A 68962-nucleotide genomic window follows, 5' to 3' on the forward strand; every position below is an offset into this window, starting at 1 on the left:
CTGCTAGGTGGACCCAATCCACATTGACAGATTCAGTAATCCCAGGTAGAACATCCATATAAAGAGAATCTTCCCCAACATCAGTGTCCATTTTACATATGTAACAATATTGCAATGGGGCCGAGTGAATTGTGGTGTCACATCTATGATCAATTATAAATCTGTTTCCTAGAGGATGTGCAAGATCTACTCGAATAACAGAGTCCTGGAACCGCAAGTAGACATGGTTTTTAGACCATTCATGCACCATTTTTGCTTCCCTCATGAAAGGACGTCCTAAGATCATCTCAGATGCCATAATGTGCTTGGAGAACTCCATAACAATGAAGGTATTTCTTATTTTATGTCCAAAGACCTTGATCTTGAGATCTTCTATCATCCAATAGGTTTAACAATAGACCCATTAGCCATCTTTACTACTATGGTTGTGGTCCCAAGGTGAGGTCTTCCCATAGTTTCCCAACAATTTTTAGTCACAATGCTAACCCCAACGCCACCATCAAGGATTCCCTTCACAGTTAATCCCTTGGTAGTGATTGGTATGGTCGCATTGGCCCTCAAAGTATTGTCCCAACTTGTTGTTAACAGGTATTTCTACAACAGAGTTATCATCTAGGTTGGGTTGTGGATCTAAGTGTTCCTCCTCTATTGGCATCTCCCTAGCTCCATCCATCTATGCAAATTGTGGTAGCCCACTTTCAGTTCTCCATTGAGGAAATCTCAAAGAGCTAAGAATAGCTCGGGGTCTCCATATAGTTTGGACATGATGGTGGTTCTAACTTCGGAAGCCATGAAATCCATCAATTTGGCAATATTTAACGGCACCTTTTGGGCTTCAGTCCCTTGACGTGGGGAAGATGGGATCTCCATTTCTTCGATAGGGTCAGGTAGTCCCTCTGTAAACATTCTTTCCAACAAGAAGTGAGTACGCCCACTTTCCCATGACTTTAAGTCACTTTCTTCTTGGATGACACTAGGTTTGGCTAGGGGTCTATGAAATTTGTGAGGTTGTTTTTGCATAGGGAACACTGTGTCTATAATCTGGATCTACCTAGGTGTTGGCTCTAGATCCCTTTGGGTATCTTCTACCAAACTCCTTAATTGCTTGACTCGCTCGATCTCCTCTGTTGGCTTTGGGTAAGTTCATATCTTCTTCTTGGGTCCTCGCCATTGTGGCTCATGACGATCTTCCTTGTTGGTTTGTTTCCTAGTGGTCATTTTGGTCTCCATGGTTTCACCTGAATCCTTTTCAGTGTCATTCATATATATGGGGTCGTCACCAGTCCCTATGTTGGTCTTTGAACTAGGGTCTAACGTCGCTCCTTTTTGCGATCTCTTCCTTCATGTTTTCTTCTTCTTCTGAGATTGGGAAATTGATGCCATGTCTCTTTCCTCAAGAATATAATTTTGTTTTTGGAGCATGGCTCGTGTGAGTACAATTACTGGTACCACAAGTGTACTTTGTGATGGCTCCTCGGTAACCTCAATCAAGTTTAATGGTGTGATCTTCGGTGCATTTGGATTATTCGAACATTGGGCAATCAAATGGTCTATGCCACATCGATTACACATGAGTATCGGCATTGTAGACGTGCTTACTTGATTGGTTTGCATTAGTGTAGCATTCTTTTGTAGCCTAATAGGAAACTCGGCTACATGATGTGGACCCTCACACTCATAGATTTGCAGAGTTGGTCTCTTGGCAGTGTAATTGATATTTTGGCCTCTTGCAGCAAGAGCCACTACTTCATAGACAGGTTTGACTTGTCCCCAATAGTCCTCCATGTAGTATTGTGGACTTTCTTCAAGTGCATCAATCTTATAGGCAATATTAGGGTCTATATCTTCCTCACAACCTTCCAAGACAACAATAGATGACTCACAGTCCACTTGATTCACAGAAGTGATTTTCGGATGTGGTGGTTGCGGTCCTAGCACTAGAGGTGGTAAGGGTGTTGTTTGAACAACATTTTGGGCCCTAGGGACTATGTGTTGTGATGTTTGTTCAAGAGGTGGGGCTGGCATCAATGCAAGCACTTGAGGTGTGTCCGTCCATGCTAAGGTTGGTCTATTGGCCATCGCGCGCTTAAATACTATGCAATCCTTAGCTTGATGACCATACCTCTCACAGGCATTGCAATTCCCATTTAATTTTACTCTAAAAAGGGCATTCACTGGTACTATGCGGGCCATAGCAAATTGAGCACCATTGTTGCTCCCTTCTTGGATACATATGATTGTTTTGTGGAGCATGATTGTCTCTATGACTCTCTTGAATGGCCTTGGTGAGGTCTGCTAAAGTCATCTCAGATATCTTTGGCTCCTTAGCAATAGGCTTTAGGGTCATTGGATGATGCCCCGATGCTTGCAAGCTAGTAGATTTAGGCTCAACAGACACTCTTTCTCCTTGAATCATTAAATTATCCTCCAATTGGATCGCATTGGTGGTGACTGCTTCCCAAGTGGTGATACCTCTAATGACTAGGCCATTGTAGATATCCTCATGTCGTAATCCCCTGACGAATCTATCAAGCAATTGATTATTATTGAAGCACTCATTTGGATTACAACGAGAATTTAAATGCTTCAAGCGACTAATAAAGTCTCTCACGGACTCTCCTTCCTCTCGTTGGGCTTTCTGGAGCTGAGATGCTACACCCCAAAGCACTCCCTCTCGTATGTATTCTTTCAAGAACAGACTCCTAAGAGTAGGGTAAATCGTTTTTTCTTCCACCCTTAGGCTTCTATACCAATCCCCAGCCTTCCCACTTAAGGTTAGGCTTAAAGAATTACTCTTATGCAAGTCATTGTGTTCTCCTAGAGAATCACATATTTGTTCAAACACTTTGATATGCTTCCTCACATCCCCGTCTCCACTAATTTTTTTTGGTAATCTTGGCTATTTGTACTGTCTTACTTCTAGGCTCCCTATCAAGTGTGTTACGCATATTCTCAGCAATAGATCGATCAATAGCTTGAGCAAACGTTGCCAACAAGTCAGCTAAGTGAGTAGGCACCGTGGGTGAAGGCGCTCCAGAGACTACATGTGGAGTAGGTATTGGCATTGTGCTTGGCGCATAGGAAGCCCTTGGGTTCCAAGTTCGGTACGGTGTTGTGCCATTTGGTGGCACAACACCGTACCAAAGTTCATATGTGTGGCCCTAGGCATAGCAGACGTCAGATGTGACATGCTAATGCTAGCCGGTATGGTCTCATTGAAATCCCCATGTTCGGAGCGAGTGGCTCTACTAAAGGTTCCTTCAAGTGGCTAAGCATGCTCGGCTTAGACCGTGGACCCATGGCATGCATGTTTTGGCTTGAGCTATCAGGATTAGGCATTGGGTAACCCTTCATGACGTCGTAGTCAGAGGAAGAGTCACTAGACGCAATATGTGGGTCCTGAGTGGTATTACCTTGGCTTCTCGTCGAGGACCTAGAGCCTAAGGTAGAGGAATAATGAGTGCCCACGTAATTGGAGACACTCGTGATGTGCTCGTCCTCTAGCACACGACCAGAGTGCAGGTGCATGTGACCTCAACACTTTAGAGGTGTTCGTGAGTGCCCATGAAGGCCGCTCACCTAGTTTTTTAAGTGTTTACAACCCAAATTTTTTGTATTTTTGGTCCCTTTTTTTAACCGAGCCACAGAATATGGCGTGTGATAGTTCAAAACGAGTGCTTTGGCTAGGGGGACTGCCGTGCTTTATAGCCCCCGATTCGGTTATGTACAGCCCTCAGAATCCTAAAACTAGTCTTTTCCTAGTGGGGAGAGGGCTAAAATTAGTAAGTCCAAAGGGTGAGTGTGAAGGGGATGGTGGAGGACTTGAGGAACTTGTCCCACATGTCCTCCCTTCACTTGAGGTCCTAGTTCTTATATATAAAGTGATGTGTATAGTATATCATAGGACTGAGGACTGAGGCATAGGCCTGGGCTTGGGAAAAGATCCCGATCCCTTCCTTTTAAGATAAGATTTTCTTTTAATTTTTGTTTTGAGTTTTCTTTTTAGTCCCAAATATCCCAAGCGTTTTTTTATTATTATTTTTAATTTTACTTTTTTTTTTATATTTTATTTTGCAATAAAAACTTTTCTGAGGATAATGTGGCCGCGTGGACGCCGAGCTCCCACGCGCACACAGCAGCTCCTAGGAGCTCTATCTAATCTCCTTGCAGCTAATTAACTCTCTAACATAGAATTGCACACTCACACAGACAATCAACTCTACTGCTCACTGTCTACTCTACTTCTCACTGTCTACACCTGCACATTAAGGATCTAGCAAAACTAACAAAAACCATTACAATGTCGTACTAACAGAGCTACAGCCACTAACAATATCTGACAAAAACCTGCTAAAACTGCACATTACAGTCACTTAACAGAAACCTGCTAATTTGCCCATTGTAGCCACTTAACAGTTCTCACAGAACTCAGCAAAAAACAGAAAACAGATGGAAGAAAAGCTTCCAGAGGTAGCACTGAGTGCTCCTCAAGCTTTATGCAAGGCATTCCCCGGAAGCGGCGCCAAAAACGTATGGCAAAGCGTACATTTTTGCGGTGCCAAAAACGTACGCTTTGTTGTACGTGTCGAAGCTGGGAACTTGCCTGTGCACTGTGTGTGAACCTCGAAAAGATGCAAACACACAACTAGAAGAGCCTAGCAAGCTCAAAGGGGTAGCATTGTGTCACTCACCGTTCAATGCTTCCGTCGTGAAGGATCATGTGCTACGAAGAAGAAGGAGCCGCCGTTGATGCCGCCCTCAACCGCCTCACTGCCGCCGATGCTGCAATTCTCGAACACACACGATGTCGTTGCAATGCTCGACCACTCTCTCTCTCTCTCTCTCTCTCTCTCTCTCTCTCTCTCTCTCTCTCTCTCTCTCTCTCCTCTCTCTCTCTCTCTCTCAAGCATACACACACACACACACACACACACACACACCTGTGAGCTCACAAAGGAAAAGGAGACAGAAATGGAGCAAGAGCACTTCTTAGCTTACACCTCCCAGAATGAGGATTTTTAGGTCAAATGGACCTATTATAAGAGTTTGGCCCATTCACACATGGGCGCCCACCGTGGCCGGTCATTGCAAAACTACTGTCAAAATAAGATAAGTGGTGCGCCTCTCATTGGCGATCACCTACACACCTATTGGACTGACAAGCCCGGTCCATGACTCAATCAAATAAATAATATGTTTTTGTTAAAGGTGATAGGGTGTCCGTGAGGGTTAACAGAGGTTGTTGGGGTAAAGGCGTGTGCCTTTGGGACATCCAATGTCCGACCGTCCACTGACGACACTAATCTTATTCTTCATATACCAAAGAGTAAGGAGCACCCCACTTCTTGGAGGTTTGCTCCACCCACACAACATCGCAATGACTCCTTTTCCCTCTCTTGCATCGCACCACGCACACACACACACACACACACACACACACACATTCTGTGCACCACTTACACTTTCATGAAGGTTCTCCCTATGATGATGTATATTGGAGATTTTATATACCCATCAAAGTTTTTGATCTTTGGGTACCAACCACTATCATGAGATAAATATATTTGCTTCTATGAGAAAAAGGCCTAAAAAAATTATCTGATAAGCTTGTATAAACACAATTGAAAATATCTAGCCATGTGAGGGTTAGAATGAAAATGAGTTATTTGTGTGAAATGGCTCCAAAACCTCATAGGTTTCCCTTTTCTTCATAGGAGTTGATTAAGGAGAGATATTGTCAATCCCCAAACAATTTCCCATTACATCATGGATGATCTGACACATTGTTCTTAGAGGGGGTACATACAACACATTCAGGTGAGAGCTTATCCCCAACACAAAAATTTGCAAAAAATCAGTATCATCTTCTTTCTATTGTTTTGAATTCATGTTTTTGATAAGTTGAAATCCTTATTAAGCTTCATCCAAACAAATTATAAGCTCTACATCTTCTTTATCTTAAGAACCCTTCTCATCATATAGAGAAACCTCAAGAATATGCATTGTAAACTCTTCTTCAATACTCTCACCTTCTTTCAAATACTCTTCGCCTTTGCTTCATAATACCCTAGTACATGCTCTTCAAAAATAGCATTTATTTCCCTTTTCATATCATCATCATACCCCTTGAACTTGTTGGTAGGAAAAGACTGCAAATCGTCTTGTACCCGTGTGAATCAACCCTTTCCCCATCACACAACTCTGTCATTGGCATAGAGTTGGGATCCTTTTTTTGTTTCAATTCATCACATTCTATAACCTTCCAATCTAGATAAATGCTTCTTATTTTCATCTTCACATAGAGTGGAAATAGTGGCCATGTCACATACCAACCGTGAATATATTTTTTTCCCTTCTATTCCATCCTCTAATGCCACTTCAGTCTATATAGAAGCACCCATAAATATTTCTTTATCTACACTTTGATAATCTTAAAGTGTCATCCTTGCAAACATGGTTTCCATTATGTCCTCATCACTAGATAAAAATAGCTTGTTATCTTGCAAAAGACATGCATATAAAACAACTTGAAACTTTTCTTCATCCAGTTTTTGAAAACTTGGCATCTTTAACAGTGAAGGACCTTGTGGGAGTGGTGCAAGCTTAGTGTGTGCTAGAAGTGCAAAGTGCAAGAGCTCCATCTCCTTCTCCAAGCTAGTAGAGAAGTTGAGAGCCTACACCAACACTCTGGGCTATGGAATGCAAATCCAACCAAGAGCCATGCTTCAATGCATAAACTTGTCATCTTCTCCATCTTCATTACTATGCTATTATGTAAGCTAGCAAGAAGAGTGATGATAAGTGAGGAACTATTTCTTTCTCCTATGAATGTTTCTTCTTCCTCTTCCCTACCCTCATTCCCCGCTAGCTCTCTCCACCTTCAAAGGTGTTTGAGGCCTTTGGACTGAGGCTTGGTATAGTTAATGCTTTTTGCAAATTTTATGCTATGCTCGTGATGCATGAAGCTTTCCATCTTCATTGCATCACCTAGGTCACAAGGAACAGAAAGATTGTAATGTACCAAGTCTCTCTTGATGGGAGAATCTATAATACAAATGCCTATTCGAGGGAGAACCGACTCCACATAAATCCTGTCCTCAACTGTTGTTATGTTCTCTAAACTCTCTCTCTTGCAAAAGTATTGTTCATACCAAGTTAAATAAGTATTATGATTATGTTACTACCGTCAATTAAGTTCACCCTCTATGATCTCAAAGTAGTCTCACAAAAATGTTATCTCTAATCTCTTAATTCCGCTATTCTCAAAGTTCATAGGCCATTTCCATTACATTGATATCAGAGCATTTGGTTTCTCTTTTCTTGCTTAAGAAGAGAGGTCCTTAAGTAGCCTATTAATGGTTGGTTTTGTTAATTATATTAAGGTAAGTGGGATTGGGATCTATTATCGGTTTTGTTGAGCCCACTATGTGGAATATGGTGCACACCTCGGGAGCTTTGGTTTTAATAATGGGGTCTTTTTAGACTTGCATACGGCTTTACCATTCTTGAGCCATAAGAAGTCTGAGAGGAGCTATCCCTTGGCAATTCTTCAATATTAGACCCACCTTACTACTCTCTATAATTAACCAATTCGAGCCGTGGGTGTAGATACTTAAGTGTTGATTTTCAAAGGCTAAGAGGAGTAGCAACAACTAAGGTTTTGAATTTTCAAAGAATACACTAAGTAAACACACAAATTTTGCTAACATGGTTGACAATAACCAAGAGAGTATAATGAACATTGATAACTTTGATTTTGCACATAAAGGTGCTAATGATGATGCCTCCATGTTTGTCAATTATCTTGTTACTAGGTTGTAGCAAGCTATAGGCAACCTGCTTTGCAAGCCGAAGTTACTCAACAACTTCGTGCTTACGGGATTTCCCTTCCTCTCCAAGAGGAGAGAGATTAGGAGGCATCTTGATGAGACCCCCAAAAGAAGACTCTCTCCCATACGGGAGGAGGAATCCAAAGAGCAAGAATGTAATGAATCTTTAAGTTCCTCTGAAGATGTGGCTCCAGGAAGACGACGGTTTAGATGGTCGCCAACTCCTCGGTCAAACCCACAGTCCTTCTCCTCGTCACTCCGAAACGGAAGAGAGGAAACAAAGGAAGAAAAGGGCAAGAAAGAGGTCACCCTCTTCTCCTTCTTCTTCACCTTCCTCCTCTTCTAACAAAAGCTATGGCTATTCTCCTAGAGAATACAAGAGGGGAGGACATTGTAAATCTTACCCTGCATGGCCACAAAAGCTCAAGAAGTTCAAAGAGGGAGGAAAGAGTATCTCTTTTCTCACCTATGATGGCACCTTTGGTGTCACCGACAAAGTATTAGCCTTCATCCAGAAATTTGATGCAGTCTTTGGAGACAAGGACTTCATGAAGTCCTCCAAGCTACATCATGTAGCTATGCACTTCCAAAAATTGGCTCGTCAATGGTGGGCTAGCCTTCGTGGCAACGACAAAGCCCCAAAGACATGGAAACTCTACGAGTTTCCATCATGAAGCAATTTCTTGCAAGCGATGCAAAGGACAAAGTGCTTACCGAATGGTGCAGTTTGAAGATTCTCTCCCATGAGTCTATCCACAAATATGTAGACAAGTTTTGGGATTTACATCTCAAGGCTACTGCCTTTCAAAAGATAGACTTTTCCAAGCAAAAGCAACAATTCTGTGCCGGATTACCTGAAGAGATGGCTGAGTACGTCAACTCTCAACGTCTTGGTTCTTTCATCGAAGTAATCCACCACACCATGGTTGATTCGCACATCAATTTCCAACAAGGGGCTAGACAGAATGTCAAGCCCATGGAAAACAAAGACAAGAGTTATGCAAAGGGAAAAACCAATGCCCAAAATGATTCCCAAGGCAATTCCAACAACAACAACAACAACAACAATCGGTCCAAGGAGAAGGGAGTCTATAAAGGTAAAAACAAACTCTCTCCTGAAGAGCTTGAATCTTTTCGCAAGGACCATAAATGTTTTAAGTGTGGGGAGCAAGGACATGGCTATCGTTCTTGCCCCAATAGAAATGCCAGTAATGAGACTCCTAGAGCTTCCACCATCGAAGCTCCAAAAGAGGATGCTCATTGCAAAGGATCACCTCTCTCCTATGCTTGGGGATAGGTAAGGAAGCATGATGCCTTCATCTTGTTTGACCCTGGATTTACTCACAACTTCATATCAACGGAGTTGGCCACCAAGTTGGGCATTCAAGCTTTTGAGATGGGATATACTGTAACGGCCAACACCGCTTTCAAGGGACAACAAGCCTCTGTTACTCCCTTGATTGGGAAGTTGAGGCTTCATGTCCAAAGCTATGTCGACAAAGAAGACTTTTTCATCTCTCCTCTCCAACATGAGGATGCTATCCTAGGGGGACCATGGTTCATCTGCATGGCTGCCAACATGAAGTTCCCTAAAAGGAGAATCTACTTCACCTACATGGAAAAGAGCATGTATATAGATGCTAGTGGACTGGTCGTACTATACCACTTGTAAATCCTCCTACTTTTGATAAATCAATGAAGAGCTCAATTTTTGCGTACATGATTTTTGTCAAAGAGCCCCTAAAAGATCCTAATATTTTATCAAATGTAAATGGTAGGAATCAAGAAGAGTTAGACTTGTCTAATTTTCTAAAAGGATTCCAAGATGTGTTCATCGATGATATCCCTATGGACTTACCTCCAAAACGAGGGGATGATGACCATCGAATTGAGATCCTACCAGGAAGCTCAGCGCCTAACAAGCCTCTTTATCGAGTTTCCCAAGCTCAACAACAGGAGATCATGAGGCAAGTACAAGAATTAGTAGACAAAGGGATGGTGAGGCCCAACTCCTCTCCCTTTTGTTCTCCAGTCCTTTTAGTACAAAAGAAAGATGGTACATATCGTATGTGTGTGGACTATCGAGGACTAAACCATATCACTATCAAAAACAGATTTCATGTGCCTCGAATAGAAGATCTGTTTGATAAGCTACATGCTCTATTTACTTCAGTAGGATTGACCTTAAAAGTGTCTATCATCAAGTAAGTATAGTGGATGAAGATATCCCAAAGACCGCGTTTTGTACAATGTTTAGTATTTATGAATATCTAGTCATGCCTTTTGGCTTGACCAATGCACCAGCCACATTCAATCGTCTAATGGAGAAAATATTTAGAGCCTATCACAAATTCAATGGGTGTTCTTTGATGATATCATCATCTACTCTAAGTCCTTGGAGGAACACAAGCAACATCTCCAAATGATTTTTCGAGCATTGAGGGAGAACAAGCTTTTTTTGAATCAAAAGAAAAGCAAATTTTTCCTTCAAGAGATTCAATACTTAGGTCATATTATCTCTCAAGATGGTATCCGGATCCAAAGAATCTACATGAGCTAAGAAGATTTATTGGTATGTGTGCATACTATAGACGCTTCATAGAAAAATTTTCTCATTACATGACTTAACAAAGTAGAACGTTAAGTATTCATGGGCTCCTAAGGAGCAAAATGCTTTTGACAATCTAAAAAAGAAGCTTACCTCCCAATTAATCCTCATGCTTCTGAATCTCTCAAAGCCATTTGAGGTCCAATGTGAAGCTTGTGGTGATTGCCTTGGAGCAGTCTTGCTTCAAGAAGGGCATGCCATAGCATATGAGAGCCTAAGGCTCAATACGGATGAACGGGTCGTCTTGGGCATTTATGAGAAAGAGCTTTTTCTTGTTCTACATGCCCTAGACACATGGAAGCACTATTTATTGGGGACTCCATTCATTTTTTTACGAACAGACCACCAAAGTCTCAAGTACTTCATGATGCAAACCAAGCTTTTTGACAAACAAATTTTCTTTTGCAATTTTATTTTCATATTGCTCGCATTGCTGGTAAGCACAATCAAGTGCCGATGCACTTTCACGATGACCAAAAGTTAATGCGGTGTCTATAGCAACTCACAATGATCTATCTTCTATGATAGATGAGTATGCTATTGACCTTGATTTTAAAGACATAATGTCAGCCCTTGCTTAGGGGAAGAAAGAGAAGCCATTCACTTGAAGGATGGTTATTATCTTCATGGCAATAGGCTATGTGTTACCCACTTCCTTCATGGGAAACTCATGTATGAATCCCATGCTCCTCCCTATGTGGGGCATAGAGGTATTCAACCTACTCTCCAAGGAGTAGAGACGTATTTCTATTGGCCTACCATGAAAGTGGACATACAAGAGTATGTTTCAAAATGTGTGGTATGCCAAAAGACTAAGTATGATAGAGGGAAGAAACTTGGATTACTCCAGCCATTGCTAATCCCTAATTCACAATGGGAGAGTATATCCATGGATTTTATCTTTGGATTGCCCAAGTCTATCCATGGGAATACGAGAATATGGACAACAGCCACAGGTTTAGCAAGCAAGCACAATTTATTCCTGTCAAAAAGACTATTAAGGCACACCAAATGACAACTCTCTTCATATCCCAGATTTTCAAACACCATGGATTGCCAACATCCATCGTGTCAAATAGAGATCCTATAATGACCAGTAATTTTTGGAAAGGTCTCTTTGAAAATCTAGGTACACGATTGAATTTCTCATCGGCCTATCATCCACCACAGACCAATGGCCAAAGTGGAATAGCCAATATTACGATTCTCGATCTACTAAAGACTTATGTTATAGAAGTAGATCAATGCTCACAATGGGAAAAGTACTTACCTCTTGTAGAGTATGCGTACAATAATACTGTACATACTTCTACGAGGGAAGCACCTTTTGAAATCATTGAGGGAAGACCTAAAAGTCCCTTGCTACTTAAACTACATGGGAAGATCTTTGCTACCGATGAGTATAGCCTTGACCTACAAGAATCTTTTCAAAAGATTAAGGAGGCTATATCCATCTCTCAACAAAGAAAAAAAGCTACTGCTCACAAGCATAGAAGGTTCAAAGAAAATAATTGGGTCTTACTAAAGTTTCCCAAGGCTCGATTGAGGCAAACAACGGGCAAAAATCCTATGGGCCATCAAAAGTATTATGCTGAACTAACAAAAAGATACTATGGTCCTTTTCAAATTTTGAATCCAATCAATGAGACGGCTTATCAACTCAAGTTCCCCAATCATTGGCTCATACACAATGCTTTTCATGTGAGCCTACTTAAGTCCTACAAAGGAGAGCCACCAAGTGAACCAATTATTGAAGACCCTCCCGAAATCAAAGACCAAGAAGAGGCGTTACAAACCGAAGCTATCCTTCAACATGAAGACAAGGTACTACGACATGGTAAGATTATCCGACGGTATCTTATTAAGTTCAAAAACTATCCGCTTGAAGATGCTAGATGGATGCAAGGAGTACAGCTAAGGATAGTATGAACCTTGTCAATGCTTACAATGTTACATTAGAGTAAGCAAATGTACAAATTTCTTTTAAATGACCAATATTTTGTCTTCTAAGACTAGTTCTCTTTTTATTGTGCACAAAGTTAACTAGTATGCATGCTTAGAATCATGTTTGTGATGACGACGTCTCTCAAACACCCAAGTAGAATTTGTCACTGTACTTGAGAGAATGAAATGGACTAAAGAGCATACATGCTTGCGGCAACTATGTCTCCCAAGCACCAAATGGATTAGTCATCCGTTTTGGAATGATGTTGTAGGGTAAAAAGAAGTCCTCTATCCACTAAGAAACATTGACTAATGACTACGTCTTTATCTCTTCTACCTCATAGTCGAGGACGACTATGATTTCAAGAGAGAGGTAATGCCATAAAATCTATTATCTAACCAACCCAAATGATTTTCTTATATTAAACTGATCATTTAATGTGGGAGAATAGATGGGAACAAGGGTTAGAATATAAAAATGTGCTCTCAGGTCTATCTCGACAAGGTTAGCTAATGGAGCTTAAAGACCTTAGGGTTAGCTTCATTAACGACCTCCAATGGCTAGTGTTAAAAGTCTTTTGACCTTAGGTAAGCTTGGGTTGTGCTTGAGGTGGGAACCTGGCCCAAGCTTGAGGTGAGGAGCTAGAGGTGCTTGCTGACTAAGGTGCTTGAGGTGCTTAATGACTAAGGTGCTAAGGTGCTCCATGATTAAAGTGTTTGAGGATAAGGTGTTAAAAAAGTCAAAACTAATCCCTACTCATGAAGGGGCAAGCCCTAATTGTAGGGGCTAGAGAGAGCGTGCACACACACACACTCACACAAGGCAAGCTTAGTACCAAGAAGGCAAATAGGACACTTGTCAAGGTTCTCCTCATGTTTCCCTCATGGTGTGCCTAAAGCCTATTGGTTGCCTCCCAAGGGGTCCAATGATAAATTAGTTAATTTAATTATTTGTTTTTGCATTTATCAAGTCCTCTCTCTCAAAGGGGAAAGGGGGACACTTGTCCCAAGCCTACCCTTGTTGCTTGATATACCTCTTGCATGTGATTCGCTTAGGCCTAGAGGGGTCCAATGAGCTTCAAGAATGTGCTCCAAGGGAGGGGGGGGGGGGGGGGGGGGGGGTCAATCAAAGCAAGAAGGGGGGTTTCTTGGGGGGTATACTCTCCCACACACACTCTCATTGTGTGAAGTGCAAAGTGCAAGATCTCCATCTCCTTCTCCAAGCTAGTAGAGAAGTTGAGAGCCTACACCAACACTCTGGGCTATGGAATGCAAATCCAACCAAGAGCCATGCTTCAATGCTTAAGCTTGCCATCTTCTTCATCTTCATTACTATGTTGTTATGTATGCTAGCAAGAAGAATGATGATAAGTGAGGAACTATTTCTTTTTCTTATGAATGTTTCTTCTTCCTCTTCCCTACCCTCATTCCTCCCACTGGCTCTCTCCACCTTCGAAGGTGTTTGAGGCCTTGGGACTGAGGCTTGGGATAGTTAATGCTTTTTGCAAATTTTATGTTATGTTCGTGATGCATGAAGCTTTCCATCTTCATTGCATCACCTAGGTCACAAGGAACAGAAAGATTGTATTGTACCAAGTCTCTCTTGATGGGAGAATCTATAATACAAATGCCTATTGGAGGGGGGACCAGCTCCACATAGATCTTGTCCTCAACTGTTGTCATGTTCTCTAAACTCTCTCTCTTGCAAAAGTATTGTTCATGCCACGTTAACTAAGTACTATGATTATGTTGCTACAGTCAATTAAATTCACCCTCTATGCTCTCAAAGTAGTCTCACAAAAATGTTCTCTCTAATTCTCTTAATTCCGCTATTCTCAAAGTTCATAGGCCATTTCCATTACAACAAGTTTAGGGATATTTCATTATTAAAGTGCTATTTATGAGCTATGGTCCCTTTATGTTCGAGTGGACAATTTGTAATCATTTTGAGCATTTAAGAAGTCTATAAGTAAATACGTGCAAGAGGAAAATGCTCACTCTTGCATGAGGAGAGTTTGCACATAGTGCCTTGTGCTCCTCTTCTCTTCTCTCACCTCTCCTCTCTCCATGCTTGTGTAGCACTTCCATCTAGGAGGTGCACTTGCATGCATTCTCATGACTCTCTCCTCTCTCTCTCTCTCTCTCTCTCTCTCTCTCTCTCTCTCTCTCTCTCTCTCTCTTCCCCCCCCCCCTTTTTCATGCTCTGCTCTCTTCCTCACGATTCTCAAGGCATGTGCATTTCAATTTGATGTTTGTATATTTTTTGATAGATTTTGCAGGGACGCCTCACCTTCCGACTTTTGCAAAAATCCATCTTGATATGCACGCGCATGAAAACAATGCTGCGCTCTCAGACTCACGCTCTTCACTTGCTACACTCTGTGCACAATACAAAGAATATATACTTTATTCCAATTATATATGTGTGCTTCACCTAAGATCGCAATCCTTAGCTCTGATTGGAGAGGGAGGTCACCCGAGAAAGAAGAGCACAACCATAGCCAACAACCATAGCCAAGCTCTAATACTAGTTGAAGGACCTTGCAGGAGCGGTACGAGCATAAAGTGTGTTGTGTGTGAGAGAGAAGGGATGTGGGTCAGTCGATCTCCTCGTCAATATCTATATCTGATAGCGAGAGAGCTCCTTAAATTGCTTTGTATATAAGTAATAAGGGAAAATGGAGTGGGCGGTTAGAACGTTCAACCTTAGGTGCAAGGCACACCACATTTACCCCAACAAACAGTTCTTGATTTTTTCCACTTGTATGGTATCTCCATCTCTAGCAGCATATTGCTTTATCTTGATTCCCTTACCCTTTGATTCTCCCTCCTTCAATTGGCACGAAGCTCCCCCTCATATGGCTTCTTAACTTAGTGCTTTTGACCATCATAAGGCCTCCCTCAAAAGCTTGTCAACTTTCACTTTCAAACAAAATCCTATGTGGAAAATGGTTAGATGGCCTTGAGATTTTGCACCCTTGAATGCACCAAATCTTGTGCGTTTAACATTGAAAAGCTAGATCCAAGGATTCTGATCATCTTCCGTCTCTTCACCATCACCATCCAGTCGCCACATTAACCGGTGCAAGCACAAAAGCATCTCTCGTCGCCCTCCCCTCCCTACCAACACACTGCTCATGAGATTTTTAAACTCCTCTTTCACATTACTTTCATACAATGGGCATCATTTAGTGGCCAAAGCCCAACTCCCTTCCTTTCACACTTTAAGCCCAAAGTGAGGCACCCATTTAGCGGTCTTGAAGGGGTGTCAATATCCAAAAATCCTTGCAATATTTTCTTGCAAAATCCAAGCGGATTTTTCTTGTCTCCTCTCAATGAGCTACTTTGAATTTATAATTGGATCAAGACTAAGCTGAGACGCACCTTTTGCAAACACTTTATTCCCCCTCTTTTCCTCTTGTGGATGTGAAGTGAGTCGTGACATGATGTCACCCCCTTGTTGATCCATAGCTTATAAGATTTGCATTAAAGCCTTTGAGCAAACCCTCACCCTAGCCTATTTTGCATCGGGTTCACCAGAAAGTATGTTCAGATGTTTGAGGTATGACTGGAAAAGCTGGTTGGAAATGTGTCGAGCATATGAAAGTGAGAGCCCCTGACTTAATCAATAACAATCACGACTTATTCAAGAGAGAGAAGTAAAGAAGAACATCTTTAATTCAACCATTGACACTCCACTCATACACAAGGCCAAAAACAACTTAAAACTAATACCCACATTAGCTTCAATTTTCATCCAACTATACTTTGATAGAATATCCAATGCATACTGCCTTCGATACAACCATATGTCCTCTTCCATGTGCATAATTTCAATGCCCAAAAAGTAGCGCAATTCTTACTAATCCTTCATGTCAAATTATTGCTTTAAGTTTACAACAATCAAGTCATCCACTAAAATACTTATCATTATAATACGTGCCATTCTCCCACACATACCAATAGTCATCTCCATTAACCATGCAAAAACCAATGATAACCAAGTAAGCTACAATCCTTTCATGCCAAGCTCTAGGTGTTTTGCTTCGACACATTAAATTCTTTTCTTATTTTGCATACATACTTGGAATGTATCACATCCTTGTGGCTACTCCATATATGTCTCTTCTTGAAAATCACCAATGCAAGAATGTATTATTCACATACATTTGATGCAAGATCTAGCCTTTTGTTGTAGCCATGGCAATAATGGTATGGGCATTTGCCATTTTAGCAAATTGAATGTTTCCTCATAATCAATGCCTTAAGTCTCTACATAGCCCTTTGCTACCAATCTAGATTTGTATAGGAGCACTAAGCTAATTGCATTCTTGAGATCCTATTTTCACTTTGCATCTCTCACAACATCCTCAAAACAAGCAGGCTCTACATCCTGCACAAACTTTGCTATATATGCACAACGGCAAGACAAATAAAGTCAATCTTTGCACTTAATTTCTACCTCTCTCAGATTTATGTGGTCTAGGATTACTACAAGGTTGCCCTATTTTTTTATTGCATTCATGGGGGTGCACTATTGACAACCCCCTCTATAACGTGCGCTCCAGGGGTATTTAAAAAACCCCTTTTTAATGTGTTTGAATGAATAAAATGACCCCTTATTTTAGGAAATTTTTCCAAAATGGGATATAAAAACCCTTTTTGTTAATGTATCTTTTTTAATTTGATAAAAAAATTTACGTTTAAAAATCCCTCCCACTGAATTCACATGATACATTAACATGATTACATAGTGCACTCTTGCACCTGTAGTCTCCACAGAGTGTATACTAAATTTCCCATGAAGACTTTGCTATGAACCACTAAAATAACCATCATCATAAACTGCACTCAAATTTGGGATCTTTGGGGTATCATCAACATCTTTTTAACGTATTTGATGAAATTGTAGGAGTTACTCTCTCACACAATTTGCTATTCCATGGATTCTCAGCATGACTTGAACTAGGTGACCCTTGCATTCCATCAAAACCTATGACTACACACCTACATCTTTTGTAGCCACGTTCAAAAGTTTCCACAAAGCTTTGGGCTAACTCGCCTTTGAGCATTGATCCAATTCGGGCATGGAACTTCCTTATACAAGAGTCATAGCCCATATCACCGCGTCACTCCTAGGGGGGATTTGTTACTGTGATATGGTATTGACGTGTGTGAACACACTTAAAACCACCGAGATCTTTTTTTCCTTATTAGGAGGTTTGTATATACACCCATCATTGTAGGGCATGCTTCATCTTTGTATTAGCACACTCTGCAATACTTCTTTTTGTGTTGTGTGTCCTTGAGCTTCCCCTTCCTCTTCTGCATCCTTAACCTTGTCCTTCAAGAGTAGTCCTACCTACCTTAAAGCTTCAGAGTCCACTTCGAGAGATATGCATAATGAGGAGCAGCCGAGCACGTGCACGTGAGTCTCATTCAAGGGATGGCCCTCCACATGCTTTTGTTGCTTTGCGCTGGTATTCAAGCTGCCCAATGGGAATGCGGGTCTGGGCGGTCTTCGCGCCCTTGCGCTCGCTCGCCCCTCTCCTCTCCAGCTTGCAAGTTGCAACTTCTGCGTCGACATGAGCTGGGCATGTGGAACCAGTATCCGCCTCGTCCTTCGTCAACCAGGTTCTCTCTCTCCCCCCCCCCCCACTATTATCATGTAATAAGTTCTCTCTCTCTCTCTCTCTCTCTCTCTCTCTCTCTCTCTCTCTACACACACAGACAGAGCATTTCTTTGGTACACCCACACGCGCGCGCGCGCTAACAAATGCACATCTCTCTCTCTCTCTCTCTCTCTCTCTCTCTCTCTCTCTCACACACACACACACACACACACACACACACACACACACACAAAACACACACACACACACACACACACACACACACACACACACTTTGTGGTAAATCTGTTTTGGTTAATTTACCTGTGGGAAATCTCAAGACGAGGAAACCCACCAAAAAGATCACAGACACACACACACACACACACACACACACACACACACACACACACACACACAGGGGCAGTGCTTACTGTCTCTCTCTCCCTCTGACTTCTCCTCTCCCCTCCTTGTGTATCTAAATGCCTCCTTCTCCACAAGCCCACACTTTGGAGTAATGCGAATAATGCCAATACGTAGGGAGTTGCTGTCTCCAACTTTGCAATTTTCAACTGTCGACGACCAGTGCAGGTATAGAGCATGCCCTGGGCGCTTCGGTGTGTGGGTGTAGAGCAATTCTTTGCAGGTTCTTTAATGGCAACTTCTAATTCTCATACTAATGACAGGCTTAATACCAGTAGCATGTCAAACTTGCCTGCTGAATTCTCAATTGCAGCAATTGGGTTGCATTCCTTGGTAAGATAAATTGAAGGAAAGTGGAACAGGGGGCGGATTTGATGATGGAATCACCTCTTGAAGAAATGGGTGTTAAGGTATCTCCAGCCGGAAACAAGGAGAGTGAAACAGGAGTTGAGCAGAGCCATGCAGAAGAACAGTATGATGAAGGAAGGAGTCTTTCTGTAGGAGCAAACCAAGAGAGCGATACGAACAGTGATGAGCTCGATAAGGGCTACAGTGGTGAACATGACAGCAACATAAAGTTGAACAATGAGCAAAGTGTTTCAGATACTGACACGTTAAGTAGTAGCGATGCAGCGCCTGACGATGATAACACGGGAAATAACGGTGACTTTTCTGGGGTTTCTCTACTGGAACATGTTGATCAAGGAACTCTTGGCAAAGAGGAAGAAGGTGAAGAGCTTGGAAAGCCTCCGCCACCTATAGGTGATATGACATCTGAAAGTGTTGAATTGGCGGGACAGCTTTCTGGTGAAAATGCAGAGACTCCTAGCTCATTAACTCAAGAGGAGTGTCAAAGCAATGAAAATCCCTCATTGAAGAGTCTTACGGTTTGCTCATCTAAAGAGAGCAAACCATCGATGTCCCAAGTGAAGAATGCAGGACCCGAATTACTGGAATTCGATGAGCATGGAAATGAAGAGATGGTGAAGTCTGAGGAAGAGTATGTCAAAAAGGGTTTCATGTGTGGTGGTGATGCTGATGAGGAAGATGAAGAACTTCGAGAGTATTGGACCCGGGCAATTCAAACGAGTACATCAACTGGAGAGATAGTAGAGGAGATTGTGAAAGTGCTGAAGCATAAGCAGAAGACACATGATTTATTGTGCCCCGTGTGCGGTTCTTGTGTGACTAGGAGAGTGATATTACGCAAAAGGAAGAGGTCTAGCCTCATTTCTGTTGAAAGATGGTATCGCGATCCTTTGGATGAGGGTGAAGTACAGGAGGAGGGTGCTTTACCTGACGTTGCAGAAGTGGAGCGTGAGGAGCAGCCGGACACTGAGGACATTGAGGCTTTTGGCTGCTTGTCTTGTTTTTCTCTTTTCATCAACAAAGGTGAGCATTGCTGTTCATAACTAGGAAGATGTTCCAAATGTAGTACACATTTCATTTGTACCTATAGCATTCTGCTTATCTGTGCCCATCTATTGCAGGCCGCCAACTATTGAATCAATTGCAAGAAATTGGTCCAGATACCTTCAACTGTTTACCTTTTTTCTTTCCACCATATCCATGGGGAATGACTCAGATGAATCCCAGAAGTGCAGGTATAACCAAACTTACTGATTCTTGCATTGCCACAGGACAAGGGAGTTTTTTTGTTCGCGTATTTTCTCTCCCGACAAGGGATCAATCTGCTTCTCATAGACAAGCGTTACTACGTAGAACCCCGGAGCTGTAGTTTGTACGGCTGATATAGGTTTTAGGGATGTGGCAGAAACTCATGTTGGTTTGGGATCCCACATAATCATCTATCCTGATGGCCTGTGACTCTCTCTTCAGAGGTGGCACGCTTGATGCTTTGGTAGTCTTTGCTGTGGGTGGCTGGACTTATCAGATTCCTTTATCACTCTTTGTGGCCCCTATCTTTATCACTCTTTGTGGTCCCTATATCCCTCAGCTTGTGATGATCTGAGAGGAGGTGTGGAGCTCATCTCCTGGGTTTCTTGCTAGGATCTAAGAGGCAGTTTGCGCGAGCTGGGGTTAACCCCCGTTTGATAACCTCAACAAACTTTGCCAGCAACCTATAACTCTGCCGATTTTGGCAGAGTTACAAATCCCTTTGTAATACCCTGCCACGCAGCCCACATGAACATAGCATGCAGCAGCACGATGACAAACTGATCTCGTCAGCTCAACTATGCCTTGTGACATGCGAAACTCCTCTAAGGAGAGGGGGCTTCTTTGCCTCTGTGCCTGGCCTTGTGAGTGTCATTCCTTGTGTAGGACCCTAGGCAGTGCCCATTTTTGTCCGTTTTGGTCAGGTTTTATGCTACTTGTAGAGGGCGCCCCCTGTTTTTTTAAAGGGTTGTGACCCTTGTATTCCATTTTATGGGTTCGTGGGGTATTTTGTGAGGGTCAGGCAGCCTGGTTTCACCCTATATATGGTTGGGTTTTTGAGGGGGGGGGGGGGGGGGGGGGGGGTGCCATCATCAGGTAGATGAGCAGCGCCTTTGATTCCACTCTTGTTGCAGTGTGAGCCCTCACATGGCCTGTACCATCTCTCTCTTTATCCTCTCTATTCTCCTCTAGTCTATCTTCCCTGTGCTTCCGTGCCACCACATCTGCTGCATTTTGACTAAGTTCTCACCCATTGTGCTGTGCTGGTAAATATCATCACTTTGGTATTGCCTGTGTTCAAAGACAAATTCTTTAAGCTGCATAGCTCCAGAGTGTATCCAGCTATCTCTATAGCCCTCTGGTAAGTCAGCAATAAGACAATATGATACCTGAACAATATATGTTGAAAAGTGTATAAGAGAGCGGACATCCTGGTGGAATGAACTATCCTCTAAATTATGCACTCGGCTTGTCATAGACTCGCAAAGTGCTAAGATTCTCATGTAATTTCACTTGGGACACCCAAATCGTACCATCTATGATCTATCTTGCTCTAGGTACCGTATCAAAAGCCTTGTGGAAATCCACAAAGGAAGAATCCTGTCCTGAATCCAGCTTGCCTCCGTGCTCAGACAGTCTCTCTCGTTGTCCAGTGACAACTTATGCTCGAGCAAAATAGTGTAAAGCTTGGCTAGTGTGTGGCCTAACATGATGGTACTATATTTAGTAGGGAGCATATGATCTCTAGCCGTCAATATTAGCACAATATGTCAGTGCTCCAGCTCTCAGGACAGCCTTTGCATATGGCTCTATTAAGCATGCATGCCAACATAAGTGCCAATGTTTCTTGGGCATGCCTAAATGCTAACAAGACCCTCGTGGTTATATGATTTTCCTGGGTGTAGTATATCAATGGCGTCACGCACCCTAGTGATAGTGAGAAGGTCAAGGCTTGAGGTCACGACACCGGTGGCAATGGCAAGGGAGATTGAGCTGGCTCTGTATCGAGACTAGTCACATACAATTCCAATCCGTTTTCATGTAATAATGGGAGTAGGTGCTCGTTCCTCGTGGAAGAGTCTCCATGCCTTTGTAGAATCCTGGCTAAAGAATAGCTGGTACAGCTTCTTGCTCAAGCCAGGCTAAGAAATCTCTCTTTTTTGGCCTTCCAAGATGCTGGAAGATAACGTGTGCTTGTCGATGTGTGGTGTCCCCTTTTGCTCTAGTCTCTTGACAAACATCATCATACTTGCTATTTTGAGGCGTAGTGCCACTACCATGTATCCCTATATCGCAAAGCCTGTGAAAAGGTTGTAGGTGCAGCTGCACGAATAGTTATTGTATGTTGGTGTGTAAACTCGGTCAAAGGTGCATGGGGGATCCTCCTCTACTAGCAAAGAATGGTGGAGAGAGAAATGAAATTATATATTAACGTCTTCAAAAAGGCCAAAGTGACCTATGAGACAAACGAGTTTACAAATGGTGAATCTGATATAATGTCTTTGTAGAAGACTGAAAATTGAAACTGAATTGAGCTAAAGTGAAATGAAGTGGAATGAAATGAAAGGCTGAAATGCTGGAATCAAGATCCTATCCTATGATATCCAGCTGGCGAAGCTCATCAATGTCCTCCTCAGTGAGTACTCTGACTGGGCGTCTCTCATGACGTGCTAGAACAGTCCGGACCTTGATGCAGCTTCCATCGATGTCTCGATGACCCTCGCAATCGTGGGCGTCTGGATCTCCCAAGCTCAGTGGCCCTGTTAGTTAGTGTACCCCTGGTACAGGTGGACTCTGAAGTCTGTTGTGATGCTTGCTCATTTGAATGTCACATTTGTAGTATGAAGAAATCAGTGATCTCCCTCTGTGAGTGTCTCCTATTGTCTGGTCTCCTCAAGAGGCTCTCCCCATGTCTGCGCAGCTCTAGCCCAAGGCATTTCTGATCCTGATATCTCATAACTTTGGCGAGTGGTTCAAAACCTTCTCTGAATAGGCAGTGGAAACAGCCTCGTATCTCATAGTAGACTGGGCAGTGACATATGTGATGTAACTCTGTCTTTGGCTCAATATGGCATAACTGACAAATCGTGGCCTTTGCTGGTACTCCTCTAAATCTGCCAGCCTCAATCTCTAACTGATGTGACGATGTGCGCATCTGTCCAATAACACATCGTAATCCATGGGATAGATGAGTGTCCATGTAGGCGGGTCTGGTCACAAAACCATCCTCTGTAAGCTCAAGGAGATGCTCTCTGTAGAAAGCCATCTTTGTGCCAAGCACACGCATAGGCTATATCCATGTCCTCCTAGTGTCTAACTGATCAAGTCCTTTCTGATGAGCTGAGTGATCTCGGTCCATGTGGAGACAAGGAGGGTGAGTCCAACGAATATCCTTGTCAAAACCATGCATCTTGAACCAAGCTGTCATTTGTGCATACCAACAAGAGGTGTCTCCCTGCGAGGCAAGCTATCGAGAAGACTCCAAAGCTAGATGGGCATATCTGTTTCTGGGGAGATCCCAGATACTGTGTATGAAAGAGAGAGAGAGAGAGAGAGAGAGAGAGAGAGAGAGAGAGAGAGAGAGAGAGAGAGAGAGAGAGACTAGAGTAGTAATAGTGGTAAACTAGAATGAAAGAGAGCTGCACATGTATTGCAGCAACTCCAATAGGTCTCCATGAGATAGACAACTCCCGCATACGTGGTGTGAGAACTAGTGGGGGAATTACATAATCCATTGTCCTAACACTAAGCCGGTGTGCGTAACATGTAAACCCTTTTGATAATGGTTATCTAGCTATGCCATTGAATATAGCTAATGCATGTGTGGCACCCATCTCTAGGACATATTTACCATAATTTGTGCATCTACATGAATCTTCGTAAACTCTTGATGCCAAGATGTGCATGGTCCTACGTGTGAAAATCTTCCGCTGATGTATAAAAAAAGGCAACCTGAGAAGGGGCTCTTCTTGCATTAAAGATCACAACTAGCATGATAATTTCCCTCTCATGAGTGCTCCATAATATCATCATTTATGATCACATAATGCGATTGCCTATTTAGACTAGCATTTTCAGAGGTAGAAGGTACGAAGTAGAATAACAGCAATATGAAGAGGACGGAAATCCACTGCTTGAACTTTGATCCACCACTAGCAAGCATGCCCATCCCTCCGTATTACCTATATAATAGGATGCCTGTAAATCATGGCAATTGCCCTTGATCCCCTACTATATTTCCCATGAGCTTTTTTTAGCCATTGATTCCTATCTATGCCTTGAGACTGTAGGAAGCTCCTCATCTTACATTGATGAGTTTCTAAAAATAGAACAATCTCTCTTCCTTTAACGTCTCCTCAAAAGCACCTACATCTAATCGAAGTGAATACATTACAATTTGATAAAGCGAACTTTAGCATGGTCCCATAGGTTGTGCACTTTGTTTCTCCACGATGATTACTTTGTCATCTCGATAATCAACCCATTTTCCAGCCTTTCTAGCGTCAAGAATACGTGACATGCATTCTTTCCGATTACTATTAGTGATTTCTCCCTCCACTATTGACGTGGCACTTGTACGGACTTCCGCGATTTGCGCTGCAGCTTTTGGCACATTGGGACCAGATGCTTTTGAGACTGAAGATTTGCATCTTAATGCTTTTGGGGCTCTACTTTTGAGCATCCCTTGTAAGAATAAAAGAGCCCTTGGGGTCTCACAGAGCATCTGGATGCAGAGTTTGAGAGAAGAGGTCCCTTGGGAGTTGTACTTTGAAATGATTAATGATAAAGAAATATCAAGAGGTGTGCCTGACTTTGGGGCCAATACCTTTGGGCATGGAACTACTCCGAGCCGTGTCGACTCTCTCTCTCTCTCTCTCTCTCTCTCTCTCTCTCTCTCTCTCTCTCTCTCTCTCTCGTAGCTTTGTGGACTTCCGCAAAGCTTTCAACACGGTACCCAAAGCTAGACTGATGCGCAGATTACAGGAAATGGGAGTACCCACAGAACTCATTTGGGGAATCATGGCATTGTACAGATCAGTAGTAGGGCATGTACGCACCCCGGAGGGACTTTCTACACCGGTTCACTCCACTATTGGGGTGAAGCAGGGCTGCCCGCTCTCTCCTACCCTTTTCGGTATGTATGTGGATGAGGTTTCTGACTACATTGACAGCGATGGGGATAAAGGTGCTCAGTTGGCAGGGACATGGATTCCACTTTTGTTATATGCTGATGACATAGTGTTGATCTCCGAATCCCCAGAGGGAATGCAACGTCAATTGGATGCTTTGCACACGTTTACACACGAAAGTGGTTTGTCTGTCAACCTGGGTAAAACCAAGGTTATGGTGTTTAACACCACCCCACAGTGGATCAGGAGGTCAACACCTACATTCACATACGGCCAGGAGACTGTGGAGTACACAGACGCTTACACTTACCTTGGAGTGGTTTTTAGTGGACCTACCTCTCACTCAGAAGAGCAGCAGAGACTAGACTTACTAGAGCCCACGCAGCATTGGGTAGATTGGAGAGGATGTGTTCGCAGGTTCAGTTTCAGGAGCCCCGGACGAAGCTCTGGCTCTTTGACACCTTGGTGGCTTCAACACTGCTCTATGGAACCGAGATATGGGGACCTTCACTGTCATGCCTCGTAGCTGGATGCTCTGAATCTCCTAGGGAAGGCTTGAAAACTGTAGTGAGTCACCGAGAGTACGGGGGCTTGACTCTCTGCCATGGGACCCCAAGAAACATGAGTCTTGCTACCAACCAAGCGGCCTCTCTATGTGCTAACCATGGGGTTCCAAACAAGAGGCTTCGTCAAGTGCTCCTCCATGCAAGTGGGCTGGTGTTGCTCCAGGCCACTCTACAGCTGCTCCCAGGACCTAAGCAGGCTCGCAGCAAAGAGTGTGGGATCGGTCGGGTGATGAGGCTGAGGATCCAACAGGGGAAAGGGATGGAGCGAGAGTTGGGGGGATGGCGGCGGTGAAGCTGAGGCTTATATCTACTTGAGCTACACTGACATAGAGATAGTCTGCTGAGGAGACATGGAGTACGACAGTCACAGAGACAGATCACAGACTTCTTTGGATCGAGGGAGCCAGGAGACCAACCACCAGCACAGGGTTGTACCCACATTCATACCAGAGGCACCCTCATTGACAGGGCGACTGAGCTCGGGAGATCGAGACGACCACGACCGAGACACAGGAGCACACTCCATCGACGGAGACTCCAGCAGAGGATCAGAGGCATTCTAGCACGACACCCAGATTGTCATTGAGGGCCTATTCTACATTTTCACATTTCACATTTCACACTTCATTTTCAGTTTTCATTTTTTACATTCAGTACTTTTTGTACTTGTACTTCAGACATTGTATTAGATTCACCACTTTGTACCTGATGGTCTCATAGGTCATTTTGGCCTTTTGAAGACGTTAATATATCATTTCATCTCTCTCTCTCTCCTACTTTTTCCCCCTCTTTCTCTCTCTACGCAACTTTCCCCCCTCTTTCTCTCTCTACGCAGTTTCCCCCCCTCTTTCTACGCGCTAGAGAGAAAGAAAGAAAGAAAGAAAGAAAGATTTTTAACGTCTATGTCAAGCCGAAATCGGCCTATGAGACAAATCAAATGTACATGGCGTGTATGTCATCCGTCTATCGGAAAGACAAATGAAACAAAACTGATACAAAACTGAACTGAATGTAGGTAATGGAGTATCTGAGGAGGGATGGGGCTCTATCTTTAGGGGTATATGCATGTCTATATGCTCAAGGTAGTACAATCATGAGAATGCATCAAGCTCTCTAGCTCCATCCTGTACAAATGGGGGGATGTAAGATGTGGTACATGGGCGGGGCTGGTGCCAAGGCTACCCGGATGAAAGCTGTCGGGTCGGCCCTCATCTGAGCTACTCGCTCCTCAGTGGCACGGCGCTCCCGGGCTCGGATCTCCTCGATCTGTCGATGGTGGGAGCTCACGCCCCTGTAGCCTGTGACTCGTGGTCGTCGTCTAGCTCGGTTCACCTCCGCCTGTGGGAGTGTCACTCCTCTCTGAGTATTTGGTGAGGTAGGGGTGGCAATCCTCTGAAAGAAGTCTGTGAGCTGCGATTGTCTCCCCTCTGTCTGTGTAGCTGTGCGTGGCTGTAGTAGTGTGTCCCGATGGCTCTGTATCTCTAGTAAGAAACGTCCGAGCTGTCTCTGATCTCGAGAGTCCATGATCTCTCGGAGAGTGGGCTGTCCTCTGAATAAGGCCTCATACCTGCCTCTGATCTCAGTGTACGCTCTGCATCTACATACAAAGTGCTCCTCACTCTCCACCTCCTCTGTGCAGGCTCTGCAGACTCGCTCCTCCCTGGGAACACCAGTATGTCTCCCGATCTCAATCTCTAACCTGTGTGAAGCCACTCTCAGCTGACCAATCGCCACCCGTGAGCTATGTGGCATATATGTGTCCATATAGCGTGGTCTCTGTATGAACCCCCCAGACAATATGGTGAGAAACTGGTCTCTGTAATCTAACATCCTCGTCCCCAAACCAGGTGACTCCCAGACTCTCCTAGTGTATAGCTGCCACAGATCCTGTCTCAATACCAAGTTTCTCTCACTACGAGAGAGGTGAACAGATGGTGAGTGGGGGTCGTACTGGAATGGTGGTAGGCTCTCCATGTCAAGACCGTGTCCCTCAAACCATGCTCTGACCTGTGAGTACCAAGCTCTCGCATGCCCACTCTCTGATAGCTGTATAGCTGCCTCAAATGCTCTACGAGTAAGTCTGTCAGGAGGTAGCGCTCTCATCCTCTGGATGAAGCAGACTGTCTGGAATAATGCCTCTACAACCATAGGTGGTGTGGCGAGCTCGGCTCTAATAATGTCATGTGGCACTGTCTTCTTGCTGCGGAGCAAGCGTGAGATCATACATACCTGTGGTCTCTCAAGCTGTGTCCACTGGTCATCTGTCAATCCTGGTGCCCATACTGCCGCCGAGTACATCAGGGCCGGGGTGACTAAGGTGTCAAAAAGCCAGCCCTTCGTGCGGGGCTCCTGAAAGTGTGCCTGGTGGCATCTCCGCTCTAGCATGGTCAGAGCTGCATATCCTCGGGTGAGCCTGTCAGCAGCAGCCTGCCTCATAGTGAAGGGTCCTGGTAGGCTGGTGAATGTGATGCCAAGATAGACATAGGAGGTGACTACATCAACCTGTCCTCCTGCTGCTGTGAAGGTGGCAGCGCTCCTCACTGCACTGGATGTGTGAAAGATCATGACCTTGGTTTTGCCAAGGTTCACAGTCAACCCCTTGTGTGTGCTGAATTCGTCCAAGGCCTCAAGATGGCGTTGCAAGCCCTCGGGTGACTCTGAAATCAACACAATATCATCAGCATATAACATGATGTGGACCGGAGTACCTGCCAAGTCGCTCCCCTCTCCCCCTGCTCGTAGTATGTAGTCGGAGATCTCGTCGATGTAGAGCCCAAAGAGTGTCGGGGAGAGTGGGCATCCTTGCTTAACACCAATGGTGCTAGCAATGGTCTCTGAAAAGCCGCCTGGGCAACGAACTCGACCCGTCACCCTCTCGTAGAGAGTATATATGGCCCAAATCATCTCTGTCGGTACCCCAATGCTGTGAAGGCGCTGGAAGAGTCTCTCGCGTGGGACTGTGTCAAAGGCCTTGCGGAAATCCACAAAGCAGCAGTAAAGCCTCTTCTTCCGCGCCTTTGCCCCATCAATGAGGCAGCGCAGAACGAAGATGTGGTCAGTGGTGGAGAAAGCTCGTCTGAAACCTGCCTGGCCTGGAGCTCGTAAACCCTCGGTCTCTGCGTAGCAGCTAAGCTGTGCCTCAAGTACTGCTCCATATAGCTTGGCCATCGTGTGGCCAATCATGATAGTCCTGTAGTTCCCTGGGTCCAGGGTGTCGCCAGATTTGTGGATAGGCACTATGGTGTGCTGTGTCCACTCCTCTGGGAAGCCCTCCCCTATAGCCCGGTTGAAGACATGTGCAATCAACGGGGCTATAGTGGAGGCCGCATAAATGATGTGCTCACTCTGTAATCCAGTGTGGTCAGCTGATCGTCTGTGCTGCATGCGGCGTATGGCCCTCTCTACCATCTCTGCTGTAAAGAAGGAGGAGCACGTGGGGCGTGGCTCATGTGGCTGTGGGATAGGAGGCTGCCCTGGCACCTCATAGAGGCGCTCTGCATAATCATGCCATATCTGTGGATCCTCAATAGCTGTGGTCGGACGTGACTCGCGCAGGGTGCGCCATGCCGTCGCGCTATCTATGCTCATGAATAGGCGGTATAGCTCAAGCTCCTGTGCCTCTTCGAATGCTCACCGCTTTTGGCGTGTCAGCGTCTTCATATCTCGTCTGGCCTCTCTCTCTGTGATCTCTCCTAAGGCTCGCCGTGCACGGAGGCGTCGGTATAGCTCTCTGCACTCATCATCATACCAGCGGTTCTGAGGCATAGTCCCGGGGGGGGGAGTGCGTCCTGTGTGAGTGGTGTGTGGAAAAGAGCTAATAGCTGAAGTGTGGAGAACGGAAGAGATATGTGATGTGAGAACTGAGAGTGGTGTGGATGGGTGGAGGAGGCATAGGCCATGCTCGACCTCGGCTGAGTAAAGAGAGGCTAGCTCATGTGTGAAATGGATGGTGGTGTGTGGAGTGTGTGCTGTGGAGCTATGTGGGATGGTATCTCCGGTGATGGAGAAAGAGAGGTATGTGTGGTCGGCTCCGATGGGTATGGGTGGAATGGTGAAGGATGTGATAAGGTGTGTAGCCTCCCTGGGTCCCAGAATATAGTCGACTGTACTCCCCCCTCCCTCTGTAACTCCATGTGGCATACAAGTCAGGCCCCCTGAGGTGGGCCACTGGGCCATCCCGTTATAAATAACGAGACGGTGCTGGGAGCCAAGTCGAAGTAGGTGTCGTCCGTAGGCTGTGACTGGAGCTCTGTCTGCTGTATCTCTCATAGTAGCCTCCTCATCTAGAGTGTGTAGTGCCTCTGGGTCCTCGTGGTCATATGTCTCACACTGCTCACTGCGCGTACGAGCATTGAAGTCTCCCATAAGGAAGACTTCACCCAATGTGGAGTACTCCATAATCTCCTCCGTGAGGCATGCGTACGGTGACTCCTGCTCGATAGGGGCGAATCTGGAGCCTGTGGGAGCAAAGTAGCAAAGGGCAATGTAGACGATCCTGTCTCGTGAGAGCTCGAGGCGAATCCACATGTATCGGGCCTGTGGGTCCCGGGCAACAATCTGTAGTCTGCTGTGAAGCCCCTGTCTAAAAAGTATAGCCACTCCTCCTGAACCGCGAGTGGTGTGCTGGCGCATACATCCCCGATGTAGAGACTCCCATTGGAAACCATGTATCCGTGGTAACCCTCTCTCTGGGCTCTCGTGTGTCTCTGTAAGTAGAATGATGTCTCGACCTCTCATCACCTCCTCAAGTCTCTCTGGGTGTGTCCATAGGTCTCCATTGCAATTCCAAACCGTGACATGAATCTCCTCGTGTGTCCCACAGGCCGCGAGTCCCTATGCGATGGTCTTGCCATCAATGATAACCCTACCATCTCGATATACTGCCTTCTTCCCTTCTTTGCGGGCCTGGTGGACTCTAGGCATGCACGTGCGGCGGTGATCTTGTTGCATCTTTGTGAGGTCATCATCAAGATAAATCGGGGGGCCTTCTAGCCCTCTCAAGATGACCCTCTTTCGGAGGAAAGAAGTTCGAGACTCCTCGGAGGCGAATTGGAGGATGAGAGCTCTCTTCTTTGGATCTTTACCGGCTCTCCAAACTTTGGAGAAAGGGATCTCTTCTTCCTTGTATCCCACTTTCTTGCATAAGGCTTTCCCATCGCTCTCGGGTGTGGACCCTTCTTCTTCTTTGATGCCGGTCACTCGCACATTGAGACGGCGAGCTTGTCGCATTTTCTCCTCCTCGATGGTTGTGTGTACGATGAGTACCTCATCTTTTTGGGCTTCCTCTCTTGCTACCTTCTTGATATTCTTTTTGACCACTTCGACCCATCCTTCTTTGGTGGCTTCTAATTTGTCCTCAATGCTTGCGGTGAGGGCTTTGGTGATCTCCTCCTTGAGGGCTTCCTTAGCCTCCTCTTTAATCTCTCCTTCCTCGGGGGTGAGGGATGTGATGGAAGCATGAAGGAGGTCGATTTGTGCCTTCATCTCTTCTTTCTCTTTCCTCCATCTCTCCCTCTCCTTCTCGTTCTCCCGTGCCCTTCTCTCCTTCTCCTCTTTGAGGTTTTGGATTTCCGCTCTCATGTCCTCTTTTTCTTTGTTCCATAGCTTGATGAAGGTGGCTTTCTCCTCCCTCCATATCTCTCTCTCCATCCACCATTCTTTCATGTCCTTCTCCAATTGTGCAAGCCTCTTGTTCGTGAGCATGAAGGTTGTCTTCATTGTCGATTTCGGCGTCTTGATGATGGGGGAAGACATAGTTGTATTCGGAGCTACCCTCTCTTCATATTGTGAAGAAGAGGGGAGAAGGGGAGTACGTGTATGTATGCGTGTATGTGTGTAGTGTGTGTGTGGGTATGTATCCGTGTGTGTGTGTGTGTGTGTGTGTGTGTGTGTGTGTGTGTGTGAGAGAGAGAGAGAGAGAGAGAGAGAGAGAGAGAGAGATGGCTGTGTGATCGGGAGAGAGGAGGGGCTGCGTGAGGGGGAGGCTGGGGGGGGGCAGTTCAGCAGCAGGCGGGGGCAATGGCGGGAGCGACGCAACAGGGGGAGTCGGCAGCGAATGGCAGCGGCGGCAGAGAGAGAGAGAGAGAGAGAGAGAGAGAGAGAGAGAGAGAGAGAGAGAGAGAGATTGATTGATTGCTTGCAGGATATCAGACAGTAGTGTTGAGTTCAGAAGTGGCTGACGAGATACCAACACTAGATGAACAAGATGCTTCATCAATGGTTGTAGCACCTGATTTTACATGTGGGATCGGTTCAGCACTTCTGCCAGATTATCCTTGGGGAACAACACACTTCATATCAAAAGGTAGTACACCATGTTTTCTAAAAGTACAGTGCATGTGATGAGGTATACCATGTCTGCAAGTTGTAGCTAGTATAGGCAAAAAACACAAGTCTGTCCAAAAGAAACCGTACAAACTAGCACGCTATGCTGAACAGGTCTGTCCAAATTATGATCTAGTATGCTATGCTTAACTGTGAATCCATGTTCTTAAAATTTTCTTCAAAGGTTGAAGTGTGCTTCAGAAATATTAAGAATTAGAGATAGGCAGAAAGTACCAGCTTGATGTCGTGATATTTTGTTATAGCTTATCATATGGACAGCTTAGTTGACAGTGGATGGATTCAGTAACCTGTTTGTGCTGCTGAAATGAGGTCAACTCCCTTGATCATGTCATTTTCTGAATACAAGGGAAAGATTGAAAGAGTTTTACAGAATATTGAAGCTCTTAAGATGGGATGGTTTTCAATTTGACCCCGCCTCTACATCTCAATTCACTTGGACCTATTTGCTGCTTAAGTTGCAAAAATCAAAACATTTTGTAGCAGTACCATGATTGATGTATTGAGGGGTAGATTGCTGGCTAGGTTTGTAAGAGAGTTGCCAGGTGTGGCTAATAAAGTGGTGGCCAGTTTGTCAACTGCCACCATTCATGCGAAGGTAGAGTGGGGATGCTCCACATTGGTGCGTTTGAACAATGCTATATGCCCATTAATGAGCTCTAGGGCCATGCTATCACATGTAAACTCAATCTGTGTGCCATGTAAACTTTCTGTAGAGCCCAACTGTTGAAGTAAGTCTTAAGAAAACAAAAGGGTTCATGGTTTGAAATCTTGTTTGTAGAACGTGTACATTTGCACAGATCCATTCGTCTAGAGTCAGATTGTGCATAACCTTTTTCTTTGCAACTGCCTCTAGGAGGTGTAACTGGGTGTTAATACACTATAATGGGCAGCTAATGGCATCGGCAGATATCCTAGGACACATAGTCCTCATGTATCTGGTCTTGTGTCTATTGGATCAGGAAAGCATGAGAAGTGCACCAATGTGTTATTTAAAATCATTACTTTCAGCAGGTAAAAAATTGGGCTCTTGAAGGGAAACAAAACTAAAGTCATTAAGAAGTATAAAAAAAGAGGTCACCCTGCTTATGGAGTGCTATGGGATTGGAGAGCATTTGGCATGTTTTCATTGGAAGGTCGCCCCAAGCAGTTGGCTCCCTAATATTCTGTTGGCAGGCTGGCAGCTCATATTTGGAGCCTCAGAGAACGTTCTTGATACTTATGCTTTTCCTGCCCCTTTATGGCCTTAAGCTGGCTCAAAGTTATGGTGTCCCTGCAAACAAGTAGAATTATTCAGAAATATTTAATGGATTGGCTAATTCCTCTTTGGAAAAATTGGGGGGTTGGGCTGTCCTCACCTCCCATCTGCAACATGGTGCCAATCCTGGGACTTCATCACAGGGCGTTTCTAAGCTGCCTGCCTTCTAAGCTGTGTCTTCACATCTCACTTCCGGCAGTGCCGTTCGTCCTTGGGACGCCTTCTTTAATATTGTACAGTGTGTTGTATCGTGTAGCAATATACGATCATATAGTACAGTGTATTTGCATGATATGGGCATTCGTACATCATACAGAAACTGTTGTAGGAAGAAAGTTTCTATCTTTTGGTATCATGCATGAGGAGCGCACTTTAGGCTGTAAAAAGTGCTGAGAGATCTAGGGGCTATGAAACTCGGAGGTTGTTTCTCTTACACCTTCTCTAGGTCTCCATTCAAGAAGGTAGATTTGACATTTATTTGATACATGGCCATCCATGATGAGCTCCTAGAGCTATTACTATCCCAAATAGTGGCCATACATGCAGTCAGTGCAAAGGTCTCGTCGGTTGAGTCAATCCGGGATTGCTGAGAAAAGCCCTCAATTACAAGTCAAGCTTTGTGCTTATCCTAGGAGCCATTTGATTTTGTATTGTTCAAGGTTGCATTCCAAAAGCATATTTATCATTCTTCCCATACCGTGCAATAAATTACGTATTAGTATCCAATACTTTACGTATTGGTTGTTATTTATACACACACAAATACACATGCATGTATGCTTGCATGTATCTAGGGTTGTGTACATATGATGTATACATGCATGTGTGTATGTATACATGCATTTACATGTATGCAAGCATGCATAAGTAAATATGCACGTCTATTTGTATTCAATACCTAACGAATTTTTCAAACTGGTAGTGATTACCCATGTTGCATAATGTTTTTCAATGTTTTTTTCGTACTGTACTTATCGTACCTATCTACCTTGAATTTGTCATGTGGAGTAACTTAACACCAATGACCTTTCGCTTCTTTGGTCTTGGAACCAACTCCCAGGTATCTTTTTTCTAAATGAAAACAATCAAGGCTTGGATAGGCTCTTTCCACTTTGGCTACAAAAAGGGATTTTGGTAGAGAGAGGTTCTCTGTTCCTTGTGATCGTAGTCATCAATGAGCAATGGACACATAGTAAAGCCCCATCCATTTCAAAGTTTTGTAAACGTTGAGACTATCTTTCAGTACTTTGAGTACTACAATCTAGAAGAATCTTACTTGCATAATGCATTGAAACTTCAAAGAATGTTCAAAAGCTTCCTAGGAAGCTTTATAGGTTCACCATATGGAGAAGCAATTGGAGTATAATCATTCTTAGCACTAGTGTCTAAACCATCATCTACAAGATCTACAAGATCATGAGGTGAAATTCCAAATTATCTCGAGATGTTGGGGGAGAGGAATCATAGAAGGGCTCATCCATAGGAGGATTCATCGATGGGATCATGAAGTAGAGGCAATATCGAGGATAAAGTGGAGGACTAGGTAATCGAAGGCCCTCTCAAGTACATGCTTGTTAGAATCTCTTGGCAAACTATAATATCCTTTTGTTTCAGGCTATAAAAACCGTAGCCTTTGGAAAGAGTTTTGTAGTGGACAAAAATCAAATTGTGGGACTTGGAATCAAGCTTCCCTCTTTGTTTTTGAAGATCATGGACATAGGCATCACTTCCAAAAATATAGAGATGTGTCAGATGTTACGGAATTGGAGAATAGGTTGAATCAAGCTTTCACACTTGCACAATCCTTTGTTCTTTCCTTGCGATAATGAATACAACTTTGCATTATTGATGGGTCCTATTAGTTACTTGAAGAGAGAAGGGGAATGAAGTCGAGGTGGAGGTCGGTGTTGGGGAATGGGGTCGGGGCAAGGGTCCAGACGGAAAAATAGGGAACGAGGTCGGTGCCTAGAACGACAAAAATAGAAATCATTGTTTCTCTTTTTTTTTTGAGCTACATGTATGTACCGTAGAGTTAAGAACACTTTGAGCATCGAATTGCACCAAAGTAAACAAGAAACATAACTCATAATAGCAAAATATGCCAATAAAACATTGATGGGGTGATGGCGAATACACGTAGGTAATTACATGCCTTACGAGCTCAAAATGGCAAATGATAAAGAGGCAAAAGCCTAACTAGGGAGAGTGTGGGCCCACAATAAAACATCAAGCCCCGGAATCTAGTGCTTGCCTCATTAGAAGGTGGAATATGAATCTCCACATCTTGAAAGTCGAAGTCATCAAGGATGAGATCAGGAGCCATCTCTACTTGTGCCTCTCCCTCTGAATGCTCATTGGACAAAGTGGCCTCACCTGTGCTATCTCCCACTCAGTGAAGGGGTCTCCGTTCTTTGTTTGTCCCTTGCAAAGCATGTGCAAGTTAGAGCTCACAAATACTAAATCATTGGTCCTTTGGACCCCTAGATGGTTCCTTTTCCTAGAGATACCGTGGTTGTACACACTTCAAAGTTGCTCCTAGCAACTAGAGCTCAAGGCTTGGCCAGGACTACGAACAACAAATTGCTGCAACTCAAGCTCATCTCATCCATAATCCTCCACCATGGTGGCGGTCCTCATCTACCACAAGCTTGTGGAGCTTGTGAGTCGTCCGAACCATGGCCTCATAGACTTTGCCTATGCATGGTTGTATGCCATCAATGACACGAAGTAGGTGGACAATGGGCTTCACCATAGCATCAAGCGTCTTCACCTTCTTCCACCATTTGGTATCGTCAGCCCGGGCTCTACATTCTCTGCCACCCGCTATGGAAGACTCTCGCATGCAGCTATACTCATCTCTAAGGAATATCCCTCTCAGTGCTCCACCTCAAGTGGACAAGCGGCCAAGCATCAGGAAGTTGTAGGCAAACTAAATTTTTGAATACTTCAAGAGGGAGAGAGAGCTACGCTTTGAGAACTCATGCCTCACCTTTTGGTGGTTGAGGAAAAAGGTGACCAGATGGTTGACCTCGGTAGGTGCAATCCATGACAATGCCCCTATGTCCTTGAGAAGGTTTTCGAGGCAATGCGCCATGAAAAATGAGAAGATGATTTGCGGATCCATGCACGCGATGATAGCCCCAACAGCCCTATTTGATGCTTCTCCATTTGCAATCATGCCCACTACATTCTCAAGCCCAACGATCTCAATGGTCATCGTCCATTCGGCCACAAGCACGTTAGCGGCCTTTCCACTACCGGATGCATCATGAGAGTTGATAAGTACGTCTCTCTTCGAGAATAGGCCACTACTCCATGGATAGATCTCTTGCGAGGGTCTCTCCATCCGTCAACAATGAGGGAAACCCCATTGATAGCCCATAATTCCTTTGTTGTCTCCGTGGTTTGCTCTACATTCTGCTTCTCCCTATCAATCAAGGACGTACAGAGTGTCTCCGATGATGGGGGCACATAAGTGGGCCCATACTCCCCAACGCTTGTAACTATGGTGTAGAACCTATTACAAATAGAGAAGTTCTATTAGTATCAATCAAAGTGGCCTTCCAATGTTGCATAGAATTTGAAATTTTGCACGCATTGAGCCACATTTAAGGCGATGTGGTTGTGGTAGAGGAAGAGAGCGATTGACCTATCCACTGCTTCCTTCAATCAATTCTTGTTGAGGGTGGATTGGTGACGTGGACGATTGGCAACGAAGACCCTCAATGCGGAAGGAGCATGATGATGTGCTTGAGAGCCCGAAGGCTCCTCAAAATTGGAGCCACCATCCATCTCCATCAGCACCAATTGCTCTCGCGGTCCCGTCATGGTGGAGGGATCAACAGCAACACGCCAGCCTCTCTTTGCTGCCTTGACGACCTCAAGCACCTTGAGCTTCTCAAGAAGCTCTGCTTTTTTCTCGGGGGTGACACGTGCAAAACTTCACGTGGACACTATGGTGTCGGTGCTTCTCTTGTAGAAGCAAAGCTTGCAAGTCCAAGCTCTTGCACTACCACCTTGGCCTCTACCACCGGAATTCCCCTCATCCCACCATGTCTATATCGACGGGCCGTCTTCGAGAGGTGCCGACTTGAGAAGACACCATTGATGCGGAATCGATAAATAAATAAATAAATAAATATATATATATGTGGATGGATGGATGGATAGATAGATAGATAGATAGATAAAATGTTATATTAACGTCTTTAAAAAGCCAAAATGACCTATGAGACCAATCTGTTACAAAATGTTGAATGTAGTACCATGCCTGGGTACAAAAGAACTAGAACAAAGATACTACTACTAGAATTAATCCTCATCTGCACTCTGGATATGGAGAGAGTATGGCTCGAATCCTCTGCTGTAATCTCCGTCGATGTTGTGTAGCCCCTCTCCTCAATCGTGGCCGTTTGGATCTCCGTAGCTCCAGTGCTCGGTCATTGAGAGTGCCGGTAGTGGTCGAATGAGTGTCGGCCGAGCTCTGCAGTGATGGCTGCTCCTATGGCTATCCCATATCTAGTGAAAATAAATCTGTAATGTATCTCTGGGACTGTCTCTCTCTATCTCTCCCAGTAAAGTGTCTCTATATCTGTGTAACTCAAGTAGATATAGCCCAAGACATCTTTGATCCTCATAACTCATGACCCTAGAGAAAGGACCGAAACCCTCTCTGAATAAGCAATGGAAACGGCCCTATATCTCATAGTACATTGTGCAATGACATATGTAATGTAGATTTGTCTCTGGCTCTAGCTGGCATAAGCGGCATATCCTGCTGTCTGCTAGTATTCCTCTGAATCTACCACTCTCAATCTCGAGCTGATGTGAGGATGTGTGTATCTGACCAATGACACACCACAAACCATGAGAGATAGGTGTGTCCATGTAGCTGGGTCGAATCACAAACCCATCTCCTGTGAGGTGGAGAAGATGCGCTCTATAGAAAGACATCTTCGTGCCCAACTCTTGTGGCGGCTCTATCCATGTCCTCCAGGTATCCAGCTGGATCAGGTGAATTAAAATAATATATTAACGTCTACAAAAGGCCAAAATGACCTATGAGACCAAACTGATTACTATGGTGAGTCTAGTACCAAGTCTGGGTACAAACAAAGAAAACTACAAACTAGAAACTGAGATAGGAGTGCTACCGACTCCTATGGGTGGCTGGTAAGCTGAGCAATGGTATAATGCCACAAAGGTACAAAGTGGGGATAAGTGTCACCATGATACAATATAGCAGTAGCATGAAGCCTATCTTGATCGACACTTTGGGTGTCGTGCTAGAATCTTGTGGATCCTCTGTCGCAATCTCTGTCGGTGCTGCGTGGCTCCCCTCCTTAGTCGTGTTCGTCTCGATCTCCCCAACTCTATAGCTCGGTCAATGAGAGTACCGTTGGTGTGTGTATGGGTGGGAACCGAGCTCTATGGTGGTGGTGTCCCCTTTGCCTCTGTGGTACTCGGACTGAAGAAATCTGAGATGCGTCTCTGGGACTGTCTCTGTCTATGCCCTCTCAATAGAGAGTCTCTATGTCTCTTTATCTCAAGTAGAAATAATCCGAGACATCTCTGATCCTGATATCTCATGACTCTTATTTAACGAGTCAAAACCATCTCTGAATAAACAATGAAAGCGTCCCCGTATCTCATAGTAGACTGTGCAGGGACATATGTAGTGAAACTCTCTCTGGCTCTGCATGGCATGAACAACATATCCTACTGTTTGCTGGTATGCCTGTGAATCTACCTGTCTCAATCCCAAGCTGGTGTGAAGATGTGCGAATCTGGCCTATGGCACATCGTAACCCATGAGATAGATGTGTGTCCATGTAGTTGGGCCGTGTGACAAATCCGTCTGTCGTGAGTTGGAGAAGATGCTCTCTATAGAAAGCCCTCTTCGTACCCAACTCCTGTGATGGCTCTATCCATGTCCTCCTGGTATCAAGCTGGATAAGATCCTGCCAAATGAGTCTAGTAATCTCCGTGTATGAGAAATGAAATGATATATTAACGTCTTCAAAAGGCCAAAATGACCTATGAGACCATCAGATACAAAGTGGTGAATCTAATACAATGTCTGAAGTACAAGTACAAAAAGTACTGAAAGTAAAAATAAAAAATGAAAACTGAAATGAAGTGTGAAATGTGAAATGTGAAGATGTAGAATAGGCCCTCAATGACAATCTGGGTGTCGTGCTAGAATGCCTCTGATCCTCTGCTGGAGTCTTTGTCGATGTAGTGTGCTCCTGTGTCTCGGTCGTGGTCGTCTCGATCTCCCGACCTCAATCGCCCTGTCAATGAGGGTGCCTCTGGTATGAATGCGGGTACAACCCTGTGCTGGTGGTTGGTCTCTTGGCTCCCTCGATCCAAAGAAATCTGTGATCTGTCTCTGCGACTGTCGTACTCCATGTCTCCCCAACAGACTGTCTCTATGTCGGTGTAGCTCAAGTAGATATAAGCCAAGGCATCTCTGGTCCTGATATCTGATGACTCTATCTAGGGGTCCAAAACCCTCCCTGAATAAGCAATGGAAGCGCCCTCGTATCTCATAATACATAATGCAGTGGCATATGTAGTGTAGCTCTGTCTCTGGCTCTCTACCGCATAGTTGACATATCCTAGACTCTGGTGAGAGAGAGAGAGAGAGAGAGAGAGAGAGAGAGAGAGAGAGAGAGAGAGAGAGAGAGAGAGAATGAAATGAAATGAAATGTTATATTAACGTCTTCAAAAGGCCAGAATGACCTATGAGACCAAACTGATACAAAAGTGGTGAATCTGTTACAATGTCCGGGTACCTTAGTACTAAAGTACTAAGTGTGAAAGCGTGAAAATAAATGTGAAAAACTAAATACAAATTATTAAATAAACTTCTAAGGAGCATTCTGGTGAAGTGTGCTTCTGCATCTCGGTCGTGGTCGTATAATGGTTCTAATCCTTTGCTGTAGTCTCCTCCGGTGAAGTGTGCTTCTGCATCTCGATCGTGGTCGTCTCGATTTCCTAAGCTCAATCGCCCTGTCAATGAGGGTGCCTTCGGTATGAAAGTGGGTACCTTTGTGCTGGCTGCTGGCCTCTTGCTTCTCCTTCCACTCCTGCTTCTCTCGATCCGAAGAAATCTGTGATCTGTCTCTGAGGCTATAGTGCTCTTTGTCTTCTCATTAGATTATCCTTGTGCCGATGTAGTTCCAGTAGGTACAAGCCTAAGCATCTTTGATCTTGGTATTGCATGACTCTATCTAGAGGTCCAAAGCCTTCTTTAAATAGGCAATGGAAATGCCCACGTATCTCATAGTATACGGTGCAATGGCATATGTAGTGTAATTCTGTCTCCGGCTCCATTCTGCATAACTTGCAAATTCTGCTCTCAGGTGGGATTCCCCTAAATTTGCCAAATTCAATTTCCAGCTGATGTGAGGATGCACGAATCTGACCAATAGCACATCTCAAACCATGAGACAGGTGGGTATCCATGTAGCTCGGGCGAATCACAAATCCATCTTCAGATGGCTGTAGGAAGTTTTCTTTGTAGTCGGCCATCTTCGTGCCCAATTCTTGTGTAGGGTCTACCCATGTCCTCTTAGTATCCAACTGTATAATATCCTGACGGATGATTTTATTAATCTCCGTTCGTGTAATTGCCAGTGATGGAGCCGCAAGAGAGTATTGGAAGGGGGGTAATCTTTCCATACTGAACCCGTGTCTTTGAAACCACGAGGACAATTGCGCATACCAGCATGATGTATCCCCTTTCATTGCTAATTGTCGAGAAGATTCGAGGGCCAGTCTAGTATATCGGCAATTATTTGTATCCCACAAACCATGTATAAAGGACACTGATCTGGTAAGAGCTTCAATTTCTATCGGAGGGGCAGCTAGGTAATCGCGTGTGGTACGGAGAGAGAGAGAGAGAGAGAGAGAGAGAGAGAGAGAGAGAGAGAGAGAGAGAGAGAGAGAGAGAGAGAGAGAGAGAGATGAAATGAAATGTTATATTAAACGTCTTCAAAAGGCCAAAATGACCTATGAGACCAAACTGATACAATCCTTGTGGATCTGATACAATGTCTTGGTAGAAAATAAAATGAAGTAAAATAAAAGCTAAAATGAACATTAGTGTTCGAGGATGTCCAACATCAGGCGTTGTGCAAGGATGTACTGCATCGGGTGCTGAAGAGCATCGTCAATATCTGCCTCTATAAATAGTCAATTGGACGTCTCCCATGTCGTGCTAGAATAGTCTTGATCTTGTGATGGAGCCTGTGTCGATCTCGTGTGGCCCTTGTAGACGTGGGCGTCTAGCTCTCCCAAGGTCAATGTCTTTGTCAGTCAATATTCCTCTGGTATAGGTGGACTTTGAAGTCTACTGCGAAGCTTGCTCATCTGACTGTCGAGTCTCTGCTCTGAAGAAGTCAGTGATCACCCTCTGAGAATGTCTCCCATTGTCTAATCTCCTCAAGAGACTCTCCTTGTGTCTGCGTAGCTCTAGCAAAAACAACCCGAGGCATCTTTGATCGTGATATCTCATGACTCTAGCTAGTGGTCCAAAGTCCTCTTTGAATAGACAGTGAAAACGGCCCAGTATATCATAGTATACCAAACAATGACATATGTGATGTAACTCTGTCTCTGGCTCTATATAACACAACTGGCAAATCTTGGCCTCTGCTCTCCTAAATCTACCAGTCTCAATCTCTAGCTGATGCGATGATGTGCGCATGTGACCAATAGCACATCGTATCCCATGGGATAAATGAGTGTCCATATAGGCAGGTCTTATCACATATCCATCTTCTATGAGGTGGAGAAGATGCTTTCTGTAGAAAGCCATCTTCGTGTCAAGCTCTCGTGTCAGCTCTGTCCATATCCTCCTAGTGTCTAGCTGGATCAAATCCTGTCTGATGAGGTGGGTAATCTCGGTCCGTGTGAGGGACAAGGAGAGTGCATCCAGCAAGCATTGGAAAGGGGGTAGTCTGTCCATACTAAACCCATGTAGCTGAAACCATGATGTAATCTGTGCATACCAACAAGACGTTTCTCCCTGTGAGGCAATCTATCATGAAGACTCAAAAGCTAGGCGAGCATATCTAACCTTGGGGAGATCCTAGATATTGTGTATAAAAGATACGGATCTGGTAAGTGCCTCTATTACCAGCAGGGGAGAAGCAAGAGTAAATAGAGTCTAGATTGCAGTAGATACTAGATAGTAGAGGGAGCTTGAATCTTCAAGCTTGAGCAATGAGCCTTGAAGGGAGCTTGACTCTTGAGCCTTGTTGCAATTTTCAAGCAAGGAGCTTGAAGGCCGAAGTGGCAACGGATCTTGAGGCTTGAAGGCCCAAGTGGCAAGGAGCTTGAACCTTGAAGCAATGAAGGGAGCTTCTCATTTGCAAGTGAGGTTGAGGCTTGAGCATTGCAATGAGGAGGCCTCCTTTTGTAGGCCTCCAAAAATGCACCTAAATGAGTCCCTAAAGAGGTGTAAAGGGCCCTACCCCGCCCCCCCTGGCCCAAAAAAAAAAAAGCATGTTTTTAGCCGTTCCACATGTATTTTTTTTGGCTGCTGGCCGTTCCGGTCAGTGTTACCCACCGGCTGCGGTTTGGAACGGCATTCCCTATGACCGGCCTGAAAATGACCGTTCTTGGCCGCCCCTTATTGGTTCCTGGCCCTAGGGCCCCATTCCACATTTTGGTGTTTCTATGAGTTCATTAAGTTTGGGCCTTGTAATAATGACTTTGACATGACTTCAAAATACGTCATTTAAAAGTATTTGTTTTAGTAATTTATGTGGAGAGAGAGTTTCTGCGTGAAAGTGCTGCATATGCCTACCCAGGTTTCCGATTGTGGTGGAAACTGGTTGTATTGGACTTCCCTAAACTAAATCTACATGCTTGTACTGCTAGATGCAACCGAAGTGTAATAACATCTGTGAGAATGTGTGTACAAACCATTTATGCAAGAGGGTTCCAAAACTGGAAAACTTATCTAATGGACTTGTCCAGGCATGTTGGTTCTACAATTAGGCTCACAAAATGGCCGGTCCTAAATCCCCTAGGCTCTATAACACTACTATGTACAAGATTGGCTGCGGAAGTCGACATAGCATGTCCACGTGGCCCACAGAGCCATGTGCATGTGACAAAATGTGTGCCAAGGAAGCCAAAGTTGTACGAGCATGGCTGAGTTTCTGAATAGTCATGGCAGCTGCCTCTGTCCACACTGACCTAGGTAGCTCTCAACACTTGAGCATCTTCCGGGTCATCTCAGTCGCAGTCCTATTCTTCGCTTTAGCCTTCTTCTTTTCGGTTGTAGAAGACTGAGTCAAAGCCTTGGAGCCACTTTGGTGAAGAAACAATTTGCTCCTCCTGGTCAAGTGCCATGGGAACTATCTCCTCATATGTGATGGTGTTCAATGTCAAGACGCCCACCTCAACATGAAATGATGTAAAACAGAAGCCATCAGTAAAACATTCCTCTTTGTTGCGAAAAAGCAGTGTCTTGAACAAGCACCAATCAACAATGAAATGATGTAAAACAGAAGCCACCAGCGAAACATTCCTCTTTGTTGCGAAAAAGCAGTGTCTTGAACAAGCACCAATCAACGATCTTACTCCTGAGCACGCTATAGCTCTGAAACCATGTAAAACAGAAGCCACCAGCAAAACATTCCTCTTTGTTGCAAAAAAGCAGTGTCTTGAACAAGCACCAATCAACAATCCTACTCCTGAGCACACTATGCTCTGATACCATGTCAAAGTGGGAGCAGCAACTAATCGGATGATGAAAGGGTCTGTGACCGTTGTGATGACACTGCTCTCCGAGTATGGACTCCAGCAACCCACAGTACATCTCCCTCAGGATCAGCCACCAATGGCTGTGGAGCCCTCCACCCAACTACATCTCCCTCTAGGGCAGCATGGCAGCCCAAGGAGATGTGGAGAGGACAGATTGGGGGTAGCCAAGTCAAAGTTAATTCATTCTTGCAGCTACAAGGAAAAATCCGAGACAGGAGACTGAGAGAGCAAAGGAAGTGAGATGACGGGTACACAGAGAGGAAACGCTGGGCAATATGATAGAAAAGAGGGAGCAATAAAAAATCCTGGCTCAGCAAGTGCTGTAAGTTGTCACAAAACGGGAGCGTACACGAGCACTTAGAAATCTGAAAACTAAGATACTTTGCAAATGTGAGAGAAGGGAGAAGATCGACACAGTATTGGGGACCAAAAGATGGGCTGGTCCCCCCCCCCCCCGTCAAGAGTATTCTTTATTCAGGGAGAATTCATATACAAGCACGAGAACCCGAGGAAACCCCTCCGTTATGTAATCTTAGACCCGAAGGTCGTGCTTTCCCGTAAAAGGGCTTGGGCACAAGGCCGTTCTTTCCTGTAAGGGACTTAGGCGTGAAGCCGTACTTTCCCGTAAGGGACTTAGGCGTGAAGCCGTACTTCCCGTGAGGGGCTTTCCCGTAGAAAGGGAGATTCCTGCAAAACAAACTACACAAAGCAACAATTCTCAATGCGTATCAACACATTATACCTGTCGCTCCTTGCTCGGAAAAGCGACCTCCGTACTCAGTCGTCATACGAACAGTTGCAGATTTCCGTCGCCAGCACTTGCTCCAGAATCTTCAATGCTAACTCCTTCTGCTACTCCCGGCGTGCCTAAAACTGGAACGCTTGCTGCCTTTTTATAGGCTTGGGCACCCGGCGGAAATAGGGCACAAAAAGCAGAAGCTCTGGCGCTTCTAGAGAGCGGAGAGAGAGAGCTCGTTGATTCTGGCGCTTCTAGAGAGAGGAGAGAGAGAGCTCGCTGTTTTCAGCCCATGCGTAGCTTATTAGCGTTGGGTTTTTAAAGAGCCTTGCTTTATTTTATTATAAGAGGGCTGGTCACTTAAAAGTGACCGGCCACTTTATAAAATAAAGTGGGAACCTGTTCAAACTTTAAAAACTCACTTAGTTAGTGAAAACAATGCTACACGAACACATTCCAGGCGTCCCCGGGTGCAAAACACGGGCACATATGCAATGCAGACACAGACTCCTCGCGGGAAAGCATTTGCACTCCCGCGAATGTTCCTGCTTTTCGTAAAAAGCTTCATCGAACCCATCTTTATTCTTGTGCTTGAGTTCTTACGCATATTTTCTTACTCAGTTCGGATTTCCTCCTTAGCCTACGGAATGCCCCCTTTCTGATGCACCCGTGACCCATCATGTGACGCATCAGGGGCACTCGTAACCCGGCCCTTTCCACCGAACTTACGGAAACTCTTTTGCGATGTTTACCGTCATTAGAGTTGTCCGTTCTTGATGGCACTTCGTGTAGCTACAATCTTTTAACAGTTCTTAGTGTACACAATAAAATATCCTAGAAAAAGAGATTAATCATTAAAAAAATTAAGAAAATAGTCCAATTAGCAACATCCCTCTGGCTTCTAAACAGTTGACCTCAACTGTAGTGCTTGGACATATACCTCCAGTATCTCAGGATAAGCTGCTAATTCCTCCTTTGTCATCCACTGAGCATCTAAATTCGAATAGTTCTTAAACTTAACCAAATACTTCCGTGTTATTTTTCCGGACTTGAGGGGTCGCTCCTGATGACTTACTATCTGCTCCGGTTGGAGTATTTCTTCTGTTTCCTCAACCTCAGGAGGTTCCTCAACACTAGGCTGACTCGGAGGTGGTCCCACATACGGCCGGAGTAAAGTGACATGGAAAGCATTATGGATCCTCCAATTAGGCGGTAGCTCTAATCGGAAGGTGACATCATTCACTTGCTCAGTGATCTTAAACGGCCCATAATAACGGGTAGAAAGTTTTACCACCTTTCCCTTATGAGACGCTTGTTTCTTAAGTCTTGCCTTCTCAAACTTTCTTAAGTCTTGCCTTCTCAAACTTGAGTAAGACTAATTGTCCGACTGTTAAGTCTAGATTCCTCCTGTGCTTGTCTGCAGCTTTCTTATGCTTTTCCTGAGAGCGTAGAATAGCTCGCCTAACTTGCCCGTAGGCTGTGTCCAAATCCTGGACAAATTCATCTGCTGCAAAGATCTTATCCTCAGTTAAAAGGATTGGTGGAAGCAAAGGCGTACCATAGAGAATCTCAAAAGGTGCTTTCCCCGTCGATGAGTGTATGGTATTGTTATACGCATACTCGACAAGGGGCAAATATTTCTCCCAGTCAGATTGCCGGTCCGACACATAAGCTTTTAACATATCCAATACTGTGGAGTTGGCTATCTCACTTTGCCTGTCCGTTTGAGGATGGTAGGCAGATGAAAAATTCAGCTTCGTACCAAGATTATCCATCAAAGCACGCCAAAAATTTCCTGTCATGCGAGGATCTCGATCACTCACAATAGACTTAGGCATTCCATGATGCTTAAAGATCTGTGCCAGAAAAACCCTAGCCATATGATCTGCTTTGATCGTTTTCTTGACTGGTATAAAGTGTGCTTGCTTGCTAAACCTATCCACAATGGTCCAGATCGCGTCATTTCGAGTCTGAGTTCTAGGGAGGTCCATGATGAAGTCCATGGCAATACTTTCCCAAGGTTCATTAGGCACAGGCAATGGTTGTAGCAACCTAGGCGTCTTATGCTGATCATACTTCACTTTTGGGCAAACCAAGCATTCCCTGACATACTTATCAATGTCTGTTTTAAGGCTAGGCCAAAAGAAATATCTTTCCATTGCTAAGGTCGTAGGGAGACTAACCCGATGACCCGCATAAGGCGAAGCGTGTGCTTCATCCATGATCTTCTTTCTTAATGGTTCCGCCACACATATGGCCTGATGGTGGTAGAGATAACCGTCCCGAATGGAATAGGGAAACTTATTCTCTCCACGATGTAGCTTTCCCCAAACAGGGGAGAAGTCTGGATCATTCGGATACAAATCCGATAGTGCTTCTAATTCTTGGTGATACACTGAAGTGATAGCGTTCACCCTTGGCCGCCTAGACAATGCGTCCGCGACCACATTCTTACTCCCAGCCGTGTGAAGGATCTGGAAGTGAAACATAGACAAAAGGTTTTCCCATCTCATCTGCTTCTCATATAGTTTCCTTTGCGTAAGAAAATACCGCAAAATCTGGTGATCAGTCTTGATCACAAAATCCGCTCCTAGAAGATAGTGCTTCCAGTTGGATAAGGCGTGAATCACAGCCGTGAGTTCCTTTTCGTAGATTGATGCATGCAACTCTGCATCCTTAAGCCATCTGCTTTCGTAGGCCACTGCATGGCCTTCTTGGTTTAACACTGCTCCGATGCAATCACCTGAAGCATCGCAGTGAACCTCAAATGGTTTCCTTAAGTCAGGCACTATCAAAATAGGTCCATGGCTTAGCAAGTACTTGAGCTGACCAAAAGCTCCTTGTTGTCTCGATCCCCATCTGAAAGGAATCTTCTTCTTTGTCAAGTCATGAAGTGGTCTTGCTACATGGGCAAATCCTCGGACAAACCTTCGATAATACGAAGAAGCTACGTACATCATGTACCGTAGTGGGAATAGGCCAATCTTCTAGCACTCGGATCTTGGCAGGATCCATACTCACTTGATTGTGAGAGACTATATGGCCGAGATAGTGTATCTCTGAGAGAAAGAACTCGCTCTTCTTTGCATTCACATGCAACTCATGCTTTCGCAATTCTTGAAACACTAGGTCCAAGTGCTTCCGGTGTTCCTCTTCTGACTCAGAGAAGATGAGTATGTCGTCAAAGAATACTCCGGTAAAAGATCGATACGGGCTGAAAATGCGGTCCATCATGCGATTGAACGTCGTAGGAGCATTGGTCAAGCCGAAAGGCATTACCAAAAATTCATATAGTCCAAAGGTTGTGCGGAAAGCAGTCTTATGGACATCCTCAGGGGCGATCCGTATTTGATGATACCCACTCTTTAAGTCTATGCGACTAAAGACACTTGCACCCTGCAACTTATCAAGTATATCATCAATCCGAAGGATCGGAAAGCGATTCTTGATCGTGATCTTGTTTAAAGACCTATAGTCTATGCACATTCGAAACGTGCCATCTTTCTTCTGCACTAGTAGAACTAGAGAGCAGTAGGGTGAAGCACTTGGCCGTACTAACCCTTTCTCTAGAAGCTCGTTGACTTGCTTCAAAATTTCCTCTTGCTAAGCAAGACTCACCCGATAAGGGGGTTGATTGGGAGGCGAGCTACCCGGTATGAGATCTATGCGGTGATCTTCCGGGCGTACCAGAGGTAGTTCATCAGAGAGTGTTTCCGTGAAACAATCTTTGTACTTTTCAATAAATTGAAAACACTTAATGTCCAGACTAGAGAGTGAATCCCCACTAGTTTTATCCTTCTCACGTGCAAAAATCAAGTAAGCAGAAACACACTTCTTCATTTCTTTCTTAATGGAGATATGACTTACAATTGGGAATTGCCAATCTCCTACATCAGCATGAATCTTTATTTTCTTACCCCCATGATCAAAAGTGAGGGTCTTTTCCACATAATCGGGAATAGGTGTCATGTGGAAATGCCATGGCATACCCAAGATGATATCACATCCCTCGATGGGTGCCATCAAAAATGATTCGCGGTCCTTGTACTTGCCAATCCGAAGATTGAGGTGTCCTGCACGGGAGTTGCATTGGTTGTCAACCCCTCGAATGCCGATCCGGATGTAACCGGTGTGCCAAGCTGAGCCGGTGTGAGGCACAAACGTTCTGCAGTATCCAGGGAGATGAAGTTATGCGTGGATCCTGGGTCATAAAGAATCAGTACTCGCTGGTTGTTCAGAGACCCCCAGCCCTTCAGAAGCTGACGCTTCCCCTTCTCCGTTGCTGTGTTTCCTTGAACATCTGGAATTGAGTTCGAGCTTGGTGGAGCGGGTTCCTTCCTTGCTTTATCTTGCCTCGTAGAGGCTTGTTCTTGCCGTTGTTGCTTTAGAGGGCAGTCCGGCTTCATATGTCCTTTCTCTCCACAGTAGAAGCATCTTCCTTCCTCTCTGAAGGTTTGGAGTTGAGTAGGAGAGAGATACTTAGTTCGCTTGCCATTGCCCTCTGGCTTCTTAGAATGATCATGATCCCTAGATGGAGGACGTTTTCTTCCTTGGCCCCCTTGGTCATCGTAGACCCCTCTTTGTCTTGCACGGTAAGTGCTATGCTCCATTTTTCTGGGTGTCCCAGTTGAGTGCAAATCCTCAGCAATGATTGCCGACTCCATCATCCTCTAAAGAGTGTCATGCGGATACACTTTCATACTCTTTCGAAGCTGCGGTTGGAGACCCGCTTCGAACTTTCGTTTCTTTTCCTCGTCGGCAATCTTCATGAAGGGAGTGACCTTCAGAAGAACCGACCAATACTTGTCCACATAGGTCGTGACTCTCTCATGTTCCTTCTGGGCGAGCCAGTCCCATTCCTTCCGTATGTCCTGCTCAAAGTCAGGCGGAAGAAACTGTTCATAAAATTCAGATTTGAATCTCTCCCAAGTTCTGGCCTGAGAACCTTCCAGAATCTTGGCTAACCACCAATTACTTGCCGTTTCCTTGAGGTGCATCCCCACATGGCGCAATTTGGATCTTTCTGTGAAGTGCCCATTGGTAAAGGCGACTTCAAACTGTCTGATGAAGGACAGTGCTTTGGAGATATCTCTCCGTCCGTTGTAGGTTTCGAACTTGATGTCCTTGTCGCCTGATTTGAAGACTCTCATGCGATGTTGAGACTTGCGACCATGCTTCTTGAATCGAGGCTTATCTTTAGGTTGATGTAGGGTAGTAGTAGTAGCGGCTTCCTTCTTCTGACAAGACGATCGAGATGTAGAAGTATAATCAAGAGAGTAAGATGGAGATGAGATAGAGATGTCCTTGCTCTCGTCTAGCAAAGAGAGCGCTTTTTCCTGGCCTTTCCTTGGAGTAGGCCGTTCATTCCGATCCGAAGATCCTTTGTGCACCTCGGCACGTTCTTCTTCTCTTTCCTCCTGTGGTCTCACACCAACAGTGTGGTCTGGATGCCCGACTGCATCAGTTCCATTCGTTTTCTTCATTCCGCCCAAGAGCTTTTGGACATCTGGCAATAGTAAGATTTGTTGCAAATCCGCAAGCTGAGCTTGCACTTGTTGAAGCTCCTCTTCAACGCTTCTCCCTTGGCTCGACATGGTTCTTCCCGTTCTTCCCGGAATCGTCCTTCTTTGCAGAGAAAGAGAGGAGTCCGAGCTCTGATACCACTGCCACAAAACGGGAGCATACACGAGCACTCAGAAATCTGAAAAATAAAATACTTTGCAAATGTGAGAGAAGGGAGAAGATCGACACAGTATTGGGGACCAGAAGATGGGTTGGTCCCCCCCCCCGTCAAGAGTATTCTTTATTCAGGGAGATTTCATATACAAGCACGAGAACCCGAGGAAACCCCTCCGTTCTGTAATCTTAGACCCGAAGGTCGTGCTTTCCCGTAAAAGGGCTTGGGCACAAGGCCGTTCTTTCCCATAAGGGACTTAGGCACGAAGCCGTACTTTCCCGTAAGGGACTTAGGCGTGAAGCCGTACTTTCCGTGAGGGGCTTTCCCGTAGGAAGGGAGATTCCTGCAAAACAAACCACACAAAGCAACAATTCTCAATGCGTATCAACACATTATACCTGTCGCTCCTTGCTCGGAAAAGCGACCTCCGTACTCAGTCGTCACACGAACAGTTGCAGATTTCCGTCGCCAGCACTTGCTCCAGAATCTTCAGCGCTAACTCCTTGTGCTGCTCCCAGCGTGCCTAAAACTGGAACGCTTGCTGCCTTTTTATAGGCCTGGGCACCCGGCGGAAATAGGGCACAAAAAGCAGAAGCTCTGGCGCTTCTAGAGAGAGGAGAGAGAGAGCTCGCTGTTTTCAGCCCATGCGTAGCTTATTAGCGTTGGGTTTTTAAAGAGCCTTGCTTTATTTTATTATAAGAGGGCTGGTCACTTAAAAGTGACCGGCCACTTTATAAAATAAAGTGGGAACGTGTTCAAACTTTAAAAACTCACTTAGTTAGTGAAAACAATGCTACACGAACACATTCCAGGCGTCCTCGGGTGCAGAACACGGGCACAGATGCAATGCAGACACAGACTCCTCGCGGGAAAGCATCTGCCCTCTCGCGAATGTTCCTGCTTTTCGTAAAAAGCTTCATCGAACCCATCTTTATTCTTGTGCTTGCGTTCTTACGCGTAGTTTCTTACTCAGTTCGGATTTCCTCCTTAGCCTACGGAATGCCCCCTTTCTGATGCACCCGTTACCTATCGTGTGACGCATCAGGGGCACTCGTAACCCGGCCCTTTCCACCAAACTTACGGAAACTCCTTTGCGATGTTTACCGTCACCCATCAAACGACACATCAGAGTTGTCCGTTCTTGATGGCACTTCCTGTAGCTACAATCTTTTAACAGTTCTTAGTGTACACAATAAAATATCCTAGAAAAAGAGATTAATCATTAAAAAAATTAAGAAAATAGTCCAATTAGCAACAAAGTGATGGATAGAAAGAGTAGCCCCTATGTTTACACCACCTTAGGAAGTTTCTTTGAATGCTTGTTCAACACAGTTCGACAAGAAACTCTCATGACTCTTTGTCAACAGTTTGATCTTAACACACCAACCTACACGAGATATTTTCCGGTTTTAATATTTTTAGCAATCTTTATGAGAACTTAGAAGGTTTCTATCAAAGAAAATTTTATAATTTGTGCTCATCATTTTTAACAGACACTGAGCAATTGGCACGGCATCAGTCTGAAGAAAAAATCTGGTTTGTCTGAGGCACTAGTTTTGTCAAGTTTGATAACCCAAGTTTTGCCCAAACATTTTCAGAGCCGCATTGTGCATTGATTATATTTGGATTTACAGCTCTAAGAGGCGCTTATGACTTTTAGGTGATTTTTGATGTATCTAAGTGGATGCACATAACAGAGGCTAATTCTTATGATCTTCCCATCAAATCTGTTTAGCTTCCCAAAATTTTGGTTATTGTTGAAAGTAAAAGGCACCCATCATGAAATGCAAGCTATTCCCTTGTCGGCTGGTTTTTCATAAAATTACCAGCATGCATATTCACTTAAAGAGAACGTTTCAAATTCAAGAATGTGCAGACTTCACAAGTTGATTTTCCATGGGGTTGTGTGATGTTACAGGATGGTTAAATTATTTCAAAAACTTTCTCGTTGCCCCTTGGGAGATGAAAGATCTTGTGAAGATTTTGAACCCTCAAAACCATTGAGACGCCTTTCTTATGATATTAACGCAATGGTGGAGATGCGGCGCTTCACTGATGCAACCTACCTCCAAAGGAAGACGATATACTTGATGTTTAATCCACTCATCGAGAGGAGGCATGAGTGTGGAGTTCTACTCGTAATCTTAGGTTTTCTTTGGCACACTCAGAATAAGAACGGAACAGTAGTGCAATACGGACCCATCACCTGAATTTGGGGTCTTGATTGTCTGGGATGTTTGCATCTTCTTAGGTCGGCAATAATTGAACAGAGAATTTTAGGTGTTCAAACGTCATAAAAACATCTTTCAAATGACCATGCTGAGTTTTCTCAATAATGAATGATGACTAAACAGTGTTTATGATACTTGCTACTCTGAAAAGGTATCTCATGTAAAATTTCAGATTGGCTTAAAATTCCTCTTTTGGTGTTTGTAATTCCCTCAGACAAAGTCAAGGTTTTCTACTTTCATGTCTCAAATTCGTATTCTATTTGTTCATCATCTGGCAAAACATCATGAGAAGATTCTTCAACCTTATGCTTATGAACCTTGCGCGCGGACACTGTTGAGCGAGCAGATCTCTCTAGTCTTGCTATTTTCAGTTTTGATTTTGTTCCCATGAGGCTTCACAGTCCACAACATCAAACCAAGAACTTTAACAGCTGTTAGGCAAGAATTTTATTATCTTTTAAATTTTCTCAATTTGTTCATGTTCAGGAAAGCCTTCAGACCAGACTGAAATTGCAGCAGAGGGTGGGCCAAATGTGGAACAGCAAAGGGAAGGCATTGATGGAAGCTCTGATGAGGAGAGATCTGGCATTTGTGGGCTGGCTCCGGCCATCATTCCTGCCTATCCTTGGGGTGTTTGTAGTAAGTGGTTACGTTTGTGCCCTCTATTTTATCTTGCTAGGATTGAAAACGGATCTTGGAAGGACTGCTGTAGCACATACAAGAGTTTTGCTCTCCCCTGAATAGACAAGGTACAATGTTTGTGCCATGCAGGGAAGCAGATAAGAGGGCTTGAGGATGCAGGAGCACATTCTCAATCCGAAGAAGGCGCGCAACCTTTGATCAGTGAGTCAACTTGCACCTGTGGAATTGCTCAGGCATTATTCCCTGAATACCAATGGGGTTACTTGACAAAAGCAGAAGGTAAATTTCTAAAGTTGCTGCCCTGTATACAACATTCTGGTTCCAGAGGTAGTAGTAACAAGTTATATGGAATTTGTCTCTTAAATCTCTATCAGACATGGAAGCCGGCCCCAAAGATGCCAGATCCGTATCATCTGAAGATTCCAACTTGCAGATCGTGTCTCATTCTGAAATATCTGACACAGTGCCGCTGTCTCAGCCTGAAATATCCGATGCAGTGCCGCAACTTGAAAGAGAAGAAAGAAGTTGTACCTGTGGGCTCATACCTGCCTTAATACCCAACTATCCTTGGGGTCTTACTGGGAGGGTTAAAGGTGCTTGACCTTTTGCCCATTCAATGAGCTACTTGCTGGATACTTGTAGTGTATTTCGGTTTTTGCCATGTGACATGAACGGAATTTCATGACTCATGTGCAGATACTGTGGAGAACGAGACTGATACACAGGCTAAAACTGTGCAAGAGACAGAGGGAAAGGAGGCAGAGGACAAAACTTCTAGCTGTGATCTTACTTCTGCACTCTTGCCTGATTATCCATGGGGCATGACCTCTGAATCACAAGGTTCTTTGGGACTCCAAGCTTGTCACTCTCATCTACTGCTGCGTATACTAGAGGTACAAGTCAATTTGAATGTGCTCACCGTGACTTCTTTGTCCAGATATATCTGAAGATACATCGAATTTCAGAAAAAAAAGGGAATCGGAGCATATTGGGATGAGCTTCTTGCAGAATGGTGCCCATATGCGCATCGGCTCGGCAGTGCTACCTTCGTATCCTTGGGGCAAGTGCTCTGTACATCAGTCTGTACATGGTAAATTTTGTCTCAAACAACCAATCTCTTTGTCTTATTGGTCTTAAGGAGGAGAGCTCGCCCCCTAGCACTAAATTATTTGACGTAATGATGTTCTGATTAGCCTTTATACTTGAAGCAGTAGAACATGGTAGATTGCAACCTGATCAGGATGCTGTAGATAGGGACTGCATTTGTGGATTGGGCTTGGCAATGTTGCCTGAGTTTCCTTGGGGCCAAAGTTTATCAAAAGGTCGTGCACCTCTAGACTTGGCTCTTCTTTTTGGTTCTTTGTTCTTGGTTGAATCTACTCACCCTTTTGATCATGTGCAGCAAAAAGCAAGCAACATTCCAAAATTAGCAGCCAAGAAGTAAAGAACTACATCGAGCAAGAGACCAAGATAGAAGCGTGCATTACAAGCAAAACTGATGTATTCACTGTAACAAGTACAAAAATGTCATATTCAGGCCAAAAGCCTCCACAAAATATTAAGACCATGATTCCTCAGGAGACTTCACACACAATACAGCATGTGAAATTAGATCAGATGGTTACTGTTATAGACGCAAGTGTTAAAGTCGACGAAACAGCTGGAATTAAAGGGCCCCCTTTAGCATCTCTCCCTTCCACTGGATTTGCTTTGCTAGATTTTGGGGATGAGGGTTTGAGAGGTAAAGAAAGGATTGAAACTAAACCATCTACAGGTTATGCTCATCTGGAGGAGTTCATTGAGGAGAAGGACATTACAATTTCAGAAATTGAAGAGGACCCCCCCTTGCTCAAGCGCACACGTTCTAAAACCAAACCAGATAGAACTTGGCAATCGGCTCCGCAGGAGAGTTACTACAAGCCCGAAAAGATTAGACCTCAAACACCACCCACCAGTGGCACACAGTTTCCTAGCTTTGAATGGTCTGTTGGGAAACTAGACGCAGGTGCCAAACTGCCTAGTTTCTGTTGAATTTGTTACTGGCTTATAAAACTTTTTTCTAAACAAAATTGCACTTATACAGGTGACCTTACAACCCCTTTGCTGAAGGCATCTATAGAACCAGAAACAGAAACATTTGTTTCTGTGTTGAAGCCATCTCCTGTTAATGTTGATCAACCCAAGAGTGACAATTGGATTTCTGTATTCAAGGTTTCAAAGCCTTCTGGTGAGTCTGGAATCAGAAAATTCCATCTGGTAGCTTATGCTGTTGTTCTGAAGCTCTTTTGCATGAACCGTTTTTAGACGACGGCGGCCTTGGAGTCCCATTGTTATCACCAGCTTCAGCATACATAGAAGAGATAGAGGAGGTGAAGCGCCCTATTTCTCACCCCCAAATCCAGGCTGATGTGACTGAAGCTGTGATAGATGTCCCTCCGAGTGATTCAGGAGGGACCTCGGTGGGAGCAATTGTTGCAACTGCCCCAGATTTAGCTACTACTAAGAAGGAAAGAGACGAGTGGGATATCTTAAAAGCTATTGTCTATGGTGGTTTGGATATATCAATTGCCAGTTTAGGGGTCACATCCTCTGCAGCTGGAGGCAATGCCATCACTAGTAAGCATTTGCAATGAACTAGGTAAGCACATAGAATGTTTTGTCTCTTGAAACTAATAATTTCCTGTCGTATATCCAGGAACGGTTGTGTACATGGGCTTAGCAACGCTGTTTTCTGGATTCATCGCATTTTACCATAATGTCAGTAGTATATGCAAAGAAAGCAAGACAGTTCTACTTCTTTTTCATGTTTCGGTTTCATCTGACTTTTGAGTGTTTTGGTTGATGCAGGTGCTTAACCTTTATCACTATCATAAAGATTACTACATTGATGTTGTAGGTGTAACTTTAATGTTACACGGAACCGTGGCTCTGATATCATATATTGTTTTTGGCCTGCTGGCTCCCTTGGTTTATGCATTTTCTTATAGAGTGACAGATGACAGAGATGATAAATTTATTTTGTGCTGTGGGGTGACCATAGTTGCTGTTACAGCACTAGCTCTGGGCAAAGCCAAGGTGTCAAACAAGCGGTACTTACGGACGCTGTTTGCTTATCTTTCTGGGGGGGTTCTTGCAGCCATAATTGGCTATTTGACAGGCGAACATGTTGCGGAATTGCTCGAAGAATGGGGCATTTGAGAATGGGGGGTTTCTCTCTCAAGGTTAGAAGCAAAGAAAAATGATGCCATATACCTCCTGGAGTGATAAGAGTGGTAGCTTCACCTTTGGTTCTGGTAAGAGAGGTAGCTAAGAGTGGCAGCCCTTCACCAAGGGAGCCCTGGTATGTAGATAACCGAAGGAGAGTTTTCCATCATCTAGACGGCGGGAATACTTGTACTGATGTCGTGCTGATGGAACCATAGGCATGAGGATGTAGTCAGCCTGAGCTTCCTCTCATAACCTGTCTCTTCCTCTGGGATGCTTATAATTCCTATTCATTCCATATATGTTACCTGGTTTGAATGGCAATTATAAGTGGTACTGGGGAGAATCTTTCTTCTAGATGGTGTCTCCTTGCCATTGTAATATCAGAGTACAGGAAAGAGTGTGCAGCCAATGTATTATGTTGAGTCTCTTTGTTGGAATTCAGATAGTTTTGGTTGTCCATGGCTATGGTGTGGAAAAGATGTAGGTAATTGTGGCACTTTTATTGCTTTGCTCGTGTTCCCCCCCCCCCCCCCCTTGAAAAAAAAAACAAGATGAAGAGCCACAAAGGCCTGTTGAAGTTAAGGGGGGATGAGAGTTGTGGGGAGTAAGCAGGAGATGCAAATTCAAAGAAGGCAAGTGCTTGTCGCGGCTCTTTTGGCTAACCAAGTCAAGGGCTTTTCCTAACAATTTCACAATTATATTTCGGTAATGCAATGGAGATGGGTATTGGGATGAGTTTGAGGGAGGAGGTTCTCGAAAAGAAGTGGATGTGCAGAATGGAATGGGAGGGGGTCAAGCACCTAAAAGAATCTGATAATCAACACCACATGATTAAATTGCATTAAGGAGTGATTCAGATCTTCTCTCTCTTTTTCCCCCCGGTTTTTTCGCCATACAATTGTTATATTGACTCTACCTATGTATTCCCAACCTTGAGGAAGATCATCGCCATATGATGAAACCTTTTGTTATGGTTAAATAGGTATGAATAAGTGTCAAAAATCACGTCATTTTTATTGTGGTTTATTATAAAATTTTATTGTCCATTATACATACAAAAAAATTAAAGGGTATTCCTAATGGCTTCATCAAATTTAATGGTGCTTTTAATTCAAAGATTCCACTAATAAACAAGAAAAATGATGCGTTAATCTATAGCACATAGCGTCAGGCAATGACGAAGCACATAGATTTTCAACAATATTACCTAAGAATGATGAATACAACATTTTGAGAGAGAGAGAGAGAGAGAGGAGAAAACGCTAAAGGAAAAATGAAAGAGCAGAGAAACTCAATTTATATGTACACAAAAGGGCTTTTGACTTTCCATCTTCATTTGTCTTTCGACGCTAAAGAGAACTCAAAGGAAAACGCCAAAAATGAAATAGCAGAGAAACATCTATTTATATGGACACAAAAGGGCTTTTGACATTCCATCTTGAATTGTCTTTCGACTTTCCACCTTCATCATTATTTTGACTTTCCACCTTCGTCTGTCTTTTCATTCTCTAAAACTCACCCTTCACTTAAGCATTTAATGTGTTTTGAAACAATTTTTATTTTTTTGAGATTAGAAAGACCTAAATACATTATCACAAATGTTCTATATTTTATCAAAGGTCCCGCTTAAATAACAAGGTGAAAAGCTCTCGTTAACATGGGTTCTAAAATTAGGAGGGTGCAACACTTCTAGAGAAGGGTTGCCAACAAATAGTTGTATGTCCTTTCACTTTTCGTAGAATAAAAAGAAGAGTTTTTGTAAGGTATCCAAAATGAAAAGTAGAGTTACACTTCAAATTTGAGGGTTGATCGACATTTTATACAAACAATAAATTGAAAAGGAAGTAAATAAAGGAATCCATTGATAAATCAAAACAAAAAATGTCTTCATGCTTTCATAAGAAAACAAAGGCATAAGCATAGTAAATAACAAAACAATTTAATGAATTTTTATGAGATTCTTAGATGAAACAATTCTTTTACTAATTAAAATATTAGAGAAAATTTCAATAGTGAATATATACTTCACATCATGGGATCAAACTTTGTTGAATGCCCTCCTTAATATCTTGTTGACTAAGGCCTTCTTTAGCAAAGCCAAAAATAAAGTGATAAAATCATCAGGTTGAGTTTAAGTAGAATTATTTAAGGTGGAGTTTCATTGTGATAGTAAAAGAATAGAATGTAAGAAAGGCCAAGCCATGTGAGGCGAGGTGAAGCCTCACTGAGGCGTTCTGAAAGAACAAAATGCAAGAAAGGTCAAGCCATGTTAAGCTGTGAAATGAAAGGTGAATAGCAAAACCTAAAGTTCGAATCAAACATCCCACGTGTCACCAATCCAAGCAACATTGATCCACGGCTCAGAGTTTGCACATTTTCTCGACCTCCTATGGCTTTCAACAGGCTAAAAAGCCAACCCCACCCAAAGCTTCCCATGTCGTAGGAGCTCTATAGTGGCTCATGACTATGTCCCCAACAAGTTTACAAGTATATATCACATCCTACTTCGATGAAATTAGTGCTCGTTATTTCAGGTGCATGAGCTCTGCCTACAGGTTCCTTTCCAAACCATTGTGTGGACTCTCATTTGGGACACTCAATTCCTCAATTCTGAGGGACCTAGTCACTTACGAGTTGCACACACACCACATGATATGTTTCTTTTGATCCCATACGTCATATTTGACCTTTGAGAACGATAATGGAATCTCTCTCTCTCTCTCTCTCTCTCTCTCTCTCTCTCTCTCTCTCTCTCTCTCTCTCTCTGTGCATCGTTGAGTCGTTGCTGTACAGAGAGCACCAACTGCACGCAGAGCTATATTGGTTGATTGTGCAGGTGCAATCTGCTTCACCGAGGACTAACGCACAAGGCTGAACAGTGCTCTACTGGTTGGCTGCGCAGGGGCTACCTGCTTCGTTGAGAACTGCTGCAACAGGGCGAACGGGTAGGATGCTTAGGACAGATAGCTCTTGCAGGCCACGCAGAGGTCACATAGACACACCCACACCCACACAACACAGACATAGCTCTTGCGTAACCCTACCTGTTGTTGCTGCAGCATAGAGACGCTCGCCTGCTGTGGCCTTCCTGCTGGCTACATCGCTCGCTTCCCCCTCTGCTAGCGACCACTCTGCAAGCTCCTCTACGCGTAGAAAGAATTTATACGCGTAGAAAGTCCTGTCCTACGCGTGTCCCAGCACCCCCCCTTTGCATTTATCTACGCGTAGAAAGTCCTTTTGTCTCCTACGTTAAAGTTTAAAGCAAGGCTCATTTTTGAAAGGTGGCCCTAATCATTCATTTGAAGGGTAAATTTTACCTATCCTTCATTAAGCTATATTTAGGCAAAAATTAGAAGGGCTACTCATAGATTTTTCAATATTCTATCCTTCTTTCGAAGGGTAAAATATTTTTGCCCTTCACTAAAGGATAAAAGTGCCTCCGAAGGGCGTCGAAGCCTTCAACAATTAGGCTTGGTTTGAATACTTTTAAGTTTTGAGTTAAACTTTTAAGTTTTAAGTTAAACTTTTAAGTTTTTCCCTATTCTCAGTCCCTCACCCTAGTACCCTAGTACCCTACCCCACATTTGTGGCTCGGGTTCGATGGATCCGCCTACTGAAAGGGAAGGGCCGGGTGTAGATAGCTACACCACCCAAAAAAAAAAGAAGCTACATTTAAACGGAGAAACAGAGATACTGTACTATCACCAGGATCCTTACGAGTTGGGAAAACCTCCAAGATACATGATGAGCTAATGATAGAGAAGGTCCAGGTGATGCTCAAATCAGAGCTAAACTATATGAGGGATGACATCAGGAAGGAAATGCACGCGAGCGCTGAGAGCTACAGGAACTCCATGTATGGAGACATGATGAGAGAACTAAGGAGAGAGATCCGGGGGATACAAAATGAGGAAATTCAGATATTGAATACGGAATTACGAAACCTAATCAAGGCCAAAGTAAATATAACAGAATGCATTATGCAAAAGAAACTCGATGAGGTAGTAGCAAGTTTTGAAGCATGGAGAACAAATATGGAAAAGCACATGGGGGAAAAAGATGCAATAATCAAGGAGCTAAAAGGAGAACTTGCGGCTTGCAAATTTGCAACGAAGGAGAAGGGAGACGACCAACCTTCGGTGCTGAAGGAGCTCGAGGACATGAAGGATCAGATGAAAGCTCTATGGGAAGGAGATGAACAGAAATCGAAAATGGAATCTTCATGGGCGGAACGTCTTTTTAAGACACAAGAAAAGGTTGATAAAGCAGAGAAATGGATTGAGGATGCGAAGAAAGGGAAGGCCCAGATGCCCGAGACGACACCTACCTCCACCATTATTAATATGACCATTGAGGAAGAGCAGAAAAGGAAGAATCGGGCTCTACATGTGCGGGTCACAGGAGTCAAAGACAAAGAGAATGTAGATGAAGAATTGAAGGAACTGCTACAACGCATGGGCATCACAGAGTCTACTCACACAAGTGCATGGAGAGTGGGCAAGAAAGGAATCGATGAGAAGGGAAATGTAAAGGATAGGGCACTTATTCTCCGCTTCCCGAATATAGAAATAAGGAAAGAATTTCTAAAGAAGAGGCCAACTCTTAAGAAAACCGGTATTTTCCTGGGAGATGACCTTACATTGGCACAAGCAGCACACATGCAAGAGTTGATGCCAAAGATCAGGGCAGCAAGAGAAAAGGGGAAAATCGCCTTTTATAGAGGAGGGAAAGTAGTGGTTCTGGAAAAGCGCTCATCATGACAGTGCGAGACCTATGGGACAACCCGGATAGCGGCATGGAATTGTAATGGATATAGGCTAGATGTAGGTGCCTTTGAAGACAGCTTTAGGGACAGAGACATAGTTTTCTACTCAGAGACACACCAGATACCGAGACAGATTATGCCACATGTGAAGGGTTATTTATGGGAAACAGCTGGTCGACCAGACAAGAGATCTCTACGGGGTAGCCGGGGTTTAGGAGGAGTAGCAGTCTTATTTAAAGAAGAGCTGAAACCACTACTACATATTATCAGGAAACATGAGCAAGCAAGGTATATGTGGGTGAGAATGAGAGCCGAGACAGGTAGATTTCTATATATCGCTATATGCTACTTCCCTCCAAGTACATCAATCTACTCCTCACCTAAAGGACAGTCCCCTTTCTCCATATTGAATAATGACATCTGGGAGTTCTCTAGAGATGGAGACATTGTTCTCTTAGGAGACTTTAAGAACGGCCAACTCTCAAGCAGTATTCTATGATACTTCTGAGGAAATGCTCAGAGAAGTGGATTTATCACAGAGGGGACTTACTAGAAACTCACAGGATAAAGAACACACTGAATATGGGAGACATCTCATGGAGATGGCAACTATACATGGTTTGGCCATATTAATGGTATAGAGAATTTCCCTTTAGCTGGGGGATTCACATGCTTCCCGCACAGGCATGGGGCCAGTACAGTGGATTATGTCATGACTTCACCAAGCTTTATTTCTAGTATCGAGGACTTTAAGGTGGGACCCAGACCGGTTGGGATTGCAGTGGATCATGCTCTATTGACCTTATCAATCTCCTTCCAATACAATACCCCTCAAGTACAAAGGAAGAGGACACACACAAGATATACTTTCACGCCAGAGAGTGATTCAGTCTATGTGGAAAAGATCTATGATAGGATGTGGGCAGCCGAGCCAGTATATACTGTAGAGGAGATTACTTCTCAATTATTAACAGAGATACTACATGGAGTAGCACAAGAGGCATACCCACATACTCAACCTGATTAGAAGAGAGGATCTGGGAACATGCCTCAAAACAGTTGGTATGACGAGGAATGCAGAGAGACAAGAACCCAGGTCCAGAAAGAGCTTACACTGGGGATCATCACATATAAGCAGTCTCGGATTGCTCTTCGGCATATAGTATGTCGCAAGAAAAGGGCAGTTTTAGCCAAACTGGAGAAGGATTTATATCAGCTCTTCTTGAGTCAGGCCTCACATGAGGCCTGGCGTTTATTTCACGAGCACTCACCGCCTCCGGCAATTACTTCTCCTGAGATTTGGGTCAATATGTAACATCATTATATATGGTATCTGGACAGCCTCCATTACTAGATCCGCTAGAGCCATGCCCTGCTACTAGTACTTTCTTTACTACGGAAATGGTGAAAAAAGCCATCGATAAGATGAAGACAAGAAGAGCATATGATCATGATGGTTTAGTAGAAGAACATCTGATCCATGCCAGGGATCTACTTTCAGAATTCCTTACTCGTCTGTTTAATCGGGTCATGTGTGAAGGATTACCTGAATCTTGGAAATTATCTACTATCGTACCTATTTTCAAGTCAGGGGAAACTATGATACCCGGGAGCTACCGTACCATTATGGTAGGTCACACATTGACCCGACTGTACGCATCCATTCTTGAACAAAAATTGAGTAGATGGGCAGAGAATGAGGGCATAAGGGCAACAGGACAAGCTGGATTCAAGAGGGGTTATTCCACTTTAGATCATATTCTTACGCTCAAAGCCATTATTGAGGAAGGAAGAGCAAGCGGGAGAAGGATGTATTGTTGCTTTGTGGATTTTCGGAAAGCTTTTGATACAGTACCAAGGGCTAGATTGATGCGCAGGATGCAAGAGTTAGGGGTCCCCAAAAAGATTATTTGGGGGATCATGGCCTTATACGGGTCAGTAATTGGTTATGTACGTACTCCAGAAGGGGATTCCGACATTGTTCATTCCACCGTTGGAGTAAAGCAGGGATGCCCACTGTCCCCTACTTTATTTGGTATGTACATAGATGAGGTATCGGATTACAATGATAGAGAGGGTGACAGAGGTGCTCATCTTGCAGGGTCATGGATCCCTTTATTGTTGTATGCAGATGATATTGTATTGAGTAGCAGAATCACCAGATGGAATGCAGAGGCAGCTAGATGCATTACATAAATTCGCAGAGGACAGTGGACTGTCGGTGAACTTGGGTAAAACCAAAGTTATGGTGTTTAACACCACACCGCAGTGGGTTAGGAGATAGGCACCTACATTTGCATATGGCCAGGATACAGTAGAGTACACAGATGCATACACATACCTTGGTGTGGTATTTGCAGGACCAAAGTTTACTCTTAAGAAAGCAGCGGATGCTAGATTGTCCAGAGCCTCTGCAGCTTGGGAGGGTTGGAGAGGATGTGTTCACAAGTGCAGTTTCACGAACCACGAACAAAACTTTGGCTCTTTGATACTGTGGTGGCTTTGGCTATGCTTTATGGGGTCCATATTTGGGGACCATCTGTGGATCAGGATAATTGGAAGTCAATGGAGAGACCTTTGGTATCTATGATTTCCTGAATGATTAGAGCCAAGGCCTCCGCACCACATGCGATTACCCGAGCGGAACTAGCTGCCCCTCCGATAGAAATTCAAGCTCTTACCAGATCAGTGTCCTTTATACATGGTTTGTGGGATACAAATAATTGCCGATAAACTAGACTGGCCCTCGAATCCTCTCAACAATTAGCAATGAAAGGGGATACATCATGTTGGTATGCGCAACTGTCCTCGTGGTTTCAGAGACACGGGTTCAATATGGAAAGATTACCCCCCTTCCAATACTCTCTTGAGGCTCCATCACTGGCAATTACACAAACGGAAATTAATAAAATCATCCGTCAGGATCTTATACAGTTGGATATTAAGAGGACATGGGTAGACCCTACACAAGAATTGGGCACGAAGATGGCCGACTACAAAGAAAACTTCCTACAGCTATCTGAAGATGGATTTGTGATTCGCCCGAGCTACATGGATACCCACCTATCTCATGGTTTGAGATGTGCTATTGGTCAGATTCGTACATCCTCACACCAGCTAGAAATTGAATTTGGCAGATTTAGGGGAATCCCACCTGAGAGCGGAATTTGCAAGTTATGCGGAATGGAGCCGGAGACAGAATTACACTACATATGCCATTGCATCGTATACTATGAGATACATGGGCGTTACCATTTCCTATTTAAAGAAGGATTTGGACCTCTAGATAGAGTCATGCAATACGAAGATCAAAATTGCTCAGGCTTGTACCTATTGGAACTACATCAGCACATGGATAATCTAATGAGAAGACAAAGAGCACTACAGCCTCAGAGACAGATCACAGATTCTTCGGATCAAGAGAAGCAGGAGTGGAAGGAGAAGCAAGAGGCCAGCAGCCAGCACAAAGGAGTACCCACATTCATACCAAAGGCACCCTCATTGACAGGGCGATTGAGCTTAGGAAATCGAGACGACCACGACCGAGATGCAGAAGCACACTTCACCGGAGGAGACTATTGAACAAAGGATTAGAAGCATTCTAGCGAGACACGCAGGATGTAAAGAATGAGGATGCAAGAGAGCTACACAAGACAAGCACAAAGCACACAGAGATGGAAAGCTTCTTCTTCTTCTTTACAGAAAAGAGAGTACAAAATGACTAAGTGCTAAAGCTGAAAAGTAGCACATATGTACATGCGGTTCAATAAGTGTGAACTCGCTAGAAGCGTACTAGGTTGGCACTATATGTGTAGTCTAGCTGTAGAATCACTGGCAGAGATCCTCCGTGTCGGTCACCTAACGCGCCAGTGAGTAAATGTCGTAAGCGGCCAAGACCCGTAGTGGATGCCAGCTCAAGATGTAGAGCTCGACATCTCAACACTCCCCCTCGAGCTCTGCATGTCGCAGAGTCCAAGCATAGTCCGGAAACGTCGAAGCTTCTCAGCTCCAAGGGCCTTGGTAAAGATATCCACTATCTGCTCCTCTGTGCTGACGTAGACCAAGTCGATGTTGCCCGCCAACACTCGCTCTCGAACGTAGTGGTAATGGACCTCTATGTGCTTGGTCCTGGCATGGAACACTGGGTTCCTAGCCAACTGCATGCTGCTGAAGTTGTCACAATGCATGAAAATCTGCTGGTCCACCTGCACCCCAAGTCCTCAAGTAATGTGCGTAGCCAAGCTACCTCCCACGCCGCAACTGCTGCACCTCTGTACTCGGCCTCTGTGCTCGATAAAGCAACCGTAGGCTGCTTTTTGCTGCTCCAAGTAACAGCACCACTCCCAAAAGAGAACATGAAGCCACTCGTAGATCTCCTATCAACAATGCTACCTGCCCAATCTGCATCTGTATACCCATACAATGCTAATGGTGCATCTTCTGCATAGAACAATGCGTAGTCAAGAGTACCTTGCACATACCTAAGTGTGCGTCGTACTCCATCCAAATGTGGCTTCCTCGGAAGCTGCATAAACTGACTCTCCAAGCCTACTGTGTAGCTCAAGTCTGGCCTCGTGATAGTCAAGTAGATTAGACTACCCACAATCTTCCTGTACATGTTGACATCCTCAACAACATCACCCTTCTCTGCACTCAGCTTTGCATTCACATCCAAGGGAATAGAAATTGGCTTACAATCAGCCATACCATACTTTGACAACATGTCCAAAGCATACTGTCTCTGTGATAGCCATACACCCTCTGGAGTCGTGATCACCTCAATGCCAAGAAAGTAGCGCAACTCGCCTAAATCTTTCATTTCAAACTCCTGTTTGAGAAGACCCTTCACATGGTCGATCTCCATAGCATTGTCACCAACAATAATAAGGTCATCTACATATATGGTAATGAACACAATCCCCACATCACTCTCACGTACATAGAGTGAATGATCAGCATGAGCTCTCCTAAAACCAATACTGACAAGATACTTGGCAATCCTATCATACCATGCTCTAGAGCCCTGCTTCAAACCATACAAAGCTTTGAGAAGTCTGCATACATAATCTGGGTAGCCTGGATCGACATAACCAGGTGGCTGATCCATATACACTTCCTCTTGCAACTCACCATTCAAGAAGGCATTCTTTACATCCATTTGATGCATAATCCATCCTCTAGATGCAGCCACAGCTATGATAGCTCTCACAGTCGTCATCTTTGCCACTGGAGCAAAGGTCTCCTCATAGTCTATGCCATACGTCTGTGCATAACCTTTGCCACCAGCCTTGCCTTGTGATGCTCAATGTTACCATCAGCCTTATGCTTGGTTTTATACACCCATTTACAGCCAATAGCTTTCTTGCCACTTGGCAATGGCACCAACTCCCATGTGTCGTTTGCTTCCAATGCAGCCATCTCTTCATTCATTGCATCATCCCAATGCACATTTCCAACTGCATCCTCAAAACATGTGGGCTCCACATCCTGTATCACCTTAGCCATGTAGGCTTGGTGATGCGCTAGATACCCATCATAAGTCAATTTCTGAACTGGATTTCTGACTCTACTAGATCTGCGCGGTCCTGGGTCACTCCTTTGCCCTCTAGCATCTTCTTGTACTTTCCTTACACCAGGTGTCCTGACAGCCGGAATTCCAAATTCCTCATCAAGACTTTGTTCAGAACCATCTGAATCCATGTCTACATGTGAAAAACCTGATGATGCATCAGCCATAAAGGGAGGTTCATCAACCTTTTCCTTTCCTTTTCGTGATACATTCCCTGTACCTGCTGGTGGAGTAACCTGCATACGTAGTCTACCATTCCATGGCTTCTCAACAGAGCCACGAGAAGAGGACTCTTGTGGTCCACTCAAAACCTATGACTGTGGCCTCACATTTTGTACAACCACATCATCTTTTACATGAGCCCCAATAGTGCCATGTGCATTACTGTACCAGCTGCTCATCTCATCAACGACTACATCTCTGCTCACTCGTAATTCTCGTGTAGTAGGATTGTAGCACCTGTACCCCTTTTGTTCAAGGGAATATCCCACAAGAATCCATTTCTCTGCTTTAGGATCCAGTTTCCTACGCAACTCATCTGGTACATGCACGTAAGCTATGCAACCAAACACTTTCAAGTGTGTCAAATCAGGCTTTGTACCTGTAAACTTTTCCTCAGGCGTTACATCATGCACCGCAGCTGTAGGTGTCCTGTTCATAATGTACACAGTTGTATTTACAGCTTCAGCCCAAAAATGATGAGGCATGTTCTTCTCATTCATCAATGCACGTGCAACCTCTGCAATGTGCCTGTTTTTCCTTTCTGCGACCCCATTCTGTTGTGGAGTATATTTGCATGTAAACTGCCTACGTATACCATGCATTCGCAGAAAATCTGAAAAATCATTGGAGAAGTACTCTCCCCCTCCATCTGACCTCAATGTCTTGATTTGCATACTGTCTCCTTCTCAATCATGACTTTGAAGTCTTGAAAGTGACCAAACACTTCACTTTTGTTACGCATGAAGTAGACCCATACTTTCCTTGTATGGTCATCAATGAAAGAGACATAATACCTGCAACCATGTATACTTGCAGTATCGGTTGGACCCCAAACATCTGTGTGCACCACCTCAAGTGGATTTTTACATACATTGCGCTCATGTGGAAATGAACCCTTTGACTGTTTTCCAAACTGGCATGCTGCACACACTTTATGCATACCATCCACCTTGAATTTGGGCAAACCTTTTACAATCTGTTTTGATTGCATGCTGCGCAATCTCTACTCATTGACATGGCCAATGCGTTTGTGCCAAATGTCAACATCAGCCACAACACCTGTGCCCTGTGCAAATAATGCAGCTTTTACCTCAGGAATGTCTACATTCAGCGTAAACATTCTGCCCACACATTTGCCCTCTGTGATCAGCTTACAGCCATTCTGGAAATCTTCTACATAACAGCCATTTGGATTGAAGCGAACCTGCAAACCCTGCTCAACCATTTGTCCAACAGAAACAAGATTCTTTGTAATGTTTGGGACATGAAGTACATCTGCTAAGTACTTTGATTTCCCACTCTTCGTATTTAGAGGTATGTCCCCTACATGAGCAATGGGGTGAGCTGTGTCATCTCCTGTCTGCACATAGCCTGACACATCTGGTTTGCGCATATCTCTAAACCACTCTCCACGAGACGTCATGTGATTAGAGGCACCTGAATCCACATACCAAACATCATCTTGGGTGGAATTCTCTGCAGTCATTGTATTCATTACATGCTGCATAACAAACATGCGCTCATTTTTGCTGTCATCTGCATCTCTGCAACTAGATGCATAGTTGCCCTGTTCTCTCTTTCCACTTGCTTTTCCCTTTGGACAGTCACGTGACATGTGACCTCTTTCACCACAAGTCCAACATTCTCTGCTATCTGGAGTATGTTGCTGCCTGCTTGATCCTGCACCACGACCTCTTTGACTCCCCCTGCCTTGAGACTGGTTTCCCTTGCCACCTGTATTGTTTTGATTTGATTGACCTTCCAGAAGTTGGCCCCTGCAACCCCTTGGGCCTCGACCACGACCTCTAGCTCTACCTCTGTTGGAGTTAGAATAGAAGGCCTGTTCAGAATTATTTCTGCCATGAGAAGAAGATGTGTCAAGGTTCTTCTCCTCAAGAATAAGCATAGAAATCAAATCTTCGAACACGGGGATGTCGTCTCTTGTATTCATGGAAGACCTAAAACGTACATACTCATCTCCTAGACCATCCAAGCATGCACGGACAATGTCATCGTCTTCCA

The 68962-nt window shown here is 44.2% G+C and overlaps 1 protein-coding gene across 3 annotated transcripts; it reads left to right on the forward strand.

Moving 5' to 3' along the window:
* Window positions 1–17756: 17756 nt before the first annotated feature.
* Window positions 17757–56843, forward strand: LOC147447419 (uncharacterized). 3 transcript variants are annotated; one of them, XM_086523222.1, is made up of 17 exons: window positions 17757–18015; window positions 18534–18584; window positions 18680–18749; window positions 18827–19808; window positions 19907–20020; window positions 31652–31813; window positions 53022–53174; window positions 53307–53456; window positions 53552–53770; window positions 53874–54017; window positions 54115–54267; window positions 54389–54499; window positions 54580–55182; window positions 55261–55404; window positions 55482–55793; window positions 55873–55934; window positions 56025–56843. In XM_086523222.1, exons 1-17 carry the CDS (start codon window positions 17828–17830, stop codon window positions 56373–56375), a joined length of 3969 nt encoding a protein of 1322 aa, XP_086379348.1. In that variant the 5' UTR covers window positions 17757–17827; the 3' UTR covers window positions 56376–56843. The 3 variants fall into 3 exon arrangements, with proteins under 3 accessions (XP_086379348.1, XP_086379347.1, XP_086379346.1); XM_086523221.1 differs by lacking the exon at window positions 18534–18584 and having other exon boundaries at window positions 17879–18015; window positions 18680–19808; window positions 54386–54499; XM_086523220.1 differs by lacking the exon at window positions 17757–18015 and having other exon boundaries at window positions 18122–18584; window positions 18680–19808; window positions 54386–54499.
* Window positions 56844–68962: the final 12119 nt, after the last annotated feature.

This window comes from Adiantum capillus-veneris, chromosome 11 (genome assembly GCF_014529385.1).
Source record: "Adiantum capillus-veneris isolate H3 chromosome 11, ASM1452938v2, whole genome shotgun sequence".
NCBI classification, from domain to species: domain Eukaryota; kingdom Viridiplantae; phylum Streptophyta; class Polypodiopsida; order Polypodiales; family Pteridaceae; genus Adiantum; species Adiantum capillus-veneris.

Coding starts and splice junctions, on each gene's coding strand:
- LOC147447419 (XM_086523222.1), top strand. CDS start 17,828: ATGGCCCTCCACATGCTTTTGTTGCTTTGCGCTGGTATTCAAGCTGCC. Junction 18,016..18,533: donor CCTCGTCCTTCGTCAACCAG/GTTCTCTCTCTC, acceptor GCCAATACGTAG/GGAGTTGCTGTCTCCAACTT. Junction 18,585..18,679: donor ACTGTCGACGACCAGTGCAG/GTATAGAGCATG, acceptor TACTAATGACAG/GCTTAATACCAGTAGCATGT.